Raw genomic sequence first — 72,089 nt, 5'->3', positions numbered from 1 at the left:
TGCATCTATAACACTTTTATTCTCTTCCATTTTATATGTAGGAATAAAATCAGAGGTAATTGTACAGTATGGTAGTAGAATTTCTTAGAGCAAGTAATACAAAATAAGTTTGAACAAAGTTTAGAGTCCAAAAGAATGTATGGATATAAACATTCAATAGACAGTCCTTTTGATGAGAATTGTCAAATGACAGTATCAAAACATAATAGGGCCGAAAGTTTTATTTTCTCTGGATGCTACTTGAAGTCATGAAATTATTTAATGTGGGTTAAAATCGGTTAAGTTCAAAACAAATTGATTAAATGGACAGTAATGTTGTTTGGCTGATTGTAGTATGAAGTAATGAATTTGACATTGTAATAACAGGAAGGATTTTGAAACAAGCATCTATATTATTATTTCAAATTTTCCTTACAGATATTCTCTATGCTCCTCTGAGGTCAGACTCATCCGTGTCAATATACTTAGATTTCTACTACCATAGTAATTAAAGCATAAAAAACAAATGGAAATTGCTTATTGAATATTAACAACATATGCCAACACAAATAGCAAGAAAAATGAAGGAGAAAGGGAGTCAAGGAAGGCTTTCAGAATGCGACATATTTTGCAAGGGTGCATTTTCAAAACTGCTTCTTCTTGAGAATATTTTTTGGTTGTTTTTGGGTATTGAACTCTATCCCTGCACTCTTCAGCTGAAGTCGATCCCTTCACTACTTGAGTCAACATGCAACTTCGGGTTTTCTAGAAGGTAATTGCTGTTGAGTCACATGGGTTTTCCTGCATTGGATGGCTTTGGACTACAATCCTGAGATCTCATCCAGTAGAAAAGGTAGGATTACAATTGTGAGCCCCTGGCAGCTGGATCTCATGAAAATTTAGAATATTAGATGTGATATTTTTTCTTACTTGAGTCAAAGATAAATTACAATCTTCTAATATAATATTTAGGTTGATGCTAAGCCATCTAATAACTTCACGTTTTCCAAATACTGATGTGCCATAAGCACACAATACAAAAGTTCATACCAATTTTAGCAATTAGTTTTACACAATAGTGTAATCATCAATTTTTGGTTTTCCCAGAAAGTATTTCACTGTTCATTCAAACCAGTATTATTTTTCTTTCTGAAAATACAATTTATTTTCAGACAGTATTGCACATGAATGAATAATACACTAAAAACATTCCTGTTGCAAATTGGGCTGGTGGTTTAAGCACATTTTATGAAGATCAACCTTTGGAAAGAAAGTTGAAACAATGTAGTTAGGATGCAGGTTAGATATGTGAATTCAGAAGATCACCAGATATGTTGGTTTTGAAACCAGGTTGTATCTGATGATGCGCATATTTAGACAGCAGTATTTTGGTAATGAATGATATAAAACATTATGTGAATCTTTGCAGAAATATTTGAATGTAAGTACAATTCTTGTGATTGATTCAACACAAATATTTATATGAAATCCTGGTAAAAGTTTTTCTGTGAAGCTCAGCATTTTCTATTCATATTGGATTGTGTAGAGACTGTAAAATTCTCAAGGAATCAATGTAGGAAGGAGCAATCTGTCACACACCATATTATAGTAGAAATATCTGACAATAGAAGGGATTATTTCTGCCCTTTCAGACAGTGACAACTGCAAATAAGGAAACAAATCCTTGCTTTCAAATTTCTACATTTTCCGAAGGGTTCGTGGCAGGAAAATGGGAGCCTCCATATCATAATAGAGGAATTATCAATGACTGTATTTTGTGACTCTGTGCTGTGCTGTTTTCCAGGCAAAAACTACTTTAGAAGAAACTGCATGTCAGAGTAGTCATTGAGAATTATTTGCATGTCTCCATTTTAAAGGGACCATCGTTTCTCTAACATAAATCAATTCATGGATGTTTACCTCAAAATATTGTTATTGTAGAGAATCAAGTTTGGGACATTGTATCACATAGCTCCTTAACTGCTGGCTTAAGAGAAAGTATTCAATGAACACCAGAGTGTGTGCTGGTAAAAAAAACAGGAATTATTCCATGTAGAAATTAAATTACTGATTTTAATACAATTGAAATGTATTTTAGTTCCATTCAGAGTTTGATTCAATTGACAGAAGCACAAGATTTCCTTATAGTACTAATGATTATTACATGAACACTGTCATATCCTAAGCATGATGAACACACACATAATAGACCTTAAAAAACTTCATTACTTTTGAGAAACCTTCTGATGGGAATCATTTCTATCTACTTCAGAGAGGTGTCCTGCGTTGCTTTGGTGTGTCAGATTAACTTCATGAGATATCAAGCACTGTCACACAATCCTTTCTTTTATCTGTACCAACGTGTCCATGTTTTTTATTTTACTTAGAGATGTTTCCAGATCTAACATTTACTTACAAATCATGGTCTTTTATTTCTTCTCTTCCATTTTGGTTTGTTTTACTTATCTTTTTTCTTTTATATTGTCAGTCATGGGGCTTGAATTATTTGCTTGGGCGCTGTCCTTGAGCTCCTTATCTCAAGGTGAGTACTCTACCACTTGAGCCACAGCACCACTTCTGGTTTTCTAGTACTTTATTGGAGATAAGAGTCTCATGGATTTCCTACCCAGCTGGATTTGAACCGTGATCCTTGGATCTCAGCCTCCTGAATACCTGGGACTACAGGCATGAGCCACCAGTGCCCAGCCTTGTTTCAAGTATTTTAAACAATATTATATTTTTCTATCGATAGAAATACTGAAATGCTTCAGTTCGTTGGGATTCATAAAACAGCTATTCGAAACAGACAAATTTGTGGACCAAAAAAATCCTGTCCTCATTATTATATCATCAAATAGTTTAATTTACACTGATTTGTTCATATACACACCAAGTTTAGCATAGTGCACCTTTGGGTTTTCTAGGTAATTGGAATTGATTCACCTGAGTTTTTCTGCATTGGATGGCTTTGGACTGCAATCCTCAGATCTCAACCAGCAGAAAAGCTAGGATTACAGTTGTGAGCCCCTGGCACCAATTGCCTAGTTGTTAACGAAGAACCTTGCCATGGAGAATACATATTTCTCAAAGTTTCCTTAGAGGATACCAAAAATCTTTGGTATCTTTTCAAATAACATTACTTGCTGTTTGTGAAAAATAATCATACTAAATCCACGTAATGCTAAAAATGTGATATATATTATATAATAGCTTTTATATATCAGAAACACTTCAATCAATCTTTCCAAAACTTGGCATAATAACTTCATATTTTATTAAAATCTAACTGAATTTCATGTGTCCTACATAAACCTGTCAATAGATTCTTGAGTTGCAAATTCTATAATCAAAGATGTAGTGCAGGAAATTTACATTTAGCTTGTATTATTTGTGATTAAATAATGCAAAGGCATTCCTAAAACCATACATTTACAAGTATTTTTGTGTAGCTTTTATATGTTTATTTTATAGTATTTAGTAACAATATTTGTATAAGTAAAAATATATGGTATATAAATGAAGAAATTCATCTGGGAACATGTTTTCCTCTTGCTGTTTTCATTTAATATTTGTGACTATTTGCTTTCAGATATATTAGAGTACATTAATCTTACTTTACATGAATTTTAATAAATATGTGCAAAAATCAATCATATCTATAAGGAAGGCTAAGGAACTTTTTTGGCAGAAGGTGATTAAGTTCTCGAAGGTTTTTTTTTTTTTTTTTTTATGAAACTGTTTCCTGATGAAAATATTGATGAGTAAAGAAACTAAACAAGGAAAGAATAATATGTAAAAGTGACTTATTATGGCAATATAGACCATAGTAAGTGTACAGATGTCTAGGCAGAATAATTTACATAGTTGATGTGGAGATCAATAGTGTGACACATCCATTTCCATTATTGTTCTACTGAATACTCACACATTTCTGTTATGCTGAATTGGAGTCCATCAATGCATATCAAAAAGAAATGGGACTAGGTGTTCCGGGTTCAGGCCGGAAATCAGCACTTCTGTTGTCATCTGCAGAAGTATGGCTGAGTTCCATCAGTTGTTAAAACAGTACTGAGAGTTATTAGCTACATCACAATAACGGTGGGCCCATCCAGAGAAATCATTATACAGAAGTAGTTGTTGCTGTGGAAAACCTATTAGTGGGAAATCGTCTGACGTGGGGAGGAAGAGAAACTGACTTGTATGTTGAAACCAGTTAACTGAAGGAGACAGATAACCTGTCCCTTGAACTCTTTTCCTACTTTTACATCTTATTATTGGGGAGAATCAAGTTTGGGACAGTGTATCACATAGCTCCCTGATGGCTTAAGAGACAAGTAAAACATCTTTTTTGTGCATGTATGTGACTGGAACATATCTTGCTGACATCCCAAATGTAGTTCTTATAATTTTCTCCAAATAGACAGTATTGTTTCATTGGTAAAATAATGAAAATTCTTTACTTACACTTCAGAAAATACCTATTTCCATTTTGGAAAATTTGAAATTTACTTTTATTCCCATTACTTTTATGTATGTCAAAGTAGTCACAGGTTTAATGTCTTCTGGCTCTGCTTCCAGGCCACAAGACACTGTATTACCGAAATTTACTACCTATTGAATGACAACACCTATCTCAAACTTTGACTCTAACAGTCTCAATGATTCCTTTGCTTTGTGATACATATATGCTCTAAGAAGCAGTTACCTGAATAATACTCCATACTGATCTTATAATCTGAATAGGAATCACAGTATATCTATGAGAACAGCAAATCCTCCTTCAGAAAAGTTCATATTTTCAATAGGTATTAGATATTTGTAAAATGGAATTTGGATATCAACAATTTAGAAAACCTTTTTTTTCATTTTCACTTAACACTTGTCAGGATGCATCATCCTCAGTTTTGGTATGAGGAAGAAAAATGCCTGAAAATATTAATTTTTTTGAGTTTAAAAATTATACATTTCTACAGTTTGTTATAAGTTACCATATTTTTTGAAGTAGACAAATATCAATATACTTCAATTCAAGTGTGTCTAGCAACAAAAAGTAATAGAGATTAATCGGTTGTACCCCGTTGTTTTTCATATCACTGACAAAAATCACATCATGTAAGACATGTGGTGTTGAAGAATTTAGTGATGTTGATGTTTTCTCTCAGAGAAATTTTTTTCCGCAGGAATTGCTGATATTTATCTGTCTGTCACAATGGAAGAATCATGTTTAAGCATTTGTTTGGGGAAGTTATTTTAAATGGTCTAGTTCAGGCTATTTTTTTTAATCTTGTTTGGAATCACAGAAAGTATATTGACAGGAACTGAGAGAATAGGATATTAGGATTCCTCATGATTGAATCTGAAACTTTAGACATTTTGATAACTATAACTTTGACTTTTAGTGTGCTAGATTAAAAGGTGAAAAAGAATGTAAATTATGGGCACATTCTAGATTGAAATGTAAGGAAGCATTCCACAGAAAGTAAAATTATATTTTTTTCTATTTCTTTGCAGGAATCATTCTATGAAGAAACCATGAGGTCAAACCATTTCTCATTGTTTCATATACATCTTACATTTATTAATATATTGTGATGCTCACTCAACCAAATTAATTCATTTTAATTTCTACTACCTTTTCAATCCCTATTCACCCTTACCTTGAATCGAGAAGCAAAGCCGGATATTTATTTCCTTATTGGAATTCATCATGTCACTATCCACATAGACATGGTAAGGTTGGAATATAGAAACTTCAATAATCAAATAGAAATCCACATTTGTTTCCCAATAGAGAACAAATCATACTCCCTTATTCATTGTCCTTAAGTTTGCCTGTGAAAATCATCCTCCATTTCATATATTGATATAATTGCAGAGCCTAATAAATACATAACAAAACTATAATCATATTAGACCTCTTATACAAATGTTAGACCAATTATATATACCCATATAGAATAGCCATTAAAATTTCAAAGGGATTTTTCAAACAACATGCTGAAGTATATTTCTTACTATACAAAATTCTCATCCATCTCAATGTTTTCCACATGTATTCTCATCTAACCAAGGATTCTGGGACTTCTTTCCAAAACATGTGGCATAAAAAACAGGTTAATAAGTGTGTGTACACAAAATACCATTCAAAACATTCTTTTGAGGGAGCAATATGCAATGTGTGAGGACAGATAATTGTGTGCTAAAAAATGTGATTTTTTTCTTTTTTTTCTCCCATCTTCTACCTACCCCCGCATCCAACCCTTCTCCCCCCCAAAGTTGTAAAGTTCGTTTTCGACATAACGACTTGTACATCTCACTGTTGAAATGGGTCCACCTGTATCCCTGTTTAAACAATTTGCTTTTTCCCTTCCCCTCCACAAATTATACCAACATCAATTATAGTGAAAGCAGAGGTTATAGCGTGGGGGAAGAAAAATGTGATTTTTTTAATGGCAAGAGGTATCTTTTAACATCCTAAAATGTTCCAAGAAAGAGTGGATTGTATCTGTAGAGTGTAATTAAAACACTTTTATGGAACCATATTCGATGACTATCTTCCTATTCAATTTATGTGTAATTTGTCCTACATATATATGCCCCCACATATTTATATTTGCTTTGGCACTGTGGTCCAAAACATTCCTGATGCAAAATGGAATAATTTTTGAAGCATATATTAGCAAGATCCAACCTTGTAAAAATTGTTGTTAGGACTCCTATGCAATAAATAGAGTTGAATATTTTGGGTACAGATGAGGAAGTTAAAGATGTGAGAATAGGGCTCATATTTATTATTGGTGTTGAAATGGGAGAGTTTCTGATTATGGGCTTATTTGTGCACCTGTTCTATTATTGCAAATATTTCTTGGTTTTCCTTCAGAAATTGTGAGCAGGAATGAATTCAACATTAACTTGTGAAGGATAGTTTGGAAACTGTAGACTCAGGGAAATCTTAGCCTTGTCTAGTAGAGATATGAAGAGAACAGATCAATCAACACATGTCGGTGTATGACTGAAAACCAATCTACATATGAATCCATTTGTAAACTTATGAAAATTATAATAAATATATGTATCAATACTCTTCTTTTTTGTTCAACTTATTGTCAGTGTTATGTACAGAGTGATTATAATTATGTATATAAGGCACTGAATAGTTTTCTTGTCATGTTACCTTATCCTCCATTTTTATTACACTTTATTCTGCTACAAAACTCCCCCCAGCCCCTGCTGTAAATGCTATTTCCAACATGTTGTCTTGGGAAGAATTTTGTGGCATTGGTTCACCCATTGTCCTCTATCTCATTTTTTTGATTCCTCTTCTTTGCCCTATTCAGATGAAAGTTTATACAGTCCACAGACTACCAAAATCACATATAGTGACAAGAAGGGAGAAATCCTATGAAAAATAAAGGGAAAAAGCAAGAACAAAGAAATCGTTTTTCATAGTATTTTTTAAAAACACATCAACCGTGATGAACCTCATGGTTTTGGAGTTCATTTTTTAACCTAATCTTCTTGTTCATATATACATAGCAATTAAGCTCTTGCAATCCTCTTTGGATGAAACTGGACATATACCAATTAAGACAAAAAGAGAGAATGTAGGGCACCTATATTTTAAATGCCACTTCTAAAGAAAAAATTATGACTCTTCATTAGGTGAGTTTGAATAAAAGCAGGGTAAACAGAGTAAAATGAAAAAAAAACAAAAGCCACGAAGGGCACATGAAGGACAACCAAATCTGAGACAAAGGATAATGGGAGAACCATACAAGAACAATTACAAAATGAAAAAATAGCCATGTAATACTCATTAAAGTTATACATCACCCTGTGTCAAAATACTTTCCTAATGAATTACACCTCAAGGTTAAAGAAAATACTCAGAATGGAAGCAATAGAGCAATACTGGTCTCGTAGAACAGGTTGAAACTTTCTCATTGCAGGTGCACAAATGCATCAAGTCAAAGAAAAGTTAGACCAACTATATTGCTTGAACCCACACAGATTTGTTATAGCAAGGGACATAACTAAGTAGGTAAATAAATAGCCAAAAGAGTGGAAGAAGATCTTCACTAGCCAAATAAAGAAAAGGGTCTTAGAGCTGAAATATAATCAAAATTCAACAAGTCAAATACCACTGCCTCCAAAGAAAAACCTGAGCAATAACCCCACTCTATGAAAATAAGTCTAAATATTTAAAGAGAGACTTTACGGATGGCTAATTGAGAATAGCCAAAGGACATATGAAGAAATGTTCCATGTCTCTGACAATAAAATCAATCCAAATAAAGTCAATACTGAAATTCCATTAGAATGACAAAGTTATATTCATTTCATAAGGAAAACCAGGAACTACCCCAGATGCCTGAGAGTAGATTAATGGATCAGAAAATGTAGTGTATAAACACACTGGAATTATATTTTCCATTAGAAATAATGACATAGTGCCATTTGTAAAGAAATGGAAAAACTTAAATATATAACATTTTTTAAAGGGGCCAGACACAAACAAACAGAGGCTCCATGGTTTCTCTTATTTCTAAAAAGTGGTGTGTCCATTTTAGTCCTAGAAGAAGATCCCAATAGCTTAACAGTAATATACATATGAACATCGAATATTAGGCTAAACAACCAAAACTCTGAAATACAAAATCAGTTGGTTTCTCTTTCTTGATTTTTTAAAAATCTACTATGTGAAGGTATTTCTCTTTACTTGCCTTTTTACTTTATTTTCCTATATTCTGTACAATGTTAGTACTGTATTTGCTTTTGGTACACACTGTATTGCATGGAAGTTAATGAGAATTAGGCACATGAAGGGCAACAACCAAATCTGAGACAAAGGATAATGGGAGAACCATACAATTACAATTCCAAAAAAAACTATGTTGGAAATAAAAATTACACCTGGTGGGAGAGGATAGAGATTTTAGGCCAAAAAAAAACAGTAAAAGCAATGGGTAAAAACATATGACCAGACAAGTACTCATTCCTTGCTTACATATGTAATTGAAATCCCTCTGTACATTATTTTTGACAAGATTCCATTAGAAAGAAGAGCATTGATACATACATACACTCTTCTCAATTCTTATAAGTTTACATGTAGATATTTAAGTCGATGGGTTTGTATTACATATACATACACGTGAAAATAGTTCTGATTTCTTGACGTTCCTGAAAGCACACAGGTTTCCCTAGGTCATCAGGTTTCAAGCCAACATTGACAAATTAATGTTGAAATCATTTTTGTTCAAATATTTCTGTGGGAATCCAAATAGTCATTTGGAATTGCAAACCAGGAGATCCTGATGCTCAAATATGCTCCAAATCAGTAATCCTCACATTTTCAAAGCTATCATAAATGTAAGAAAGACTCTCCCATACAAAACTTCCTCATCTGTAGTCAAATACCTCAACTCTTTTGATTACATAGGGATCTAATCAGTAATAAACATTTTTTGGCAAGGGAGATCTTCCTAAAATATACTTGAAAGATTATTCCATTTAGCAATAGGAATGTTGTGAACCTGGAATGCCAGGTGAACTAAAAAATGGTGATGGGTGCATAAATGTGAGGGGAAATGTATACACTAGTCTAAAACAAACATTCATTAGATATGGTTTCATGAACTGATCTTGAATTACAATCCAAATTTACAGATTAATCTTCCGACATCATTTTAGTCATATAGTGGAAAATTTCTCATACGATGCACAAATTCTTGTCTGGTAAATGATAAAATATGGTATCTTTCAAGGGTGCACATTGTCCCCCAAAACTAATAAATGTCGGTTGTTTATGCTCCTGCAAGAATCTATTTTTGGGGGCTGGGAAGGAGGCTCAATGGTAGAGTGCTTGCCTTGCATTCCTGAGGCCCTGGGTTCAATTTCTCAGCACCACATAAGCAAAAAGAAAAAAGCCGGAAGTGGTGCTGTGGCTCAAGTGGTAAAGCACTAGCCTTGAGCTGAAGAGCTGAGGGATAGCTCCCAGGCCCAGAGTTCAGGCCCCACGACCTGACCCCCCCCCCAAAAAAAAAAAGAATATTTTTTTCTCTGCCATAGACAATAGGAAGAAGTCATAGATTTCTGCTTCATTTATATGACACATGAAAAGTATTGAGATGATTTAGAAACTTGTTTCTTGAGCAATATGTTGCAAAATTAGATGGGTTAAAAAATCCGTACTATTTTCCTATCCATTCTTCTTTTGGGAACACAGAAATTAATGCGAAATTTGTATTAGGAACCACATATTATTTTAGTTTTTTATATTTTTATTATATTCTACATTATTAATAAGTGAAATTGAACATATTATTCCCAGACAAACGAAAATATTGTGAAGGGTCAACTTACATTTAGAAGTTAGGAAACAGTACTTTGCTCAGGTTTCTTTGTTCACCCAATAACCTAGGCATGCTAAGTAATGGGCACTTTGCTAAATCCAAGCCTATGGCTCGTATACTCTTCTATCCCACATTTTGTTTGATTGAATGTTGTCCAATTAAGCACAATTATTTATTGTGTAAAATAGTCAATATTCTTGATTCCCCCTAAGAACAGAAAAAAGGTGAGTCTTTTATATCTGCCTTGATCATCCCCTGTAATGCATGTTCGTGTCATTGAAGGACAAAACAATGATATAACTTTTACCTTATCAGGGAGACTTAATTCCAAATTCCATATTGGCATCTCAATATTCCCAAAGATTCCCTTGTATATTGGTAAATATCTACTGTCAGGAAGATGTTTATGGAAGACTGTTGATAGTACTTAATACATTGTTAAGAATCAAAGTATATGTAGGAAAAGGCCATTCTCCCTCACATAGAAACCTCTTTGTAATGGGATTGAGATGTTTTTGAAGGAAAATTTTGAATTGATAGATTCTGAACTTTGACAAAGCTCTTTATACTATTCCTGCAAAAATGTTGTATCATCATTTGGCAGTGAGTAGAAACACTTCTGCCAAACACGATGTTTTCTAGACCTTGAAATGTTACACAGAAATATTGCAAATGGTACTCTTCTGTCTTTATTTTGTCTTTCTTCGAGTGTGTACTGTGAGATTGGGTGTTATTTCTGTACACTTTAGCTCAAGGCTGGAGCTATGCCCCTTGAGAGAGACTGCTACTTTCAGTTTTCTGGTGGTCATTTGGAGAAAAAAATCTCCTTTACTTTCCTGCCCATGCTGGCTTTGCACCTTATCCTCAGATCTCACCTTCCTGAGTAATTAGGATTACAGACCTGAGCCGCTGGTGCTCAGCGGTTCTTACTCTTCTCTTATAAAATACCATAGTAGTAACAATAAGTATCCACAGGTATTTAAACAATATTGAAGAAATTTCACACCATCTCCAAAGAGAAAATTTCTAATGAAGTGTTCCAGTCCACTTTGATGTTGCTTGCTTCTGAAGAGGAAACCCAGACATAATAAATAAGGAATAAAAATGAAAATTATCAGAGATATGTAGATCTAAAATCAATAACCCCATTCACAAAATATTGATGATATTGTAGAAAAATCAACTTTCATTTGTAGAGAATTCGTTTAAGTGAGATTACATTAAAAGCCAGTGTTTTTTCAATTTTAACCATTGTATTATGAGAAAAGATATACCTCCAAAAGGGTGCTAACATTTACCTCTTTGTTATAAGATTAGACACAGTTTCTAAACTCTATTTACTATCTACACATGAAATATATCTCTCATCTAATATTCCCTTTCTGAAGACACTTACTTTGTAAACAATTACTTTCATTCAAGGCTGAACAAAACTCGTTAGTTCACAACAGTCACTATTCCTCACTATCCCCACATTTATCCTTCTAATCCCCATTTAGAAACGAATTCAATACCTCCATCAGAAAGAATGAAATCATACTATATATTAGGAAATGGAAAGACTTGGAAAAATCTTATTAAGTGAAGTAAGCCAGGCCCGAAGAAACATGGGTCCCATGGTTTCCCTTATTTACAATAAATTGAGGTGAAGCAGTAAAGACCAAAAGCTATGTTCATATGACCATACAAGAAGATGATAAATGAATCCCTAGATAGGGACACAAGATGTTTCTACTTTCTTGCTATTGTTTTTAATGATTCTAAGTCATTCTATGTGATTATTTGTTTTTCTTGTTTGTTTTTCCCCCAAGTTATAACTCCTGTTTTCACTGTATTTGATGATAGTGCCCTGTGTCTTTTGTATCTTTTTCTAATTTGTAAAGTGAAAGGAAATAAATGCTGAAACAGGATGCTGGTTGATGCAATGTATAAGACAATATATTGAAAAACACATTTACAATTTGGGGGTGTTGGGGAAGTGAGGAGGTGGGGCGGGAAAGGATTGTATGGACAAAACAGAGGAGTAGGTGATAATGCTGGCTAGAAAATCTATTCATTACCTTACTCATGTAAATGTAACCCTTCTGTACACTATTTTTACAATAATTTTTTTAAGAAGGAACTCAGGTAGCTCTTGCTGCCTCTTAATCTAGGTGGAAGAGCATGGTAAGTATTGGATAAATGACATGATAGTGATGAAACCTTCATCATATGAGTACATGTGTTCAGTAAGTGATCAAGAAATTTGAGGGGTCATTATTAAGAAAAGGCTCCTATTGCCCTATATGCACACAATTTTAGGTCTAATTTATAATATATGGTTTTCTGATTTCCTGTTCTTAGAAAACTTCCATAAAAAAAGAATAAAATCTGCACTGGCAATTAGTGCACCAATCAAACACGACAGAAGTGTAGACACAAGCAAATCACTATAAGCAGTATGATCTTTGTATAAGTGAGTTAGAAAGGGTAGAAAAGCCACCAAATGTTCAATTCTACTGAACAATATCAAAGTTCTCAGAAAATCTAAAAGGGAAAAAATAGAGCATGTCGTGTGACCTTTGCTTTTATCAATTGTAGGTGCAGGGAAGAATTGACTTTCCATAAAGTGGGATGATGTTCAATAAAATAGTAATCATGACAAAGATATTATGGTTCTATCAATGATAGAATAACTGTAGCCCCATCCTGATGGCACACTGCAAGCAAGTGACTCTTGCTGTTGAGACATCTACTTGATGTTAGTCCTTATCTATGCAGAGGGTAAGGTTTCCTGCTCTTCTTGTTTGTTTACTTTGACACACACGAGAAAGGCTTGATTTATTTTCAATCTCCTAGCATGTACTAGCTTATATTTTTCATCACTCTCTCATACATAAATAACATACTTTGTCCTCAGTTTCGCTAAAGTCAATGGTATGGCTTCTCACTGGTTCAGTGTCCTATTCTATTTCCTATAATTTACTGTAAGTCCAAGCAACTAACTACACAATTAAAATGTTTTCTCCCTGTGGAAGTGCATTTGAAATCTCTGAAAGTGAGTCTAACTATCCCCTCACTTTCCCCACATTTATAAATCTTTCATTAGAACTTGGTAAGTTGGACTTCTTGCTGTTAATCAAGTTACGAGACTGTGTTGTAGTTTGAGTAAATGACATTATACTGGTAAATGAACCTTCATAGGTCTACTGGTCCACAGTGTGTGATTCAGAATTTTGTGGAGTGATTTTCAATTATTTAATGCTGTAGTCCATTATCTAGAAACAAACTTTAGTCATCATAATACAAAATGTTCAATTCTCTATATAATAAAATTGATTGCATAGAATCATGTTGACATTTCTTCAAATTTGGCTGTTTCCTTTCAATGTTCACCTTTGAGTTCCATGGAATCAAACCAATAAGCATATACTATGTTTAATGGAACAAAGTTTTAAAAGGCAAGTATATTTAAGTTTCATTTCTAGCACAAGTCCTGCAATAACGTAGCCCCTTTAGACCTATCCAATGCTTGATGATTATTTCCCTGCTCGTGTAGTCAACACTTGGTAACATGGCAATGCCCTTTCTCTTGGGATGACTGAGTTTAGTAGAAAGAGCTCCGTTAGTTTTCCATTTTTTATTTCAAAAATACTGTAGAGAGGGGTTACTATTACATGAACAAGATAATGAGTACATTTCTTATCAAGCATTGTTGCCTCCTCCTTTGTTTCCCATTAATATCCCTTCCTGTCTCCCCTCCTGCTCCCTCCTCACCCCGACCATCACCCCCCACCCCGGGGGCCAAAGCTGTAAAGTTCATTTTTCGACATAATATCTTGTACAACAATCTCATTTGGGTATACCTTAGCCCCAAAATTTGGGAATACAATGAAATACTGTCCCAACAGGCAACTGAAATGCAGTTTTCCTCTGGATCTTATGTATCTGGGTGAGAAGAAAATAAACAAACTATATAAAATGACTAACAAGTGTACTGTTCTCAATAAACTTCTTCCTTCCTAACAATCAGCACCTTTTTGGATTAAATGCTGATTCTCAAATTAAAGAAAAACAATCTATGTGGGGTGATGATCACTATCACCACAAGATTTTAAATGCAACGAGTACACCATGAATACTTCTCATTCTTGGTTGAACAGTTTCTATTTTCAAGAGGGAATATCTACATATTCCCACATTTTAAACTCTTTACAATTTTCAAATTTACTCATCAACTTAATGGGAATATCCAAATAAACATGGAAATATTTTTCTGGTTTTCTTGGATCAATCCTTTTATCCTATTAGAACCAATGAAATATTGTTCATATATTTTTGAAAAAAATACTGTGTATTTTAAATAAATGTCTATGCTTTACTATATAAAAGATGAAAGAATTGCATGGAATGAAAAATATTCAGATGAACATGATCACCTTACAGAAGTATCCTATTTTCAATCTTGTAATGTGACAACAAGATTCTAAATAGTACTATATCATAGAAACCATGGAAGGAACCCCCTGGTGACTTGTCGAGGAAGAAAATGTCTGAGGATTACTCTTGATTTTCTCATTTGGCACTTATCAAATTTTCATGGATTAATAAGTTGAACAGAGCACCTAATTATTTGAGTATATTTGCCAGTGTCATTTTCTAATTTCATATACCTTTAGATCTACCATGAATATTCAGGTTATTTATTTCCAAACTAGAGAAATAAATTTGGTGTTATTTTATTTTAAAAAAAACCCAACATGTAAATAGGTCTTAATTGAATTCCTTTGTCAAAATGCTTCCATTTGAAAACTTTACCCATGATTTTTTTTATTGTTAGAATACGGTACATAGAAGTTACAATTACATGGGCAAGATAATGAGTACATTTCTTATCAAGCATTGTTACCTCCTCTTTGTTTCCCCTTCCCATCCCTTTCCATACTTCCCCCTCCTTCTCCTTCCCACCCCCCCCGCCCCCCCCCCCGCACACCAAAGTTTTAAACTTCGTTTTTTGACATGACTTGTACATCTCATTGTTGCAATGGGTCCACCTGTATCCCTAGTTAAACAATTTGTTTTTACCCTTCTCCTCCACAAATTATACCAACATCAAATACAGTGAAAGCAGAGGTTATATTGTGGGGGAGGGACATACAAAGCAACATAGAAATCATCTTATAAACATGTTAGAAACAATTGCATGAAAGCAAAAAAACATTTAAATTCCTATCTTGGGGTTCATTCCCCTAACATCAACTTATCTAATCATTTCTGCTTGACTCAGACACATAATAGTTATAGCAAAGAAGGGAAACCATGGGACCTATGTTTCTTTGGGTCTGGCTTACTTCACTTAAATTTTCCAAGTCTTTCCATTTTCTAACAAATGGGGCAAATGATCCCAAACATCACCATACTAAAGCTACCAGCAAACAATGTTTATTGCAGCATTATTTACCATAGCTAAGATATGGAACCAACCCAGATGCCCCTCAGCAGGTGAATGGATCAAGAAAATGCAGTATATATACACAATGGAATTCTATGCCTCCATCAGAAAAAAAATGACATTGCCCCATTTACCCAGGATTTTATCCTGATTTTCATTTACTCAACTGCAATTTAAATAACTATATGCTGAATGGAATCAGAGGAATCCTTTTTTCCTCTATTAAATATATCCAATTTACTATGAATACATATAGTTTTATATATAAGTATATAGATAAATATTCTTAAATAGTTGTTGAAGAAAACTTCTAACTTGGTTAAAATCATATATTTCAACTTTGCAAGAACATTTTACTATGTTAGGAATAGTTAAGATCATCAAAATATATTCATGATTTACTTTATGGTAAACAATATTCCATTCATTTTATTAAGTTTTGCCCATTAAGGGAATGCTTCTTTTTTATGCATTTTACACTATGAAATACAGAATTAGGATACTTAATACCTTATTGGAGGTCTGTTCCATACAGAGAGATGCACATGATCCATACAGAGTGATGCACAGTGGCTGTAGTATGATAATTTTCAAATCAAGTTCTTTTGTACGTAAATAATCGAATATTCAAAAGGCTGAAAGCAATCAAGTATTTTTTCTAATGGTTGTGTTACACTGTTCAAGTAGCTAATGAATAACTGTGAAACTCAGCCACAACCTAAATCCAAATTCTTTCAACGGGAAAATTTTTAAAAATAAACATCAGTCTTCATTGGTTTTTGAGTACATAAAGATTGTGTTGCTTCAACTACATGCATAAATTTTACAATATCTCAAATGTAATTAAAGTGTATCTTCTTTTGTTATTTTTGAGTGTTCATCCATGATAACTGGTCTTCTATAGTTGAATAAGTTTAGTGTAAATAATTCAAGGCACATGAAGAGGGAAGAATGAAATAATTTTCAATCTGGGATTCCATCCTGTAACAACTTGTGTTTGTAACATGCTGCATCTTCTATTTTTTCAGTGTGAATTTTTGGTGGGGCAATGTGAGTTTGTGTATGTGAGTATGTGAGTGTGTGACTAAAATGTTCTAATCAGATATACTTTGTGAGATCAAACTAAAATATGTGAACAGCATAATTGATCCTTTGGTAAAATTATTATATGTTGGACTCAAGAATTTTTTAGGCTGAGAAAGTGGTTTAATATTAGAGTTCTTGCCAATTATGCATGAGGCTCTCAGTTTGATTCCTTAACACCACAGAAGGTGAAAAATCAGGAAGTGGTGTTGTGGCTCAAGTGTAGAGAGCTAGCCTTGAGTTGAAGTATAGAAGGACAGTACCAAGGTCCAGAGTTCAGGCCAACGACAGACAAAATAATTAGATTTTTATAAGAAGGAAAAAGCTGAGAAATTCGAGCAATGGTTACCAGTCGTTTTTAATATATTCCTCATTACCGTTATCTACTCTAACCCATTTGGCCTCTAATAGCTTTATGCAATTTACAGGATGTAAACATTTCAAGAAATGGTTATATGCATTATGCCAAAGGAGACTGATCTACCAGTGTTTGTTCCATACCTTAGCTATATTAAGTAATTATAACAATATTCATAGTCATGTTGGTATGTTTCTTGTCTCCTAGCATGGGGGGTTGTGTGTGTGGGGGGAGGAAATGGGAAGGGATGAGGAGAAACAAAGGAGGAGGTAACAATGCTTAATAAGAAAGGTACTCATTACATTGCCCAGGTAATTGTAACCCCTCTGTACGGAATTTTCACAATAAAATTTTTTAAAAAAACTAACTGTCTGGTCAAAAAGTAGGCCAAAGACGTAAAGAGAAACTTCACTGAAGGGGAAATTAGAAAGGCCAATATACACATGAAGAAATGCACAACTTCTCTAGACATAAAAGTAATGTAAATCAAAACATTAAGATCCACCTCACGGAGTTAAAATGACTATAATAAAAAAATTCTAACAACAAATACTGGAGGGGAATTGGAAAAAGGGGAACAGTACTGTATTGTTGCTGGGAACGTGAAGTTGTTCATCCACTTTGGAAAGTAGTATGGAGTTTCCTGAAAACAATGCACATACAGCTCCCCTATGACCCATCGATCCCACGTTTTGGAATTTGTCCAAATGATAACAAACAAGATCATACTATACCTACCACACAACTATATTTTATTTCACATAGCTAAAATATGGATCCAAGCCAGATGCCACTCAATAATTTAATGGATCAAAAAATGTGGCATACATATGCATATATATATATATATATATATATATATATATGAATTCTATGTATTCATCAGAAAGAATTACCACCCCATTAGTTAGGAAATGGAATGACTTGGAAAAAATTATATTAAGTGAAGTAACCCAGGCCTAAAGAAACATAGGTCCCATGGTTTCCTTTATTTGATATAACTATTAAAAATTTAGGACAGGCAAAAAAGTCAGAAGCTAAATAAATATATATACATATATAAATGTATATAAATATATACATATATATACATAAAAATAGAGAGAGACAGATATAGAGAGAGACATATAGATGATGGTGTTAAGAGAAATGAAGCCGAAGATAGGGACATGTTTGTTTGTTTGTTCCCTGGTATTGTTTTTAATTGTTTCTTTGTTATGTTTCCACAAACACACAGGCTATAACCCCTGTTTTCACTGTATTTGATTCCAGTGTCCTGCCTCTTGTATATACATTTTTCTATATTTTTTTGGATGGGGGAAGGGAAAAAACAAAATGCTTACATTGGTATACAGGTTAACCCAATGCAACAAGGAGATGTCCAAGACTGGATGTTGAAAATGAACTTTAAAACTTCAATGGGGACATTAAAATACATATTTAAGAGTTCGTTTTCCTAACATCACATTATCTGATCTTTTCCGCTTGACTCATACCTATACTAGATATTGCAAATAAGGGAAACCATGGAACCTATGTTTCTTTGGGCCTGGCTTACTTCACTTAATATAATTTTTTCCAAGCCTTTCCATTTCCTAACAAATGGGGAAATGTCATTCTTTCTGATGGAGGCATAGAATTCCATTGTGTATATATACCACATTTTCTTGATCCATTCATCTACTGAGGGGCTTCTGGGTTGGTTCCATATCTTAGCTATGGTAAATAATGCTGCAATAAACATAGTTGTGCTGGTAGCTTTAGTGTGTGGTCTTGTTTGTATACATTTGGGTAAATGCCCAAAAGTGCGATTGCTGGATCATAGGGGAGATCTATGTGAAGTCTTTTGAGGAACCTCCATACTGCTTTTCGTTTCATTCATGCATATGTTTCTAACGCATTTATAAGATTATTTCTTTGTTGTTTTGTATGTCCCTCCCCCACAGTGTAACCCCCGCTTTCACTTTATTTGATGTCAGTATAACATGTGGAGGAAATGGGGACAAACAAGTCGTTTAAGGATTCAGGTGGACCTGTTGTAACAAGGAGAATTACAAAATGTCATGTCAAAGCAAGCTTTACAATGTCGGAGTGGGGGGGGAGGGGGGTATGATTGGGTGGGGGGGAAGGGGGAGGCTGGGAAGGGAGGTGAAGGGTAAACAAAGGAGGAGGCTGCAATGCTTGGTAAGAAATGTATGCATTATCCTGCCAATGTAATTGTAACCCCTCTGTACAGTATTTTCTCAAATAAAATAAAATTAAAAAAAAAAAAAAAACTTCAGTGGGGAGAATAGTTAGGGAGGAAGGAAAGGAAGCAATGGTAGGGGAAAAACAAAGGAGGAGGCACTAACGAGAGATAAAAGTATACTAATTACCTTACTCATGTAACTGTAACCCATTTGTACTGTATTTTTACAATAAAAAGATATATGAAAATAAATTCCTGCTTATGATGAACAAAATATATTAGAGGTACACTGCAGTTATTTGTATTTTGAATTTGACCAGAGATATTAAATATTTCTGCATGCACCTATTGGTCATTTTTATTTCATACTGAGAAGAAACTATTAGATAATTTAAACAACAAAATAAATTTCTTTATTATTTTTTATTTTAAAAATACTGTACAGAGGAGTTACAGTTACATGAGCAAGGTAATGAGTACATTTCCTATCAAGCATTGTTCCCTCTTTGTTTTTCCCCTACCATTCCTTCCCTCCTACATCCACAAGTAACCCCCCCCTCCAATCTAAATTGTAAAGATTATTTTCAACAGCCTTGGACATCGCATTGTCACAATGGGACAACTTGTATCCATCTATAAACATTTTATTTTTTTCCATTTCTTTTCCCCAATTTAGAGAAGATTCAGGGCATCGACATTAAATTCAGTGAAAACATGAGTTATACTGTTGGGGAGGAACATAAAAATCAACAAAAATCACATGGAACATTATAAATGGGTTAGAAACACCACCAAGTAAGAAAAAAAAAAACACTTGTGTCCCTATCTTGGGGTTCATTTCACTTAACATCATTTTATCTTGTCATATGTGCATAGCTTTTGAACTTTTTTGCTTGTCCCAGACATATACTAGTTATTGAAAATACGGGAAACCATGGGACCTATGTTTCTTTAGACCTGGCTATTTCACTTAATCTAATTTTCCCATGCCTTTCCATTTCCTAACAAATGCTTTCTGATGCAGGCATAGAAATCCATTGTGTGTGTGTGTGTGTGTGTGTGTGTGTGTACATATATATATATATATATACATTTTCCGGATCCATTCATCCATTCATCTACTGAGGGGGAATCTGTGTTGGTTTAATTTCTTATCTGTGGTAAATAATGCTGCATTAAAAAAAGTTGTTCTGGTAGGATTAGTTTGGTCTTGGTAGTGATCATTTTCTGGGTCATATGGCAGCTCTATGAGGAGTGTTTTTAGGATCCTCCATACTGTTTTCAAAAGGGATTGAACAAGTTTAGACTCCCACCTACAATACAGTAGGGTTTCGTTTTGTTACAACCATTCCAGCATTTGTTGTTATTAGAGTTCTGATTATAGACTTTTCAACTGAGATGAGGTGGAATTCAATGTTGTTTTGTTTTGAGTTTCTTTTATGGCTATAGAGTTTGAATATTTCTTCATGTGTCTACTGGTCATACTTATTTCCTCTTCAGTGAAGTTTCTCTTATGTCTTTAGCTCATTTATCAGGCAATTTTCTCTTTGAGGATTTGTGAGTTTGTTATTGAGGAGATTTAATTTTGTGAGGTCTGTCACTCTTAGATGTTTTATAGTTAGAGTTCAATAGATTGTCTCCCAAATGGTGGGTTTTGTACTCATATTTATCTTGCTACCTCTGACTATTGTCATGAAAAAGTTCTCCAGTTGAATGCAAACCCACATATTCAGCCCTCCTTTTATTCCTTGTGATTGGATTGTTATGTACTAAATTTTGACCTGAGTATGCAGGTCAATATGTCATCCCCTATTCCATACTATCATATGTCATGATACATAATCCTACGTTGAGGCCTTTGTTCTGGCTTTGAGGACTTGGTTCTGGCTTAAGTTGAAATATAAAGTTCTACTCTAAATTATTCATTCATGTATAGTTATTTTTACCTGCACCATATTGAGAAGACTTTCCCTATCCTCTATCTAATGGTTTTGGCACCTTTACAAAATTTAAGTGACCATTAATCGCTGGGATGACATCTGTGTCTTCAATGCTGTTTCATTGGACTTTAGGCCTGTTTATGTGTCAGGTTTAATTTAATATATGTATGTATGTCTATGTCTGTATACACACATGTGTGTATATATGTGCCTTATGTTTGCATCTATCTATATATGTATGTATGTGTGAGTGAGTTTGTGTGTATTTTATGGTTTTTCTGTATGTTTAATAATAGCGTTTGCAGTGGAGTATTGATATTCTTGCTATAAATTTCCTGCAAAGGGTTGCTTTCTGTTGCTTCTATACTTCCATATGACTTTTTTGATTACTTCTTCTCTTTCATTAAATTATGTTTTAGGAATGTTGATCAACACTGCTTTGAATTTGGATGTAGTAGCTTTTGAGTGTTTCCCAATATCTTGATGTCAATACTTTAGATACAGGAGCATGTGTGGTTTTCTCATGTTATTAAGTATGCTTGCATTTCTATTTTCAGATGATTGATCTATTCCTCAGAGAGGTCCTTCACTTACCTGCTTCCATGAAGTCCTAGGTATTTTCTTTTGGAGGCCATCACAGGAGAAGTTGTTTTGGTGTTTTATGCTTCAGTCTTCTCATTTTAGACATACAGAAATGATTTTTTGAATTTGTTGTAAATTCCGTACCTTGCCAAAAGATTAGAACTGTTATTGTAGTCTGTAAGTGTTTAAATAGAGGATCAAGTTATCTGCAAAGAAGTAGAGATTCATTACTTCTTTCCCTATTTGGAACCCATATATATATATATATATATATATATATATATATATGCATATATATGCATATATGTAAATGTATATACATATATGCATATGTTTATATACATATATGTATATATACACATATATGCAAATGTGTATATACATATTCATATATGTACGTATATATATATACATATACATATATACACATGCATATGTGTGTATATACATTTACATATATGTATATAAACATATGCATATATGTAAATGTATGTATATGCATATGTATATATATGTATAAACATATATATATATATAATTGTGAAAATACCATACAGAGGGGTTACATTTACATTAGCAAGGTAATAAGTACATTTCTTATCAAGCATTGTTGCCTTCTCCTTTGTTTCCCTTTACCATCCCTGACCTCCCATCTCCAGCCCCCTCAAAGTCGTAAAGTTCATTTTCCAACATAATATCTTGTACATATCATTTTTGTAATGGATCATCTGTATTCCTACTTAAATAAATTTTCCCTTCCCCTCCCCAAAGCATACCAGTATTAGTTTAACTAGGAATTCCTATTATATATTGACGAGCTTTAGGGAGCAGGGATTCATTCTCTCATTCTTAATTGTTGTGCAAATGTATTTTCCTTTCACCATTAAGTGTAAGGGAACAGTCAGATTGTCATAGGCAGTCTTTATTATATTGAGGAATATTCCATGAGTTTCTATTTTCTCCATAATTGTCATAATAATGTGGCATGGAATCTTATTGAATGCCTTTGTACAGCTATATGTATGATCTTGTGATTCTTGTGCTTCTTCCTACTGATGTACTGAATTACATGGATTGACTTGCATATATTGAAGCAACTTTCCCCTCTGGGATGGTTCCCCTTTGGTCATTGTTTGTGGGTTATTTTATTAATTCTTCATGTCAGCTCTCCAGAAGTTTATTGAGAAAGTTTGCACTGATGTTCAAGCAATAAATGTTTCTACAATTCTTTTATTGATGAATCCATATCAGGTTTTTGGTGAAGCAGTATGCTGGCATCATAAAGCAAGTTCATTGTGAATATTCAATGTGTATTTCATGAAAGATTTTAACAGGATTATAGTGGGTTGTCCTTTGAAGGACTTCCACAAAGACCTGTAAACATTTTTTGTCCAGGGCTTTATTTTACTGGCTTTTCCCAATATTTTCGTATCCTCTTCTGTTACTTGACTCTGTCATGAGGTTAAATATCTCATCTCTGCTTTCACTCATTTGGGTACATTCTCTCTCTCTTTCCATCCTCTCTCACACTCTCCTTTCTCTCAGATTTGCTAAGCATTTTTCAGTTTTGTTAATTTTTTTCACATAATCTACTGTTGGTTTATTCAGTCCTTGTTATGGTTTTGATGATTATTTTTAATTCCACTTTAATTATAATCACTTCTGTCCATGTATTCCTGTGGTGTATATTTCCTCTTCCAGGTCTATTTACAAAAGATGACGAGATAGAAACAAGGATCATACTAAGATTTATTTTGATGACTTATCAGTAAACTTTATTAAGTTTTGCTATTACATATATTAAGCAAACATTCTACAGTACAGCTGTGGCCTTCCAAATCATGCAGCCTTATTTCTTTTGGCATGACTCTCTGAACAGTGCTGCAATTATGTAATTGGTACATTAACTAATTGATAGATTTTTCTAAATTCAAGATATAGGAATTTCAAAAATGTTTGGTTCTAGATATATGCTGTCATAATACAACACAAGGTATTAATATTTCTACTCTGTAATGGGTCTAATTACTTCAATGAAGCATTGCCATTAAGAAGGTTTCTGAAAATTGAAATAGATTTCCATTGTCAACATTTTAACTTCTATGAATTCAAAAGACACTCAATGTATTTGACAAAAATTCTCTGCAATTAACCACCTTATAATTCCTTGTAACTTCTCAATCAATCATGGGAAGAAAGAAAGATATAGACAGAATGGTGACCACGAACTTACAACTCCCCCCTACAGCGGAGTACACATTCAAAATAGGGTTTCAGATTTTATTGTCTACTTTTCAATCTGTAACATTTTTTCTATTCGTAATGAAGGAGTTACATATTCTAGTCAAAAGAATGTAGGCTTAATATTTTAGATGTGGTCCTAGAGTTTCATGAAACCATACAAAGAATGCCATATATTTTTATATACATCAATATGTGATATTATTTTTATTATTACATTTTACTATGGCTTCAAATAAGGCACCTCAGACAATGATCCGCTTTAATAACTGCAATGAACATTGACATAATTTCACATAAAAATATGACTTAGTATAACAGTGTTGATTGATACACACTCAAGGATATCATTCCAAGAAAAATTATGATGAGCAATAAAATGATATATAGGTATTGAGAGCAAACCTCTATGTATGAATAGTTGAAAAAAGGTGTATATTCTAGGGTACTTCTTGATGGAAATTAGGTCCTTATTGGCAAGAAGAATGACATATATACAGTGTGAAATATGTAAACAATATTATATGGTTGCCAATTGTCATCCAGCCAGTGTCATTTATATGTTGCAAGAATTGAAGTCATGATTTTCTTTTCCCTTTCTCTTCCAGCCACATTAGAGAATGAGGATTTCAAGTATCTTCCAGAGTACTTAAACTTGAGGCCCATTTTTTCTGTGTCACAGTTGGTTGGCAACTTTCATGAAAAGTCCAGTATTCAGATTGTTTGTCTTCACACACACTTTAGGATTCCAAACTACACAAGTCAAGATTTTTTGTATTTTTTTGCTGTGATAAATGCTATAACACATTGTAAAATTTCCTCCAATTTTATTTTTAGACAAAAAGTGGAAGAGAATAAAGGGACGTTATGTGTGCATAAGCAATAAATAATATAAGGAAAGGTGTAATATCTGTTTGGAGAATTGTGGAAAAAATACAGAACATTCAAACACGGCACATATCTCCTAAACATAACCCTGTTTCCATGAATTTCAATATGTTAAAGAATAATGAGCATAATTTACACCTTGTCAGTTGGTTTTATGTTTCAGTTGACTGAAGCCTAAGTTGATCTGAGAATCCTGAGTTCATGAAAAGGAAATGATGATTCTTTGCCCTATCACAATGAAAAAGACAAATCTCATGGGACATAGTCATAAAGGTTACAATTGTCTGTAAAAGAAAAAAAAGCAATGGGGATGTTTTCTTCCTTCTTATGGGAGGATACTGCTTTACTGAATCCGATTTACTTTAGGTGATATCAATGAAAATGTATCATTTGTGTACATTCCAAATACTATTTCTACAGGTTATTTGGCTCTTGGTTGTTTCTACATTATCAAATAATGATAATCCTTCTATTTCCACTTTCCCATTTGTGTTTTGATGGCAGTTTCTAAAAATGGGAGGTTTTGTCCTATGTACAGCAACACCACAATGCTTCTGTTTCTATCAGATTAGAAAATTGCCTTCTCAAACTCGTATAAATAGAAATCTCACTGATATTTATGTTACAGTTTTGAAAACAAGCGGATACATTTCTTCTCTTGTGCAGTTCAGTAAATTCAATTGCATAATAAGAAGTTTACTACCATTTAAAAGAGCGTTCCAACAACAGCTTTTGATTGTTCATATTGATAAATTTTATTTTTCCCTCATTTAAGAATCTTCATTAAGATTTTCTTGTGTGCCGAATGCTGGTGGCTCACGCCTGTAAATCTAGCCAATCAGGAGGCTGAGATCTGAGGATCCCAGTGCAAAGCGAGCTCGGGCAGGAAAGTTCCTGAGGCTTTTTATCTCCAATAAAACACTCAGAAAATGGGAAGTGGTACATTGACTCAAATGGTAGAGAGATAACCTTGAGTTGAAGAGCTGAGGGACAGCATTCAGTCTCAGACTTCAGGCTCCATGACAGACAAAATAAAAGAAAAGTGTTGTGTAAAATTTTGTAACTGAGTCCGCGTGATTCAGGCATCCAATCCTAGCTACTCAGGAGGATGCTGGGTCAAAGCCACCAGGGCAGGACTGTACATTAGAGTCTTACTTCAAATGAAACACCAGAACACAGGAAACATCACATTGGTTCAAAATAATAGAGTGCTGGACTTGAATAAAAAGACCTTAGAGATATGGAAGGGCCCTGAGGTCAAGCGCAATGACCTATACAAAAGCCTATCTGTTAGGTATCAGAATGTGCCAGTTGCAAAAAAAGGAAATTTCAAAAAATGCGATTGCTAATGGCTACTAAACATCAGTAAACATTTCACAAAAAGTTTCACACAATTTGAAATATGATTGTGAATTGTTTTCTTCTTTCATTTGTTATCAAGAAAATTTCCAAAAATATGGTTAATACAGTCTAGGCCTGCAAGTTTCTAAGGCCTAACTGCCACTACATATCTTTATTTGACACCTATATTGAGCATTTCCCTCTGTCTTGCTCTTAGTCATCAGTACCTTTGAGAAAAATTGGGTGTTAGCATTATATTAGAACTTGACATCATTTCCCGTCACATTAATCATTAACTTTTTGAGAACTTTTCAAATCAAAAGGTGTTATATCATATAACACCATGTCACATTCTTTTTTTCTTTCTTCTTCTTCTTTTTTGTTTAGTGGTGGGGCTTTAACTCTGGGCTTGGGTGCTATCCTTGCACTCTTCAACTCAAAGCAAGTGCTTTGTCACTTGAGCCACAATGCCACTTGTGGTTTTCTAGGGTTTGTTGGAGATAAGGGTCTCACAGAATGTCCTGCCAGGACTGGCTTTGAACCTTGATCCTCAGATCTCAGCCTCTTTAGTAGATAGGGTTACAGGCATGAGACCAACAACATCAAGCTTGATGTCACATTTTTAGGTACAGGATTTACATACTTTTTAAATATGTTACATGATATAAAATATTTACTAAGATATTTATATTCATTTCAAAATATATTTATATTTATTAAGATATTTATATTTGCCAGCTATTACTTCAGTCCATGCTGGATTAACTTCATTAAGGACTCACCCTGTTTCAGGGACTGAAATATAACAATTCAGATATATTTGTGGGAATATTTTTAGGGAACAGAATAAATCTCTAGATCAGACTGTAGAAACAAGTATAAACAGTATGATCATAGTTCAGATGCATTAGAGGTTAAAAACACTAGCAGCACCCTTGTATTGAAGCCTTGCAGCAATCCAGTGAATTTCATGTTGAAAACTATAGCACTTAGAAACGAAATCTTCTCTTCGGTTTTTAGGCCAGAAGGGAGCAATTCAATTGACATAGGCTGGCTTGCTGATTATGGACCTGAAATCATGAATGGTAATATTATTATGTCAGTATTATGTCGGGGTCCCAAACAGTGGAGACACTGGAATAGGCCCCTGCAAATGAAATGTGTACTTGATTGAACGTTTTCAGGCTGTCTTTTCTAATTCCACTTATCCTTAGATTAGCAGCAGACACCTTAATGTGCCTACATCAGTAAGTAATCCCATGTTAACCATTTACATTTTTTCCTTTCACTCTCAGTTCTAAACATTACTCATATTTAAAGCTTTTCTGAATATCAGTTGTCTTTCTACAAGTTCACTTTCAGGTTGGATTCTGTAGGTTTGACATGCCAGGACACTACACTCTGAATTGCAGTATTATTTCTATCACGTAATTATAGAATCTCTCTAAATACCTGGCCCATTTTGCATCAACTCCCCAAATCTAACCCTATATCCTTGCTAGGAAGCTTTTTAGCATAATTTCCTAGCCGTTACTGACAGCACACAGAGAAGTATCAAAATATACTTCTAAAATGATATTATGAGGCACCTGCACTTTTAAGACTATACATTTTTCAGTAGCTTCCTGAGAATTTTCCAGCATAATTCAAACTGTAATACACAATGTAAACAGGTTCTATGAAATTCACTAAACAAAATATACATTTTAAAATAAAATTTCATTAGAAATTTTTAAAGTCAACTCAATGTTTCTGTGAATTTGGCTGCTTATCTTTAATATGCTATGCACCAATTAATAGCACAGGATTAATTCCACCAAGACTACTAATTTTTAAGCTCAAAATGTGTTAAATAATTATTGAGAAAACATGTCTAAAATGGGACTTCAGATGAATTTAGTACTTATTCGTATCTATTATGTCCTAAGTAATATTTCTACTTTTTCATGTCAACATAGTTTCTAAACATGAACCTAGAGGCGACATAGCAATGCTGGAAAGTATTTAAACATCTTCTGCAATAATAAGTCTTACCAATCTTGTAGCAATTCTGAAGAGAGAAACCAAAAGGCAAGCATATTTCCTGAGGGTAGGAGGGAAGAGAGTAGGGGGAAAGAATAACAAAATCTAGATTTTGTGTGAAGAGAACATGTGAAAATATAGTGGCCAAATTAATAGTTTGTTTTTTCCCCAAAGTATTGTTTAAATCATTTTGATTTGCTTCTTTGTGATGAACTGTGTTAATGTGTGTACACTCAACCCTGTTAAATTTCATGTCAATTACTTTGGGTAATTATCTCTTATGCATATTTCTGGCATATTTGGTTTGACATGGTGAAATCTTATGTCAACTTATACCTTCTTGGTTGCAAATAAAAAATTTTCTGACATTAACTAGGCAATTGGGGATGTTCCCATCCTTGTCATAGGATTAATCCAAATATAAACATGTGCAATATACACCTTAAAATAATATTGAAAATAAATTATTTTTACCTGTCTCCTGATTGCACTATTCTTTGCATCAATTAAGATAACCATTGAGTTGTCTAACATCTACTGGGTTTAAAGATATTAATATTCCCTTCACTAGAGTTCTGAGGATATAGATAGGTTAAAATATTTTTAACAAAAGTCATTCGTTAGAAACTCCTCATATTGTAATGTTGAATTGGAATATTCACATGAACAGGTAACATTCATACATTTATGAAAATATAATTAATTCTGCTTCGTTCCATAATTTTTCTTATTATAACAACATACTATGATTGTGATTATTTTTACAAACATTGCACACTTCTTAAGGGAAACAAACTGATTTTCTGTTGAAACATAGCGGCACCATTATGCATGACATCCCTTTTGAAATTATATTCAACATTTTTTAACATATCACTTGACAATTTTTTGGTAATTTGATATAATTCTTGATTCAATTAACCTTAGCCTCCTCATCAATGAATATATATCCCTTCACACTCTGATGTGCAATAGATTTTTGTTTCTGTTTTGTCAGTTGTGATTCCTGAAATCTGGGTCTCAGCATCATCCCTCACCTTTTCATCCTAAGGCTAGTGCTCTACTACTTCACCCACAGAATCACTTACACATTTTTCTGCTTATGTGGTGCTGAGCAATTGAACCCAGGACCTAATGCATGCAAGTCAAGAACACTATCATTGAGCCAACTTCCCAGCCCAAGACAAATGTTATTTTCACAATTCTGGTATCTATAACAATCCCTATGAATATACATGCCAGTTATTTGAAGATTACAGAGTGTATATTAAGGTCTTTTGCACAGAAAATATATAAACATGGTGTTGTTACCATTGAAGAGTATTCTCCAATTCCGGTATTGCTTTTTAGTACCAAATAAATCACAAAATCTCATATTCTCCAGAAATTTCATAGGGATATGTATACTCCAAACACAGGAATACACAATGACAATGGAACGAGAACTTTCAAGAAAACTTTCAGACAAGAATCGACTACTGCCAGAGTTTTTACAGAATCATTCTATCACAAGTGATCACGGAGTAAAAGTATTAATGAACTCTTTAGATTGCAGTAGTTACTCCTATTGAAGAAGCAGCTACAAAGAGAAAGAACACATGCTGAATATTTTAAGAATGTGATTTGTCAAAAACTTCATTGAACCCAGCAATATGTAAATTTATAGTGCATGTTGATATGGTGAAATTCATAAATTTTAAGAAATATTCACAGCATGTTACAACTATTGGCAAATTACACCCCCCACACACACGACCCCCCAAAAATGTTATACAAAGCCAAGTTGCTGAGAAGTTCATTTAGCCAAGTACGAATCCCACTTTTAACTCTATTACTTCCTCTCATTTTCTTGTCAGTTGAGTGAATTATTACTTATAATAAAGTTGATAAACTATCCTGTCTCTTGGTTGGACATTGCACTATAATAAAAGTGTTGTGTTTTTATTGTTGTTGTCATTTAATTTTCATTTTTCTTTTTGTTTTTAGGAAGCTTTCATTTCCAAATGAAAATGTATGCTTTGTATTTCATGACGTTTGTACTCATTCTAATTACAATGTATTTAACAAGAATTTGGGGGGATTAAGTCATTCTGAACATCAATAAATATGAGATAAACATATTTTACTTTAGTTTAATTGCTTTTCAATTTTCTGCCTAAACCAATCGAATTCCACCCTTAATAGAAAAATGATGATAATTTTTAACAGCTTTTTTGACAGCACTTAGGAAATAATACAGTTTAATGTCAAATGGTAACAACCTTACATCCTGATCATATTTTAAGCACCTTTCAGTAAACACTGTTTTCCTTTAAAAACTCAAAAAGAGCAAAAATTTCACAATCCAATATTGCCTCTACCACATACAGAGTAATTGGTTATTTGGATGGAATAATCATTTTGTTTATATTTGCTGTTGGTATTTTTTATCCTTTTTTTTCAAAAAAATGTTTTCTTGAAAAGATACAATTCTTGAAAAGTTACAATTACGTCTGTAATGAGGACATTTCTTGTGGAAGATTGTTACACCCTCCTACTATACTTTCCTTCCTCCATCTCCACTACTCCTCTTCAACACCAAAGCAGTGAAATTCTTTTTCAACATAGTGTCCTCTGAGTATCGTTATTCAAATGGATCATCCTGTGTTCTTGTTTCATTATTTTGTCATCATCATTTTCATCCCAAATTAGACAAATTTATATTAAAAATACATTCAAAAATCAAATAGAGTGTTAATAGAAATATACCATAGGAGGAAGAAAATAAAGTCGAACAAAAAATCATACAGGTGGACCCATTGCAACAATGAGATGTACAAGTCTTTATGTCAAAAACGAACTTTACACCATTGGTGCGGGGGCGGGGGCGGGGGGAGGAGCGGGGAGGATTGGGTAGGGGGAGGGGGGGCGGTTGGAAAGGGGAAACAAAGGAGGAGGGTACAATGCTTGATAAGAAATGTACTCATTATCTTATCCATGTAATTTTAACCCCTCTGTACAGTATTTTCACAATAAAATTTAAAAAAAAATTAAAATGAGAAAAAAAGAAAAAATGAGAAAAAACAAGAAAAACTTCTTCTGTCCATATCTTGTGGCTCGTTTCATGTAACATCACTTTATATAGAAATAAAGTAACTACGTCTAGTTATCTATCTATCTTTCTTTCTTTCTATCTATCTATCTATCTATCTATCTTCTATCTCTTTGTCTATCTTCTATATCAATCTATGCACTATTAAGCTTTTTTGATCATCTGATGAAATTAGCATATACATATGCTAATTATTGGAAATAAAAGATCAGTATGTATGGCTAGTTTGGAAGAGATAAACTAAATAAATCTGTTGTGTAGGCTATTGCATACAACATACTTTTATTAACACCATTTTCAATGATAATAATAGACATAGATTTAGACATTTCACTTTAAATATCTAAGTACTATTATGCACAAATGGGTTAGGCTTCAACTGCTTTTCTTCATACAAGTAATCCACTGATAGCTAGAATTAATAATATTGCACATAGTATATGTTGGTAAAAAAATTTGATAGTGTGGCTCATAAAGAAATAGAAAAAACAATCACTGAAGTTGTATTCTAGTCAGTAGATTCAAGGATTTATGAATATTTAGAATTTGTTCTAAGATCATTAGGGCAACTTGAATACAGGATAAGTAACAAGGAAAATGGTTCAAAAAACTATTTCCTTCATGGCAATATTGTACTTGGAATGGTAAGGAACAATCTCAAAAACTATCCTGAAATGGATTCTCACAAATCACAGTGTTCTGAGGTAAACATCTATGAATTGATTGATTATAGGGAAACTATAGTACCTCTAAAATTGAGTTTATAAAATTCTCAGTGACTATAGTGGCTTTAATTGGTTTTCCAGGTGATTCATGCTTGTATAACAGCCTAACATAAAATCAGAAAATGTAAACATTAATAATTGTTCTGCTCAGCACAAACAGGCTTCCATTGTCCTGACCTGAACACTTATGGAAATGCATAGAAATTTAAAGAAAATGATTTATTTCTTGTGTTGTATTGGTCACTGTCTGGAAGGGCAGAATTACTTAATCTCTTTATAGTCTCACATTTTTCCATTTTGATATGCTATGTGATAGGTTTCTTCTTTATTGATTCCTTGATCCTTCTACTGCCCCTACATTATCCAATATGAATAGAAAATACTTAGGGTTACCCATAGACTCTCTTTTTCATGATTTCAAGTAAGTATTATTTTTAATTCATCCGAAAAATCATTCTCATGTTCAAAATTTCTGCAGATTGCAGCCAATATTTTATATTATTCAATATGAAATATACTGATAACTAATTATGCACATCACCAGAAACAACCTGTTTTCAAACCACCATATCTTGTGATCATATTCTGAATTCACATATCTAACTTATACACTAACTACACATTTCCAATTTCTTTCTCAAGTAGAACTTCATAAAATATGCTTGAATAACCAGCCAATTAACAACAGGACTGTTTCCACTCTATTATTTACTCATGGGAAATACTGTCTGAAAACTAAAAATTGTAATTCCAGAAAAAATGATATGCATAACACTGGTTAGTTGAACAATGAAATACTTTATATGGAAAACAAGTAGTAATTAGTGATTCAACCTATGTGTAAAGTTGCTAAAATTTGTCTGAACTTTGGTAGCATGTGCTTCTGGCACTTCAGTACTTTCAAAATGTGCAGGTAATGGAGTTCTTAGTGTTTACCCTAATTGTATATTAGAAACCTGTAATTTTTCAAGTAAGAAATAATGATGAAAACATTTTTTTCTGAAATCCCAGTGAGGAAATATTTTGAAAAAACAAGATTGCATTGATCTCAAACAAAATGTTACTAGGTGTTTATTTTTCCCATTGCTTTATGAAAGAGACAGAAAGAAAAAGAGCTTTCCTGGATTACCTTTCTTCTTTATATTTCATGTATTTTGTTTGAAGGTATATTTTGTTAATATTCAATAAGCAAATTCCATTTTTTCTTTGTGCATTTATTACTAGGATACTAGAAATCTCAGAGTACTGGCACTGATGACTATCTTATGAAATTAAGCAAAATGAAGTGTATTTGATATGAGACTTTGACCTTTTAATATAGATTTTAGTAGATTTTAGTTCCTGAAAGTTTACAGTCCTTCAGTTAAACAATGTTTGTGTCCTTTTACTTTTTGAACTAAAGTTCAGGTCTCCAATTTTAATCATCCCAAAAGGACAGGAAATATTGATATCAAACTTAATGAAAATATGTCAAAATGTATGATTTTGCAATCGTCAACTAAACTGTATGAGGACATATTTGGAAAGGTAGTAATTTATCTCACTATAGCTGAGCAGTATCTACTGAATATTTTATGAGACAAGTTTTATCTCTTCTTGATGGGACTTGGATTTTAGCCAGAACTTTCAACTCAGAGGCTGGGTCTTAAACTTTTTCCCTAAGCCTTGAAGTCAGGACCTACGCTTTAAATTCAGGTCTGGGAAATGAATTCCCTGCCTGAGCTTTGAACTCAGTCACCTAGGCCTTCAACTTTCTGCCTGGTTTTAATTTAGACGAGGACTTTAACTTTCAGCATGGGACTTGAACTCAGGTTCTGAGCCTTGAACTCAGTTCCTGGGACTTGAATTCATGCCTTAAGCCTTGAACTCAGCACTCAGGCCTTGAGTTGTGTTCCTGGGACTTGAACTCATAGTCTGGTCCTAACAAGATGGACTTGGATATTGAATTCCTAGACTGGGCCTAAAACACACAACCTGGGCCTTGAATTTATGGACTGGTACTTGAACTGGGGCCCTGGATCTTGAACTCAGTGGCAAAGGGGGCAGTAGGACTTCAAATTGGGGATGGGGCTTTTAGCTGATGAGCTGGGCCTTAAACTGACGGTCCCTGGTGTCAATTTCTGGGCCTGGAACTCAAAGTTTGGGATTTAAACTCAGGGTCTGGATATTGACCTTGTGTCCTGAGATATGAACTTGGGGCTTGGACCTTGAACTCAAAGCCTAGAACTTAAATTCAGAGACTGAGCCATGAACTCTCAGCCTGGCATATTTACTGGGGCCCTAGACCTAGAATTCAGGGCCTGTGATTTAAACTCAGGGCTTGGAGTTTGATGTCAAAACCCAGGCCTTGAACTACTTTTGAGACTTTGAACTGTTTGCCTGCGACTTGACCTTATAGCTGGGACTGAAACTCTGGGCCTGGGCCTTAAGTCACAGCCTAGGCCTTGAACTCCTAGCCTCGGGCATGAACTGGTAGGTTAACGGGGGCCTGGGACCTTGTAAAAAGAGACTGAGGATTGAAATCATAGTCTGGGCCTTTATCTCAGGGCCTGCAACTTGATGTACAGACCTGGCATTTTTACTCAGGACTCCTTGGATCCTTTGGCAGACCTGCTCAGGCATTAGCATCATCTATACTGTGCGCTCCTGTCACTGTGCATGTTTATCTTGTGATCCTTTGTTCTGTCAGTGCTGTTCATCCAGCTACTGCACTTGCAGTGTTGAGGCCTCCTAGTACAGTGTATGTGTACCCTGAAATTCTTTGGTTTGTTAGAACCAGTGAAACTGCTGACATGTAAGATGTTCTGGATGCCCATGCATGCTGTTTAATTACGTGCTCTTTTGCTATGACACACTATTGTCTGTCAAAATCTAAAGAAAATAAATAGGATAAATGAATAACAAACTTTCTTTTCTCCAAATCCATAAAATTTCTTCACTACAAAGTAAGTTTTACACATTAGGCTTTCAATATAAATCAATAAAGTCAAGGATTTTTCTCACCTTCATTTAGGGAATGAAGTCTTTCAAAATGGAGTACTAGAGAGTATTATCCATGAGGAAAATCGTAGTTACTCATAGACTTCCAGTAGGCATGAGTGCTGGCGACAAACAATCAAAAGATGCATCAACACAGTATGTATATCAGAGAAAAGAAGCCTGATAGAGGTAATTTAAGAACCTGTAGGAGGCTGACATATGAAGATCAGGTTTCATGACAACCCATTGAGAGCCTCAAGGAGGTCCTCATCACTCATTGATCTCTTCAGAATTCAAAGTGGAATTATTGCTCAATTGGTAGATCATTAGCCTTGATGTGAAAAGCTCCGGAGTTCAAACCTAATGACCACCACCAACAACAAGCAGAGAAAGAAATGTAAAGCAATATTAATCAATAATGTCACATATTCATGGTATTAACAAAATCTGAGTATTACCAAAATCTGAATTATTTTCCCCAAAAAAGGCCATTTCACTTTTATTCATTCTCTATTTGGACCATCTTGCATTTTCTCTTTGAAACTCAGAGTAATGTTTGATGTGGTAGTGATATTTCCCGAAATACCTAAGTAGCTAGAAAACTGAATATTACTCCATGGTAATATGAGTCCTGTTTCCTTATGCTTATATATCTAAAGGAATCATAAATTTTTGTGGCTTCTCAAAAGTGGATGACACTAGAGAACCTGAGAATTCACGAGAAAATCTGTGGCTGTATAGGAGACCATGTTACTGGCTGATTTGTCTCAAAGTTTTAATCAATCCTATATTTGTCATTATATATATGTGAGCAGATTTGTGTGCCTAATCAGATATTTTTGTTGCCTATCCATTTGTAGATGCAAATCTGTATGCGTGTGTGTGTGTGTGTGTGTGTGTGTGTGTGTGTGTGTGTACAAACTGGAATATCAGAGAAGCAGCTGCAACACTAAGTGGAGGAGGCAGGAACCTGAGACTGAGAAGCAGCTGGGTGGGGACCATGTTAGGGATCACCACCATCTAAGCAGTGAAGTGCAAGATTCAGGTTCTGCAGCAGCAGGCCGATGATGCTGAGGAGAGGGCTGAGCGACTCCAGCGGGAAGTGGAGGGAGAAAGGCGGGCCAGGGAACAGGCTGAGGCTGAGGTGGCCTCCTTGAAATGCAAGATCCAGCTGGTTGAAGAGAAGTTGGATCGAGCTCAGGAGCGCTTAGCCACTGACCTGCAAAAGCTGGAGGAAGCAGAAAAAGCTGCTGATGAGAGTGAGAGAGGTATGAAAGTTATTGAAAACCGGGCATTAAAGATGAAGAAAAATGGAACTCCAGGAAATCCAACTCAAAGAAGCTAAGCACATTGCAGAAGAGGCAGATAGGAAGTAGGAAGAGGTGACTCGTAAATTGGTGATTATTGAAGGAGATTTGGAACGCACCGAGGAACGAGCTTATCTGGTTGAGTCCCGTTGCCGAGAGATGGATGAGCAGATCAGACTGATGGACCAGAACCTGAAGTGTCTGAGTGCTGCTAAAGAAAAGTACTCTCAAAAGGAAGACAAATACGAGGAAGAGATCAAGATTCTTACTGATAAACTCAAAGAGTCAGAGACCCGTGCTGAGTTTGCTGAGAGATCAGTAGACAAACTGGAAAAGACAATTGATGATTTGGAAGATTAACTGAAATGTACCAAAAGGATCACCTCTGTACACAAAGGATGCTGGACCAGACTCTTGCTTGGCCTGAATGAGATGTAGACCTCCCCAGTCCCACCTGCCACTGCACCTATCTCTGACCACGACTCAGCCTGTGGCCAGCCTATCGGGAAATGACCTTGAAAATGAGGGCTGATCTTAACTGGAAAGGCTGCTTTCTCCTTTTGCCACCCTTTCTACCCTTTATCCTTCATGTCTTTTTTCACCGAACTGTCTCAGCCTCTTTACAGAGATTCTAGCTAGGATAGAGGCTGTGCACTTTTGGGAACAACATTTAAGGGATGTGAGAAAAATGCGAAATGTCTTTAAAAACACGTTGTGATGTACACAGGTTGTCATTAATTTTTTGTGTTGTCCTAGCAGTCATTTGTAAAACATTCCAAATAATTCCACAACTCTGAAGCAGCAGTCAAATCTTTTCTCCCTTTGGAAGGTTAACTTTTCAGCCTAATAAGTACTGCCCTCCAGAGGAGGGAAACAGATATGGGCCTGCCTTGTTGAGAGCCAAATAGAGCCCAGGGAAAGACTCCACCATGGAAAACCTCATTGCTCTCTACAAAGTACCAGCAAAACCAGCCATGGAAAACCTCATTGCTCTGTACAAAGTACCAGCCAAACCAGATAGGTGATTCTAGGAGTTAGCCACAAAAAGAAAACAAGTATCAGCTTTAAGGTATCTTTGGACAAGCTTATTCTTATTTACCTTTTTCATCAGAAGTGACTACATTAAGATACTGAGACCTCTGAGAACCTCCGTCACCTCTTTTTTCCCTTATTGCAATGATGGGGATGAATTTAGGCAGGTGCTCTGCCATTGAGCCACATCTCTAGCCCTGAGACCAAATTTTTTTAACACTGTATGTAGCATTTATACTAAGGTTAGGCAAGGCTTTATACTGTTGGTTAAACTGGACTAAGGCCTAGAATGAGGCTCACCCTTAGAAAGTATCTCATACTATTCATTTTCTCTTCCTCAATGTACTTCTTCTTCCACTCCCTGACTTCAATTCCATGAGTGGGTATTGCTTTATATTCCTGTTATCAGGATACACATGTACATTAATTACTGTAATTCTATGCAACAGTTGTCATCTACAATTTCCATAAATGAATAATTCATTACTCTTCAATTTATGTTCCATAGCTCCATGTCTTCCCCACTACACTTACCTATTATAAATGCTTCTCATTTTGGTTGCTCATAACTTTCAAAGTAGCCTTACCTGCTACTTTCCACTTAGTATTATATAGTTAAGATTCATCTTTGGGGGGGAGGGAGGCAGTCCTGGGACTTGAACTCAAGGCCTGGGCACCATCCCTGAGCTTTTTTGCTCGTCTAACACTCTACCACCTTGAACCACAACTCAAAAAAGTTTTTCAGTTTTAGGTAGTTAATTGGAGATGAGTCTCACAGACTTTCATATCTGAGCTGGCTTTGAACCATAATCCTCAGATCTCAGCCTCTTGAGTAGCTAGGATTACAGGCGTGGCACCCAGCTGATTTATCCAATTTCTACTAGCATATATTAGCTGTACAAGAGATGTTATTATGACCCTTTCCACTAATGAATGCAAGGTAGTCAAGCTAATTCCTTTTCCCCCATCACAGTTCCTAATACCACTTCAAGAGATGTGTAGATATGTGCTAGCATCAGAGATGGAATTCAGGGTCTTACATTCTTGCACAGCTTTTCTGCACACGTCTGGCACTCTACCACTGGAAGCATACCTTCAGCTCAGCATCTTTTATGGTAAATTGGGAGATAGATCCAGGCTGGCTTCAACACTGTCCTCCAGATTTTAGCCACCTGAGTAGCTAGGAACTTTAACAGTGCCCAATATGCAGGAAGTTGATGAAAATCATTAACATATTTATCACTTCAGCTACAAATCTGAACAATAGCAAAGGGCAATGAAATGGAACCCTTTGCCTAGATTGCCCTTACCATGGTACTGGGTAGTAAGCTTAGGACCTCAGACTTGCTGTCACTCTACCACTTGAACCACTCTACCACTCGCCAGCCCTGGGTCTTGCACTCAGGGCCTGGGCACTGCCCCTGAGCTACTTTTTGCTCTACTTTTTGCCCTACACTCTACCACCTGAGCCAGGCCACTTCCAGCTGTCTATGTTACGTGGTACTGAGGAACTGAATCCAGGGCTTCATGAGTGCTAGGCAAGCACTCTACCACTAAGCCACATTCCCAGCCCTCCTAGAGCTTCTTAATATACTGTTTTCCAGATAGGGTTTCTTTCTTTTGTTTTTCCCAGTCCAGCCTGTACAACTCTTCTATTTACACCTCCTGCATACATAGCTGATATATTTATTGGTTTGAATGGCTTGGGGGGGGAGGGGAGGATGAGACCAAATTTTTGTCTCATCTCTTTATCCTTCCTAACTCCTCACAAAATGAGTTATGTGTCCCTCAAGTGTTGAGATGACCACTTAACTGCTGTCTTGCCTCCTTCAACTAAATTAAGAAAATTAGGTTTTTGCCAGTAATTTAGCCATATGAAACTCATCTCATCACCCTGTTCTGGGTCTGAAGCTGCTCTCAAAGTGTCATCTCATTGTGCTTTGTATGAGTGTTGGAAAAATCTTGTATAGCTTATGTATAAGACTTTAAAATTTTTATATTATTTTGAAACTTTGCTTCAGGGTTGGGGAGCCCTGGCCACCGTCTGGCTATGAGAGTATTCTACAGTCTGAGGGCTAGCAGCATGTGATCTTTTGGAGTGTCTTTTCCCATCTGGTTCGCTCTTTTAGATGAGGTCTCTGTGAGGTCTGTTAGGTGTACATCCTTCAGCTTATTGGCTTATAATATACTCTCCTTTCTTTGTGGTCTCTTTGGGGCCAGTTAGGAGAAAGAGAAAACAATAATTCAAGTGTGTTGATACTGAATATTGACAAATGTCGTTTTGAAATAAAGTACCAGTCACTACAAAAAAATAAATAAACAAACTGGAATGTCACAATTTTTCCCTTTTCAGTTTCAGCACCCATAAAATGAAGCAGGACAAATTACTATAATGTTTGGAATTTAAAACAGAGGAGATTTTGCATTTCTACATCTTGATTTTATTCAATCATGATAAACATTAATCATAGTTTGTCCAGGATATTTTTTCATATATTTCTTCCTTGGTAATGAAGATAGAAACCATGATTGCACCATTGGTTTCAACCCCTTACCCTGGCCTTCATCACAGACAAGTGTTCCAAATGTTGGTGTATGTCTGGCATAGAATTCTCTAAGTCAAACATATTTGAGAAAATAATCTGAACAAAGAAATTCTAATGGCAATATTTTCAATATTCATGGCAAAGTCCAATACTTCCATGGTCATAACTGGTGACATGCATATATTCCTTAAATATTAATTATTTTTCTGGCATGATGAGCATATTTACCTGATAACACTTCACAATGTGATTGGCACTTTAAAAGGAAATTTGTTTTGTCAATAAAAAATAATGGAAAAATGTTTAATGTTTTAAGCAATCGCACATTGTTTTTAATTGTACCTGAAGGTATTTGCATGCTATCCCTTCATATTTTACTTGTCTAACATTAAGCATGTCTCACTGTTAGGATACATCTAATGGAATAATAACCCTTCATGCTTTGTTTTTTGCATTCCTCACAAATGCTGAAATGGAGATCTAAAAGACATTAAAGTTATTGGAAGTGCCATGAGTTCAAGACAAATTACCTTTGCAAAAGCCTATCTGGTATGTATCAGAAGATGCCAGGTGCAAAAATAGAATGTGGAAAAAAAGTCATTATGGCTAGTGGCTATTACACATCAGTTCAGTTTCAGACAATTTGAAATAAGCATGTGAATTGTTTTCTTCTTTCAGCTGTTATCAAGAAAAAGTCGACAAAATATGTGTAATACATTCTAGGCATGCAAAGTTATAAGAACTAACTGCCACTTTATATCTTTTTGTTTGATTTACTATACAATAAATACCTATATTGAGTCCTTTCCTCTGTCTTTCTCTTACTCAGCAGTAGTTTGACAAAACCACAGTGTTATATGAGAACATTATATCATTTTCCCTTCACAATCCTTAATTTCTGAGAACAATTTTACACGTACAAGTATATCATATTCCTCGATGTCATAGTCTATGGCACAGGTTTTTACATACTTTTAAACTTGTTACATAGCATAAAATATTTCCTAAATAAGATATCTTTATTAAAAATATATCCTAATTAAAGATATATTTATTAAGATGAGTGTGTCTATATATTTATAAAAATATATAAAAAGTTATATATATATATATATATATATGAATATAACCAAGCAAGTACTTCATTCCTTGCTGTATAAATTTCATTAATGAGAAAAGTATTCCGTGCTCCAGTCACCCTGTTTCAGGGTCTGAAATGTTACAATCAAGGTATTTTCTTGAGGGGCTGGGAATATTTGTAGGAAAGAGAATAATTAATTTTGTAGAACAAACAAACCTTCAAAATAAGAGTGATGTGAAGCACTTCTACACAGGTATAAACACTATGATCCTACTTTACATGAGTTAGAGGTGAAGAAAACACCAGCAGCACCCTTCTGTTGATGTATAGCAGAATTCCAGTGAATTATATGATGAAAATCATAGTACTCAGAAGTATAATCTTCCCTTCTGTCTTTGGTCCAGAAGGTGGCATTTCACTTGACATAGGCTGGCTTGCTGATGAAAGACCTGAGATCATGAAAAGGAAAATGGTACAACAATAATTAATACCCCACATAGGACAGTGGATGTGACCAGTGCAAATAACATGTCTATTTGATGGAAGGGCTTCCTGCTATCTTTGCTGTGTCTATTTTGCTTTGACACACACCTTAATGTGCTCACATCAGTTATCGATCTTCCTACGTGTACCCATTTTTGTTATTCATTTTACTCTTGGAACTAAACATTACACATATTCAGAGCTTTTCTGAACATTAGTTGTTGTCCCCTACAAGATCATTCTCACATCCTATTTTCTAGTTTTGTTTGCAAGACCAGGCCACTATACTCTGAAGTGTAGCATTGATACTATCATGGAATTCTAGCAACAATACATAATTTTCTATTCCAATTTTCTGTCAGCTCCCCAAATTTAAGCATTAATCTTTGGAAGGAAGCTCTTTAGAAATATTTCCTAACAGTTATTTATAGTAGGCAGATAAATATCAAATTATACTTTGGAAAAGTAATATTATCAGGCACATGTACTTTCCTATAACTATGCATTTTTAGTACCTTCCTGAGAATTTTCAGGTATAATTCCAACTATGTTCCACAATGTAGAAATGTTCTACCAAATTCACTAAAGAAAATATACAATTTAAAAAAACTTTTATTAATAATTTCTCAAAATCATCTTCATATTTCTGTGAATTTGGCTGCTTATCCATAATATCCTATACACCAATTAATAGAACTAGATTAATTGAGCAAACATTACCAAATTTTAAGGTCAAAATGTATACTGAATCAATATGGGAAATCTTCATATTTAAAACAGGATTTCAAAAAAAGAGTAGCGATATATATATACATATATATATATATATATATATATATATATATATATATATATATATATATGCACTGTGTCCTGAGATATTTTAATTTTCTTCATGTCAACATAGTTTCTACATATGGACCTAGAGGAGACTTGGCATGGCCTTTGATTTGAGGACAACTGGAAAGCATTTAAACATCTTCTGCAATAATCATGCTTTAACAACTCTGGGAATAGAAGTACGGAGGCGAACACATTTACTGTCAATTATGTGGGAAATAAAGTGGAAAACAAAAAAGTAGGACACAAGACACAGTAATGAAGAAAAAAACAATTAGGGTTAGGGTGACGTCGGAGGGTGCAATTCTTTTATGGCTAGAGAACTTGACCAATTCTCACGTGTCTATTGGCCATTCTTATTTCTTCTTCAGAGAAGTCCCTCTTTAAGTCTTTAGCCCGCTTGCTAATCAATGGTTGTTTCTTTGAGGATTCGTTGTTGGGGTGTTTAATTTTTTTGAGTTCTAAGTATATTTTAGATATGACACCCTTGTACGTTTTATGGGTAGTGAAAATCATCTCTCAATTGGTTGACTTTCTATAGATCTTGCTTGCTATGTCCTTTGCCATGAAAAAGCACTTGTCAATACCACTTGTCAAAACTTTCATTGATTTGTTGTGTTTGAGGCATTCAAAGCTTGATAAGAAATGTACTCATCATCTTGCTTATGTAATTGTAACTCCTCTGTACAGTATTTTGCACAATAAAAAACTTACTAGAAAAAAGAAAAATTATCATGAAAAATAAGAAAATTTTGCCCTTGCTAAGTATCCCTAGAGTTTCTCCTGTTCCTTCCTATAATATTTTCAGGGTGTCTTCTTTGACTTCCATGTCTTTGATCTATTTGGAGATGATTCTGATGCAGGGTAATATCTAAAGTTGTAGCAGTAGTTTTCTAGAGGTTTAACCAATTTTGCCAGTACCATTTATTGAAGAGGTTGTTTTTTCTTCCATTCTATTTTTTTGGCTCCCTTATCGAATATTAGGTGGCTATAGGACGGTGGGCTTATTTCTTTGTCTTCAGTTCTATTCCATTGGTCTTCAGATATGTTCTTGTGCCAGTACCAAGGTGTTTTGATTACTATGTCTTCGAAATGGAGTTGTAAATTTGGTATTTGTATTGTTCCAGCGCTGTTCTTTTGGCTATTTTTATTCTTTTATTGTTGCATACCAATCTCTAGATTACTACTTCTATTTTCTTGAAGAATGACGTTGGGATATTGATAGGTATCACATTGAATTTGTAGATAGGCTTTGGCAGTAATGCCATATTTACGATGTTAAAACTCTGACATGGGATGTTTTTTTTTTAACACTTCCTTAGACAGTATTTAATTTCCATTTTCAGGTTTTTAAAGTTTTCATCATCGAGATCCCTCACTTCTTTAGTTAACTCCTGGGCATTTTATTTTTTGTCGCACATTTTCATCCAGATATCAACTACTCCTTCTTTCTAAGCTGTTCTGCCTAAACATATGCATTCTTCTATGGTATACACAGCTGCAATAAATCAATCTATAAGTATTATATTCTTCACTTCTTTAGTATCTTTATTTCATAGTGATAGCTAGGAAAAATTTCAAAATGGTTTCTAGGGAAAGAAACAGGCTTTATTATTTGGGCTTTCAGAAAATGCTGGTGCTCATGAATGGTGCCTACTGAACAATGAGGCAAACACATCACAAATAAAAATATTTCTAGTGCAAATTTTCTCTTCCAAATTGATTTGGGTTGCGTTTGTATGCTGTTTCTACAAAAAAATTTCATGCACATTCTCGGTCACCATTCTGACACGAAGGTGACAGCATTCTACTAAAAATAGACATTGTATGACATTGTATTCTACTAAGAATGACATTGTATTTATGGATGTCAAGTTTTATGTTTATGTTTATTACAGGGTAATTTCAATAAAAGGCATTTATAGAACTTAAACACATTTCTGACACATATGTTGTTTTGCCTGACTTGCAGATATGGTTTCCTTGTACATATCTTCTTCTTTTTTTTTCTTTTTCTTTTTTTTTTTTTGCAGTGTGAAAGTCGTGTTTATTTTTATTTTATTTTATTTTATTTGTGAACATACTGTACAGAGGGATTACAATTACATGGGCAGGATAATGCATACATTTCTTACGAAGCATTTCAGCCTCCTCCTTTGTTTACACTTAACCTCCCTTACCAGCCTCCCCCCAACCCCACCCAATCCTTCTCCCATCCCCCCACCGACATTGTAAAGCTCGTTTTTGGCATGACAATTTATTTGTACTTCTCATTGTTGCAACAGGTCCACCTGAATCCTTAAAAGACTTTTTTTCCCCCATCTCCTCCACAAGTTATACTGACATCAAATATAGTGAAAGCCGGGGTTATACTGTGGGGGAGAGGCATAGAAAACAACAAAGAAATAATCTTATAAATGCATTAGAAACACATGCATGACAGAAAAAAAAACATTAAAATAGATATCTAAGGGTTCATTTTCCTAACATCACATTAACTGACCTTTTCTGCTTGAGTCATACATATACTAGATATTGCAAATAAAGGAAAATATGGGACCTGTGTTTCTTTAGGCCTGGCTTACTTCACTTAATATAATTTTTTCCAAGTTTTTCCATTTCCTAACAAATGGGGCAATGCCATTCTTTCTGATGGAGGCATAGAATTCCATTGTGTATATAGACATTTTCTTGATCCACTCATCTACTGAAGGGCATCTGGGTTGGTTATATATCTTAGCTATAGTAAATAATGCTGCAATAAACATAGTTGTAAACATTTGGGTAAATGCCCAAGAGTGGGATTGCTGGGTCATAGGGGAGCTCTATGTGAAGTCTTTTGAGGAACCTCCATACTGCTTTCTAAAGTGGTTGAACAAGTTTACATTCCCACAAACATTGAAGTGAGCTTTCCTTCTGTCCACATCCCCTCCAGCATCTGTTGTTGTTAGAGTTCTTCATTTTTGCCATTCTAACTGCAGTGAGGTGGTATCTCAATGTTGTTTTGATTTGCATTTCTTTTATGGATAGGGATGTTGAACATTTCTTCATGTGTCTATTGGCCATCTTCTTTCTTCTTCAGAGAAGTTTCTGTTTAAGTCTTTAGCCCACTTATTTATTGGGCAGTTGTTCCTTTGAGAATTTGTTGTTGGGGGATTTAATTTTTTGAGTTCCAAGTATATTTTATATATGAGACCCTTGTCCATTGTATGGCTAGTAAAGACCTTCTCCCAATCTGTGGGCTTTCTATTGATCTTGCTAGCTATGTCCTTTGCCATGCAGAAGCTCTGCAAATTTATGCAATCCCATTTGTCCAACCTTTCTTTGATTTGTTGTGTTTCCGGGTCTCTATTCAGAAAATTTCGTGCTGCGCCAAGGAGACCTAGGGTTTCCCCTATTCCATCCTGTAATGTTTTCAGAGTGTCTGCTTTGACTTTGAGGTCTTTGATCCATTTCGAATTGATTCTGGTGCAGGGTGATATATAAGGATCTAACTTTAGTTTTCTACATGTAGTTACCCAATTTTGCCAGCACCATTTACTGAAGAGGCTGTCTTTCTTCCATTCGATTGTATCAGCTCCCTTATTGAAGATTAGATGGCTACAAGTCTGTAGGTTTTTTTCCTGGTTTTCAATTCTATTCCCTTGGTCCTGAGGTAGGTTCTTATGCCAATACCAAGTTGTTTTGATTACTATGGCTTTATAGTAGAGTTTGAAATTTGGTATTGATATTCCTCCAGCAGTGTTCTTTCCATTGAGAAGCATTTTTGCTATTCGGGGTCTTTTCTTGTTCCATATGAATTTTTGGATTGCCTCTTCTATTTCCTTGAAGAATGAGGTTGGAATTTTGATAGGTATTGCCTTGAATTTGTAGATAGCCTTGGGAAGTATTTCCATTTTCACGATGTTAATCTTTCCAATCCAGGAGCATGGGAGGTTTTGCCATTTTTTAAGTTCTGTGTTGATTTCCTTTTTCAAGATTTTAAAGTTTTCATCATAGAGGTCCTTCACTTCTTTGATTAAGTTAATTCCTTGGCATTTTATTTTTTGTGGGGCTATTACAAATGGAGTTTCTTCCTTAATTTCAGCCACACTTTTGTAATTGTTGGCATATAGAAAAGACATTGATTTTTGGGGGTTAATTTTATAACCTGCTACTTTGCCAAAGTTTTGAATCAGCTTGAGTAATTTGGGAGTGGAGTCTATGGGATTCTTTAAATACAAGATCATGTCGTCTACAAAGAGGGAGAGTTTTATTTCTTCTTTCCCTATTTCAATCTCCTTTATGTCTGCCTCTTGTATTATTGCTGTAGCTAGGCATTCTAATAGTAGATTGAAGAGAAGTGGAGAGAGTGGACATCCTTGTCTTGTTCCTGAGTTAAGAGGAAATGGCTTTAGGTTTTCACCATGAACTATAATGCTGGCTTTAGGTTTGTCATATACAGCCTTTATTGTATTGAGGAATGTTCCATGGATTCCTAATTTTTCCAAAACCTTCATCATAAAGGGGTGTTGGATCTTGTCAAATGCTTTTTCTGCATCTGTTGAGATAACCATGTGGTTCTTATTCTTGCTCCTGTTGATGTGATGAATAATATTATTTGATATGTGTATATTGAACCAGCTTTGGATCCCTGAAATGAATCCTGTTTGATCATGATGTATGATTTTTTGAATGAATTGTTAAATTCGATTGGCCAAAATTTTGTTGAGAAGTTTTGCCTCAATGTTCATCAAAAAATGGGTCTATAGTTCTCTTTCTTTGATGAGTCCCTGCCTGGTTTTGGCCTGAGGATTATGATGGCTTCATAGAATGTGTTTGATAGTGAACTTTCTCTTTCAAATTCATTGAAGAGTTGGAGGAGTGTTGGTGTGAGCTCTGCTTTGAAAGCCTTGTAAAATTCCGCTGTAAAACCATCTGGTCCTGGACTTTTCTTAGCTGGGACGTCTCTTATTGCTGTTCCTATTTCAATGCTTGATATGTGCCTGTTAAGATGGTTTCACTCATCTTGTTTTAGTTTTGGCATGTCAATATTTGCTAGGAAAAGTTCCATTTCTGCCAAGTTCTCAAACTTATTAGCATAAAGTTTTGAGAAGTATTCCCTTATAATGTTCTGAATCTTGGTGATGTTTCCATTCTCATCTCTGAGTTTATTTATTTGGGTGTGTTCTCTTCTTTTTGATAAGATTTGCTAAGTATGTGTCGATTTTGTTAAGTCTTTCAAAGAACCAACTCTTTGTTTTGTTGATTCTTTCTATAGTTTTTGGATTCTAATTCATTTGATTCTGATTTAATTTTAATTATTTCTTTCCATCGTCTCGATTGGGGTTTATCTTGCTGCTCTTTTTCAAGGAGGTTTAGTTGTGTCATTTAATTGTTAGTTTCAGATCTCTCCAATTTGTTGATGTAGGACCTCAGAGCTATAATCTTGCCTCTGAGTACTGCCTTTGCTGTGTCCCAGAGGAGCTGGTAATTTGTGTGTTCATTTTTGTTGAATAGCATGAACATTTGAATTTCCTTTCTAATCTCTTCCATGACTCAGTCATGATTCAGCAGTGTGTTGTTCAGCCTCCATGTGTTACCGCACTTTCTTTGGTGGCTTTTGTTGTTGAGTTCTAATTTTATTCCCTTGTGCTGAGAAAGAATGTAAGGTACAACTTCAATGTTTCTGAATTTAGACAAGTGTGCTTTGTGGCATAAAATGTGGTCTATTTTAGAAAATGTTCCATGTGCTGCTGAATAAAACGTGTATCCTGATGCTGCTGGGTGAAATGTTCGGTAGATGTCTGTTAAATCTAGTTGATCTAGGCAGCTGTTTACATCTGCGGTTTCTCTGTTGAGTTTTGCCGACTTGATTTATCTAGTGGGGAGAGTGGTGTGTTAAAATCCCCAACATTAATGTCTTTGGATCTATATGGGATTTGAGAAATGTAGTGTTTCTTTGATAAATTTGGGTGTTCCATTGTTTGGGGAATAGATATTTACAATTGTAATATCCTCCTGAAGGAAAGATCCCTTAATTAGTATGTAGCAACCATCTTTATCTCTTCTCACGAATTTTAATTTGAAGTCTAGTTTATCTGATATTAGGATTGCAACTTCCGCCTTTTCATGAGGGCCGTTTGCTTGGTAGATTTTGTTTCAGCCTTTAACATTGAAAATGTGTTTGTTTTTACAGGCAAGATGTGACTCCTGCAGGCAGCAGATAGAAGGGTCTTGTTTTTTAATCCAACTAGAGAGTCTATGTCGCTTAATTGGAAAGTTCAGTCCGTTAACATTAAGAGATAGGACTGAGAGGTATTTGGGAGTTCCTGCCATGTTATCCACCTTCTTGCGGGCTGCGAAAACTGGGTTCTTCCTATGGTTCTTGGATTCTCAGTTTGGGTGCTGTTTCTTGGCCTTTATGGTGGTTATATATCTTCTTAATTCATATTGATTAAAATTTACAGTAAAATGGGCTAAGATTTTTCAAAATAAGTACTAGTACATGTTAAATAAAATAAGCAGGAAAGAGAAAGTTTCGCAGAGAGCTTTTTTTTTTAACAAAGGAGTCTTTATTTTAAGCTCGATTTTGGTCCTATGCACACTCGGTCACCCGTGACACTATGAGGCCCTGAGAGTAGAATCAGCACAGTTTTTATAGTATTGATTAAACAACTTTAAGGAACTTTTACATAAGAAATTACATGATTTGTTACCATTTCAAGCAAGCTAAGCTGGGCAAATATGATTGGTTGACCTTTACAGAAAAATATTCTCGTTCCATAGCTTGACGACAAATGGTTACGAGTCACACCTGTACCAACAGTATTCATGGCATGTTTCACCCTGAGCTCTAAATAACCAGTTGGTTGGGACATTATATGGTTTTTCTCACTTTTTTATAGGAAAAATACTGTACAGAGGGGTTACAATTACTTGGGAAAGATAGTGAATACATTTCTTATAAAGCATTGTAACCTCATCCTTTGTTTCCCCTTCCTATCCCTTCCCATCCTTCCCCTGACCCCCCACTAATACTCCTCCCCCCGCCTCCTCCCTCACCAAACTTGTAAAGTTCGTTTTTCAAACATAAGGACTTGTACATCTACTTGTGTCTACTTGTATCAGTATTTAAACAATTTGTTTGTTCACTTCCTCTCTACAAATTATACCAACATCAAATACAGTGAAAGGAAGGTTTATAACATGGGGGGGGGCATACAAAGCAACAAAGAAATAATTTTATAAATATGTTAGAAACAATTGCATGAAAGAAAAAAATTTGAATACATATCTTAGGGTTCATTTCCCTAACCTATATTTATCTGAACTTTTCTACTTAACTCAGACATATACTAGTTATTGCAAATAAAAGGAACCATGGGACCCATGTTTCTTTGGGCCTGGCTTACATCACTTAATATGATTTTGTCCAAGGCTTTCCATTTCCTAACAAATGGGACAATGTCATTCTTTCTGGTGGAGACAAAGAATGCCATTGTGTATATATACCACATTTTCTTGATCCATGCATCTACTGAGGGGCATCTGGGTTGGTTCCATATCTTAGCTATGGTAAATAATTCTTCAATAAACGCTGGTAGCTTTAGTGTGGTCTTGTTTTTGATCATTTGGGTAAATTCCCAAAAGTAGGATTGCTGGGTCGTAGGGGAGCTCTATGTGGAATCTTTTGAAGAACTTCCATACTGCTTTCCAAAGTGGTTGAACAAGTTTACACTCCTACCAACAATGCAGTAAGGTTCCCCAGAAAGATTTTTATGTATATATTGGATATTTTATTAAACAAATATTAATGTTACTATATAATGTAAAAAATAAACATGGAATAAATAGATAGATAGATAGATAGATAGATAGATAGATAGATAGATAGATAGATTGATTGATCACTGAATGTGGCATTTATGTACAAACATATAGTGTTTTGCATTGATTTTACATTCAATCAAGATAGTATACATGACTTACAAATATCCTTGAACGTAAATAATAATTGCACTATTTTTCAGTAAATCCTCTGTTGACAGGTTTATATAGAACACATGAAAGTCTATTAGGAATTACTAAAAATATGAGGTAATTATCCAACTTTTAAAAAGTGGGAGTAAAATGACTACTGACATATAGAAGGTATTGTCTAGTATGTGTAACTGTTCTAGTATTAGGTACATTACTCATCATGATTTTTCATAAATTCCAAGCAATTTTATACCAAACTATCCTACCAAAGGTTTTGGATTTATACTGAGGGAACTTTGGGAGTATGGAGAATTAAATATGGATATTGGAAGTATGCATTATTCAGTGCCAAGTTCCTTCATTAAATATCTAGTGTATAAAAACAATGAAATGGTAATAAAACTGGTTGCTGTTACAATAATAAGGACATCTTTTTGTGTGCTTCCAAATCTGCCCATTTGGAATTACTGTTTTATAAATCCTTAGGAACTGAAGCATTCCAATATTGTTATGCATTTGGTTTGAGACTTAACAAGACTGACATGGGAGAGAAGAATTAGAAGTCTGTTTAGTCTTTAAATGAAGAATCTGGCAAAATTTCTGGGTAATCAAAATAACAGGGACACAGGTACTGATAAAAGAAGGGATGGTATGGGAGTATTTGATATCTTCTGAAATTAATCAGATACACCAAAGCAGAACAGAAAATGATTCCCATCAGAAAGCCTCTCAGAAGCAATGATCAGATTTTCTAACTCTCTATTTTGGGTGTTTCATCATTCTTGTGCTCTCAGGGAAGAAACAAGGTATCACAATTTCAGTCCAACATGTACTTCAGTCAATTGAGTCAATTCATAATACAATATCCAGTTCCTTCTTCTTATGGTGAAATGATCTGGAATTCATTTCAACTGTACTAAAATTCAGTTCATTTGAGGAATACATGGAATGTTCCCTGTTATTGACCAGCCTGCCATCTGATCCTCATTCTCATTCTTTCTCCTAAGCCAGTGATGTTTTCTCTGTCTTCCTTAGAGTTCCAGTAGGCTACTGTCTACAAGTTAATTTTTTAACACTATTTTCCACACAAATACGAGAGATAAATTTAGAAACAATGTTTGAAAGAATTCAACACAATGTACAGATGCAGTAGAATTCCACTTTTTTTCTTCACAGAAGTTGCCTACTGATAGCAACAATTGGAAAAAAATTATGGTGCAGTGTATGTGTTTGGAAAATATAACGATATGACAGAGTGACTCATGAGGTTAAAAAGAAACAATCACTGAAATTGTATTCTAGTCAGTGACACTGATCTGTTTTTGAACATTTGAAATTTGTATAAAGAACATTCAGTCAAATGTGCACACAGGCTGATGAACAGAGATTTAATTAAAATTATCTTTTGTAGCAATACTAGAGTCAGAATGGCAGGCAACAATCTGAATAAAGTCACAAAATGAATACAAAGAAATCACCGTTTTCTGAGGTAAACATCCATAAACTGATTGACAATAGGGAATATTTGGACCCTCTAAAATGAAGAATGTATCTATTTCTCAATTATTATACTGGCTTTCAGTTCCTTAAACAGGTGTTTTATGCCTGGAAAAGTCAAATACAGTCTAAAAACGTAGTCATTGATAATTGCTCTACCCACCACAAACAGGCTTCCATTTCCTGCCATGAACACTTATGCAAAAATGTAGAAATATATCAGAAAATATCTGTTTCTTAGTTTATGTTTGTGACTGTGTGGCACTGCAGAAACACTCAATCTCTTTATATAAGGAGAGGTTTCTCCTTATATACTGAAATATGGATTAGAAAAATGCTGCAGTTTACCTATAGACTACAAGGTTTCATTAAATATTACAAATGAATCAGTCACAAGATTTGTAGCTATTTTAAAAGAGTTCTGCAAATATTTCAACCAGTTTTTATTATTCAATAGGAAAAATAACTTTGCTGAATATGCACATCACCAGAAACAACCTCTTTTCAAAATTACCATGTCTGGTGATCATCTTATGAACTTGGCTGTGTAACCTATATCCTAAATACAATATTCCAACTTTCTTTTACAATGTCTATCTTCATAAAATGTGCCTAAAGAACCTGTCCTGTTAGCAGCAATGATGTTAGTGTATTTTTATTCATGTGTAATAATGTCTAAAAGTAATTGTAGTTTTAGGAAGGAAAATACACCAGTATATATGAACAATGCAAGATTTTATGTGCAACACAAGTAGTACCTAATGATTGTACTCATTTGTAAAATTGATTTCTAAAATTGGTAATATATTGGACAGGATTTGCTCATGGCACATCAGTACTTTCAAAATATGCAGGAAGTAGAGATCTTAGCGTTTTCCTAATTTTATAATAGAAAACAGTAATTTAACTTTGACTCAAGTAAGAAAAAATGGTCAAAATCATTCTAAAATTCTCTTGAAGTATTTTTGAAAATTCATCATTACATTTTTCGCGAAGAAAATGATATTGGATATTTGTTCTTCCATCACTCTTTCAAAGAGTTAGAAAGATATAGAATCTTCCTCGACTCATTTTTCTACATTTTTCATGCATTTTTGTTGGCTTATTTTATTAATATTCAATAAGTAATTTCCATCTCTTCTGCATCATTTTATTATTAGGGTAGTGGAAATCTGAAAGCACTGGCCAAGATGACTTTCACCTAAAATTAAATGTAACAAGTGATAATTGGAAAATAATTTGAGCTATCAATATAGACCCTTAATTTTGAACTCTTGCCTTTTATTATACTGTCAAATTCATTACTTCATACTACAATGAATCAGTCAAACACTTTTCAAGTCCATTTAGTCAATTAGTTTTGAATCAAACTGATTTGAATAGAGGTTAAGGTCTTCAATTTTAATCATCACCAAAGTACAATAAACAAAGGATATCAAAATGCATAAAAATATGATCTTGCAATCTTCACACAACTTACATAATAGTTTTAATTGGGCATGTGATAATTTTATGTGAGGTAATTATGCCTGAGCAACATACATTGAATGTATTTCTGAGGCAGGTTTTAACTCTTTTTAGTGGATTTGTGAACTAAGTTTCAAATCTTGTTTGTTTCTCTTGTGCTCAGAATTATTTGGCTTGTCATTTCTACACCATCAAAAAAATACTTATTTATTTTCAATAATTTCATTTTTAAGGTAACCTTGTCAGATGAACAGAAAAGCGCAAAAGCATATACATATACATAGGCACACATATGCATATGTATATAAACATATACATGCATGTATAAACATATATATAACTATAAAATATTATGGCAAAAGAAATTAACTGAAAATATTCACACAAGGGTTTTGTTTATATTTGTTGTTCTTGTTTATACTGTACTATGTGAGTTTTTATTTTATTGTCTAACTCCTATTGTAGATCACTGTTCTCACTGTATTTGATTTTAATACCTAACAAGAATATCAGAGAATAGTGTAGAAAACAGAATTTTAAAAATAGCACTTAGCTTATTAGTCAAAAATTCTTTTAGGTTCTCTTTGTGTTGTATATCAAAAAGGCAGCTAATTGCAAAATAATTAAAAGAATTTTTAATAGATGCTGTCATTCTCATCACATTCAAAGTGAGTTCTGTATGTGATAAGTGACACTCGACTTTACATCAGTTCTATGATTTAGGTCTACCTTTTGTTAAATTTCAATTTTATCCTCCAAGGGAAATCCAGAGGGGGTATCATTAAATCAATAAGGGACTGAATAAAATTGTTGTGATTCATGTTACCTGCTTCCGCATTGTTCTTACTCTTTCCATTTCCCATATCCCACAACCCAAGTTGTGAAAAACTTATCCAAGATATTACCTTTGCATATTGCTGTAACTTATGCTGTTACCGTATCGTTGTAATATAGTGATTGCATAAGTTCTATGGTTTAAGTCTACCTGTTCAAAGTTAGCCTTATGGTGAACAATATCTTCCGCAAAGGTTTATAAAACTTTTCTAATATATCTCTGTCATAGGCCTGAGTGTACTGTCAGGAATTACAGACTTTGAAAAATTATGTCAGGATGTGATATAAAAATACAATAGATCATTACTAAATTTGAAGTACTTTATTCATAATTTTATATGACTACTCCTTTACACATTTCTCAAACTTTTGCACATCAAAGTGTGAAGAGGTATGTATTATTTCGATAAGAATGACATAGATTGACTGGAGAGTTTTGCAACATATGAAAATTTTCGAAGTGATACAATAGAAAAATCTTCAATATGCTTACAAAAGATATGTCATGCATATCGTTGCCTCTGTGTTTAATCAGAGAAAAGATTTTTTTCCTTTAGGATGTGTGAAAAATGCAAATGTTTGTAAAGTAGTCCCAAGCATAATAATAAATGGTAATAGAGAAGATATACAATGATATACAATTAGCTATATTTTCATAAATATATGAATGCCCCCTCTGTATGAGAATATAGCAATTCAACAGGGCAATATGTAGAGTTTTGGAAGACTGACTTCTGAAAAGAGACATCAAGGTTTGAAAGCTCTGCAGATATTAGAGAACATAGTGGTTATGTTAAGGATTTTTGAGGAAGAGAGTAGTGTAGGCAGGAGTTAGGTAAATGTATGACTTATTATAAATGTTATTGCAAGGTACCATATGGGTTATTCCTATTACAAAAATGGGAACATGGATGCTTCCCTAATTAATGTAAAAATCTGTTTTTGAAACTGAGGAGGTATGCATTGAAAAAAGACTGCACTATGTCCAACCAAATACTTCAAAAATATTCATAAGAAAGAATTGTGCCAATAAATTGTTATGAACATAGAAATGTTTCAGCATACACATACAGTTAATATAATTCTTCCACGTCTTTATCTCCTTTGATAAGTATTGCTTCAACATATAAAATTTTATCTATATTGAAAGAGTAGCAAATATTTTTATAATCTACCTCACTTTTTTATTCCTTTCCTAGTTAATGTGTCCTGGTTTTGATGAATTATGTGTTGTGCAATTGTACAATTATCTTCTACTCTCAACAACAGGAAAATTCTTGTTATCTTATTTAAGTCAATGCATTTATATTGATTCCCTTGAAAACTTCAACCATTAGAGCGGCATCTATTTCAAACTAATGTGATTTTTGAAAAAGTAGCTGGTAATTCTATAAGAGGTTTTCTTGTCTTTAAGTAAATTATATGGTAATTTATTTGTGTCTGTAATGATAACTGTTTTTTCATAACATGAACTGAACTGGCGCTATCATTTTACTGCAAATTCTGAGATGAAGAAAGCATTAAAATGGACAGAATGAAATAATGGAAGAATTATGATGATATCATTGAGTTGATAAATTAATTTACTTGAGAGTTGAACTGTTTTGAACTTCTAGTAGGTACCACCAGGAATGCCATTTTGAATTAAATTTATTCTTATTATCAGCTGGAAATTTCTGAGAAAAGATGAAGTAGTTATAACCCTTGAAATAACTTATTGTTTAGCTTTTTTTTACTGTTAAAAGATTAAATGTCAGAATATTTAAGCTTGGGTTTACAAATGCTAGAGTTTGGTTTCAAATAGTCATGGCGAAAATCCTGCTAGTTTTTTTTTATGTTTTCTTGTGGGAGGAAATCAAGTGCACACTTGGCAGTCTTTGGAAAAGCAGCACTTAGAGAAAAAGGAATTTTTTTTTTACTTTTATATGTAGTTCAGGCTGGCCTTGAACTTTGGATGATTTTACCTTTACCCATTGAATCCTGAGATTACAGGTGTGTGCCACTATAAGTGGGTTGAAAATTTATTTCCAATATAAAAGTTCATAAAAAGAGAACAAACCTTATACTCTTGAACATAAAAGAACCAAAGCTGTGTCGGAAAATTTGGTAGACTTTGAAAGAAAATTTATTTTACAGGAAAAGGGAAAGTTGGAGTGTTGTTTGGAGTATTAGTTGGAAATACAAAATGGAAAAGTATGTGATTATTTAGGTAAATGCCAAAAAGTGAGATTTCTGGCTCTTAGTGGATCTCTATGTGGAGTACATGAGGAACCTCCATACACCTTTCCAAAGTGGTTGAACAAGTTTATATTGCCAACAACAAAGCAATAGGGTTCCCTTCTGACCACATCCAATCTAACACTTGTTATTAGATCTCTTGATTATAGCCATTCTAACCGTGTGAGGTGGAATCTCAATTTTTTTTAAAATTTCTTTCATGGCTAGAGAGGTTGAGCATTTCTTCATGTGCCATTTGAACATTCTTATTTCCTCTTCAGAGAAGTTTCTCTTTAGGCCTTTATCCCACTTATTTATCGGGCAGTTGTTTCTTTGAGGATTTGTTCTTGGGGGATTTAATCGTTTGAGTTCCAAGTATATTGGGAAGATCTTCTCCCAATCCATGTGTTTTCTATTGATCTTGCTAGCTATGTCCTTTGCCATGCAGAAGCTCTGCAGATTCATACTATCAGATTTGTCCAATCTTTCTTTGATTTGTTGTATTTCTGGATCTGTACTGAGAAAATTTTGGCCTGTCCCTAATAGACCTAGGGTTTCTATTATTCTTACTAAAGCTACCAGCACAACTATGTTTATTGCAGCATTATTTACCATAGCTACAGATCCAATCTAGATGAATGGATCAAGAAAATATGGATGATATATATGTATAATCTATAATAGAATTACATATAATTATACATATAGTAATATATATAATAATTATATATTATATTTAATTTTCTATAATATATTATATATAATGGAATTCTATGCTTCCATTAAATGAATTTGTTAGAAAATGGAAAAACGTGGAAAAATTTCTATAAAGTGAAGTAAGCCAGGCTCAAAGAAACATAGATCCTATTGAGTTCTTTTATATGCAATAAGTAGTATATGTCTGGGACAAGCAGAAAAGGTTTAAAGCTATTTATGTGTGACCATATACGATGATGTTAAGCTAAATGAAACCCAATATAGGGAAACAAGTGTTTTTTTTGCTTTCTTGCTATTGTTCCTAATGTATTTGTAAAGTACCATGTGATATTTTTTTTTTGTTTTTTGTATGCTCCTCCCAATGATATAACCCGTTTACTCTGTATTTGATATCAGTACCATGTGTTTTGTACATACACTTCTCTAATTGGGGAGGGGCCGGAAAAAATCCAAAATGCTTAAATGGGAATACAGGTTGACCCATTTTAACAATGAGATGTGCTAGACACTATGGTGAAAAACAAACTTTACAAATTAGGTTGACAGGGGGGAGGGAGTATTGTAGTAGAGAAGGTTGGAGGGAAGGGACCATAGGAAATATACTCATGTCTTTGCTCATGTAACTGTAACCCCTCTGAACAGTATTTTTAGAAGAAAAATGTATTTAAGGGATAAGTATGTTAGCTTGTGAAAATTTGTATGGGTGTTTTAGACCTTATTAAAACAGAAAGATTAACAGCATAAAAATCAGGTTTACAATATCCTTACTAGGTCTATCATCATTGACAATTGAAATTCTATTTCAATTTGCACCTCAAAATGAGATTTCCACATTATGGTAATATTATTTTCAAGTGAAAAAATTTAAAGATCTGACCTTTTCTGCTTGATTCAGACATATATTATGAGTATTCAATTTTTTTTTCTTTCATGCAATTGTTTCTAACATATTTATAAGACTTCGATTTTGCTTTGTGTGTCCCTCCCCCACGGTATAACTCCTGCTTTAACTGTATTTGATGTTGGTAAAATTTGTGGAGGGGAACGGCAAAACCAAATCATTTAACTAGGGATACAGGAGGACCCATTGCAATTATGAGATGTACAAGTCATTATGTTGAAAAACGAACTTTAAAACTTTGGTGTGTGGGTGGGAGGACCAGGAAGCGAGAGGTAGGGAGAGTATTGGAAGGGATGGGAATAGGAACCAAAGAGGAGGCAACAATGCTTGATAAGAAATATACTCGTTATCTTGCCCATGTAATTGTAACACCTTTGTATAGTATTTTCACAATATAAATAAATAAATAAATATAGTTAACAAATGTTGGGCATAGTGTGAATAAAAGGAACTCCTAGTTTGGGCAGGAATGTGAGTGGGTTTAAAGAGCCACAGTGGAAAACAATCTGATTATCTTAAAGAAATTAATGTGAGAATGACCTTCAGCATAACTTATACATTGGGATAAAAATGTTAATTGAGAGTGCAAGTGCCTCATACCTGTAATACTAGCTACTCAGGATGCTGATATCTGAGGATATTGATTTGAAATAGACCCAGGCAAGAAAGTCCATGAGATTCCCATCTCCAACAAACTATAAAGAAAAACCCACAAGTGGATCCCTGACTCAAGTGATAGACTGCTAGTCTTGAGCACAAAGAAACTCAGGAACATTGCCCTGAGTTCAAGCCTCAGGACAGGCAAAAAAATAGCAGAGGCATGTCCATAATAACAGCTATTTTGCTTTTAATGCACATGATGGGATCTGGGATCTTAAATGTCAATCAGTGATTGAAATATCTGTAGTTTTTGAAAGAATCTATAGATAAATCTAAAACTGACCCTAAGTGCTGAAAGTTTTTTATGAGATTTTTCTAGGCACTTATTTCATTTATTTTGCTTTCAAATTTTATGCTGTCATACAAGCAGTAGTAAGAACAAGAGTGGCTATCACACACAAAAAATATCCAGTATACTTTTCTAAAATAAATATTAAAAAAATTAGAAATTGTAGGTAGCCCTATAGATAGAAGCATAGATCTGGAATAATGACCTAACGAGCTATTTGCCACTTAGAACAATAGCTAAAATTCATAGTTGTAACATTTTATAACATTTTCTGTGATCTCCTGGTAGAAATATGCAGTTCTTTGTTATTGGTGGTGACATTATTGCTTTGCTATTACCTTCTGATGGCAGCAAGTTCATAAAAATCTTTACTTGACAAATATGTTATGAACTCTTTCCTTAAATGGTGAGGGTGACAAAATGAACTTCAGTGGAGATGAGCTCTTGGAAGCATTTAACACTTTAACATTTAACAAGCACTACATGTTATTACTCTGCAATGAGTCATGAAAATTTACATCTGTAAGTCATTTTACTTAATACATTCGCCACAGCCATTCAATCAAACAGAAGAACAGCACTAATAAAATGTATATACCCTACTTATTAAACATAAATTATACCACTAGAACTTAGCAGAGGATTGAAGCTTAAGTTTTAGGTTATATGAGGTAGCTTTATCTGTTTCTAAGAATTCCTTTTATTATATTATTCTAAATAATTAGCAGGTACACCCTGGGATGGCATAGGAAGACTTTCCACGACCTTTAATATGGCAACACAAAGCATCACATAATATCTGGTAGGGTAAGTTACAGATTCAAAGGCAAAATAATAAAAATATGGTTTATTTTTGTCCTTTTTTTTTTTTTTGTCGGTCGTGGGGCTTGAACTCTGGGCCTGGGCGCTGTCCCTCAGCTCTTCAGCTCAAGGCAAGCACTCTACCACTTGAGCTACAGCGCCACTTCCGGTTTTCGGGTGGTTTATTGGAGATAGGAGTCTCATGGTCTCTCCTGCCCGGGCTGGCTTTGAACCGCGATCCTCAGATCTCAGCCTCCTGAGTAGCTAGGATTACAGGCGTGAGCCACCAGCGCCCGGCTATTTTTGTCCTTTTTTATTCTATATTTGTTCAAAAAGTATAGAATTCACCTTGCTCATCTAACTGTAACTCTTCTGTACAGTGTCTTTATAATAAAATAAAATTTAAAATAATTACAGAAATCTCTTATATGCAAAAGCTAGATCTAAAATATACTGGGGCATAATAAATTATACAGTTCTCAGTGAAACCAGAGAGGAACACAATGGCAAAATGCCTATGTGTCTCTGATCACACAAAATAATATTTATCAATCCGCCAGTAAATGGACAGAAGAATTTTTTTCTTTGTTCTGATTTTTTAAATTAAATTTATTTTATTTTTGTCTTCTTAGTTTGTCTATATGTCCTTGGGAATGTAAGAGAAGGCACAAAAAGTGAACAAATATAACCATGGTGCTCAGTGTCCACTATTTTGAAAATGAACTTTATAATCTGTGGTTTGGGTGAGAGAGAAAATTTTGTAGAGATCAAGGTAAGGGGCGACATTGTCCAAAAGTAATTGTGCACTTTGTCTGAATAATTTCAGCCTTTTATATATAACATTATAATTAAAAGGTTATAAAATCAGTAAGTGAACATTAGAAGAAAAGAACATTCTCAAGGACAGATCCAAAATAATAAATATATCATACAGAGTTCATCATTATCCTCCTCCTGCAAAAGTGAAATGTATATTGGCAGGTCATAGAAAAGTAGAATAATATATATTTTTTTAATTTTAAACTATACAGCATATAAAGTTCATCATTAATTATGAGAATTCTGAATCATTTCTTTTTATTTATTGATTTATTTATTGGTCGTGGTTCTTTTTTTCTATTTTTTTGTACTTTTTTATTGTAAAAATACTATACAGAGGGGTTACAGTTACATAAACAAGGTAATTAGTACATTTTTTTTGTTTGTGAGAATACCATACAGAGGAGTTACAATTACATGGACAAGATAACAAGCATTGTTACCTCCTCCTTGTTTCCCCTCCCTATCCCTTCCCATACACCTCCCATTTCCCCCACAGGATCCTCCCCCAACCCCCACTAGAGTTGATAAATTTGTTATTCGATATAACAACTTGTACATCTCATTGTTGCAATGGGTCCACGTCTATCCCTAGTTAAATGATTTGTTTATTTGCCTTCCCTTCCACAAAATATACCAACATCAAAAACAGTGAAAGCATGGGTAATACTGTGGGAGAGGGACATACAAAGCAACATAAAAATCATCTTATAAATATGTTAGAAACAATTGCATGAAAGGAAAAAAAAATTCAATATTTATCTTGGGGTTCATTCCCCTAACATCAACCTATCTGACCTTATCTGCTTGACTCAGACATATACTAGTTTTTATTGCAAATAAGAGAAACCATGAGACCTATATTTCTTTGGGCCTGTATTACTTCACTTAATATAATTTTTTCCATGTTTTTCCATCTCCTAACAAATGGGGCAATGTCATTCTTTCTGATGGAGGCATAGAATTCCACTGTGTATATATACCACATTTTCTTGATCCATTCATCTACTGAGGGGCATCTGGGTTGGTTCCTTATCTTCGCTATGTAAATAATGCTGCAATAAAAATAGGTGTCCTGGTAGCTTTAGTGTGGTCTTGATTGTGGTCATTTGGGTAAATGCCCAAAAGTGGGATTGCTGGGTCGTAGGGGAGCTCTATGTGGGGTCTTTTGAGAAACCTCCATACTGCTTTTCAAAGTAGTTGAACAAGTTTACACTCCCACCAACAATGCAGTAAGATTCCCTTCTGTCTGCATCCCTTCGAGCATCTGTTGTTATTAGAGTTCTTGATTATAGCCATTCTAGCTAAGGTGAGATAGTATCTCAATGTTGTTTTGATTTGCATTTCTTTTATGGCTAGGGAGGTTGAGCATTTCTCCATGTGTCTATTAGCCATCCTTCTTTCCTCTTCAGAGAAGTTTCTCTAAGTCTTTAGCCCACTTATTTATTGGGCAGTTGTTTCTTTGAGGATTTGTTGTTGGGGAATTTTATTTTTTGAGCTCCAAGTATATTTTAGATATGAAACCCTGTCTGTTGTATGACTAGTGAAGGTCTTCTCCCAATAGGTGAGCTTTCTATTGATCTTGTTAGCTATGTCCTTTGCGATGGAGAAGCTCTGCAATTTCATGCACTCCCATTTGTCCAACCTTTCTTTGATTTGTTGTGTTTCTGGGTGGCTATTTAGATAATTTCTGCCTGTGCCAAGGAGACCAAGGGTTTCTCCTATTCCGTCCTGTAATGTTTTAAGTGTGTGTGCTTGACTCCAAGGTCTTTGATCCATTTGGAGTTGATTCTGGTGCAGGGTGATATATAAGGATCTACCTTTAGTTTTGTACAAGTAGTTAAGCAATTTTGCTATCACCCTTTACTGAAGAGGGTATCTTTCTTCCATTCTATTATTTTAGCTTCCTTATCAATGATTAGATGGCTTTAGGTTCATTTCTGGGTTTTCAAGTCTATTCCACTTGTTCTGTGATCTGTTCCTGTGCTAGTATAAAGCTGTTTTGATTACTATGGCTTTGTAGTAGAGTTTTAAATTTAGTATTGATATTTCTCCAGCAGTGTTCTTTCTGTTTTGGATCGTTTTTGCTATTCAGACTCTTTTATTGTTCCATATTATTTTTTGGATTGCCTCTTCTGTTTCCTTGAAGAATGAGGTTGGAATTGTGATAGGTATCACATTGAATTTGTAGATAGCTTTGGGAAGTATTGCCATTTTCACAATGTTGATCTTTCCAATCCAGGAGCATGGGAGGTTTTTCCACTTTCTAAGTTATCTTTTGATTTCCTTTTTCAGGTGTTTAAGGTTTTCATCATAGTGGTCCTTCACTTCTTTGGTTAATTCCTTGGTATTTTATTTTTTGTGGGGCTATTACGAATGGACTTCCTTTCCTAATTTCAGCCACACTTTTCTCATTGTTGGCAGATAGAAAAGCCATTGATTTTTGAGGGTTAATTTTATAACCTGCTACTTTGCCAAAGTTTTGAAACAGCTTGAGTAATTTGGGAGCGGAATCTGTGGGATCCTTTAAATACAAAATCATGTAATCTTCAAAGAGGAAAAGTTTTACTTCTTCTTTCCCTATTTGGATCCCCTTTATGTTTGCATCTTGTCTTATTGCTGTAGTTAGGCATTCTAATACTAGATTGAAGAGCAGTGGAGAGAGTTGGCATCCTTGTCTCATTCCTGAGTTTAGAGAAAATGGCTTTAATTTTTCACCATTAATACAATACTGGCTGTAGGTTTTTTCATATACAGCCTTTATTTTATTGAGAAAGGTTCCATTGATTCCTAGTTTTTCCAGAACCTTCATCATAAAGGGGTGTTGGATCTTGTCAAATGCTTTTCTGCATCTATTGAGATAACCATGTGGCTCTTATCCTTGCTATTATTGATGTGATAATTACCTTAATTGATTTGCATATATTGAACCAGCTTTGCACCACTCAAGTGAATCCTGTTTGATCATGGTGTATGATTTTTTGGATGAATTGTTGAAGTCGATTGGCCAAAATTTTGATGAGAAGTTTTGCATCAATGTTTATTAATGAAAAGGTTTATAGTTCTTTTTCTTTGATGTATCCCTGCCTGGTTTTGGGATGAGGGTTATTGTAGTTTCATAGAATGAATTAGGTAGTGAACTTTTTCTTTGAATTTCATTGAAGAGTTGAAGGAGTATTGGTGTGAGTTCTGCTTGGAAGGCCTTGTAGAATTCTGCTTTAAAACCATCTGGTACTGCGCTTTTCTTAGATGGGTGGCCTCTTATTGCTGTTTCTATTTCAATGCTTGATATGGGCCTGCTAAGATGGTGTTTTAGTTTAGTGTCTTGGTTTAGTCTCGGCATGTCGATATTTGCTAGGAAAAGGTCCATTTCTGCAAAGTTCTCAAATTTAATAGCAAAAACACCAGTTTTGTGCTAGAATATTATTTTAAGTTATGCATCAACCAAAGTCTGTAGTGCACAGTCAAAAGAATGCAGATAAAATCTGGTCCAAGAGATACAATCTATTGAACATGAAACAGCTATGTCTTAATGGCCCAAGAACAGGAAAGGAGAATTTGGCAACCAGAAATGATTAGGTTTAGCGAAAATGTGGGAGAAAATAGGATTAGACGGATGTGGGAAGGATAGGGAGAGTGGAATTAACCATGTCCAATTCTCAAAGAGGGAAATATATTGGACAGAATGATATCAGAAAAAGAAGAAAGAAAAAGAAGAAGAAAAGGAAGATAAAAAAGAGACAAGAAAAAATGGAAAAATAAAAATTGAAAATTAAAAAGTGAAACTCTTAAAAACTGAATGTTTGAAAAAATAGTATTCAGAGAATGGGGATGGGATGAGAGGAGGGGAAGGGTAGAAAGGAGACATGAAAAACTAGAAAAGAAAAATGTTTTAAAATATTATTTGGGTATAAAGAGGTAATACTGCTATTAAGGGATTTAAGTCTAAGAGGTTTTGAATTGAGTAATAAGTTTCTGGATTAAGTGTGTACACAATGGAGGATAAGATCTAATAATCGATGATGGGTATATTTGAAGGTGAGCAGAGCAGCAATTAAGTCTCCTAGAAAAGAATGAAAGAGAAGAAGTGAAAAGATTGAGAAAAGAAAGAGAAAAAAACGATCAAAAGGTTAGTAGAGATAAAAAAAAAAATTAAAAGAGCACACACACATATACACCTAAAATAAATACTATATGAGGAAGAAAAGAAAAAAATATTAGAAAACAAAAATTAAAAAAATTAAGAATTTAAAAAAAAATTTTAAAAAGGTACAAAAAAAGAGAAAGTTCTTTGTTATTTTTTTTTGAGGGGGATGGGAAGATTCTGTATCTCCCTTGCATCTCTAACCAGTCTCTTGGTGGAGTCTCTGGTCTGCTTGTGGTGTTTGGTTTTCTTGTGGCTTTATTTGTTACTTAAGTCAGTTTCTTTGGACAACCAGAAAAATGCTCTGCTTTACTTAGGATTTTGTTATCCTTCTCCCAGTATAGTTCAGTGGGAGAAAGATCTGTTGTGAGTATCGCAAAAGAGGGAGTTGGCTGTTTGCTCTAGTTTGGAGAAACTGTGATGAGGCTAGGTTCTGGGTAGAGTTGAGGCCTTTCAGCAAACATTAGCTTTTCCCTCAGGGGCTAGCTTCTGAGACACTCAGAGAGCCCCACCTGGAGCATTTCTCAGGGTTTATGTTTCCTGAATTTCAATTGATTATCTAAACAGCTGTAGTGAGGGGCAGTCTCTGGCTCTGTTTACCCAGTGAAGAAAGCCACTCCTGGGGGCAAATTTTCCTGTGCCTGTGCTGGGTGACTTTTTCTGGGTGGAGCCTGGCTGGTCTGGGCAGGTTCCTGTGACCTGCTAAATGACTATCTTGTTTTCTCCCAAGGCCTGAGTTGGAGCTAGCAGCTCAGCCAGGCCTTTGTCAGTATCATAATTGGAGATCTTTGGTAGTGGGGTGGGGGATGGGTGCCTTCCCTCCTCCGCTCCTTGAGAAGGAGTGAGGATGTCAGACTTTAACTCACAATGGAGTCTTGCTTCCTGGGTCGTCTCTGGTCTGCAATCTGCAGGGTGAATGTATCTGCTCCTTGTCAGTTCTTGCTAGTGTTATGTAGAATCAGCTTGCCAGCTGCCTCTGGTGCCTTTGTCCCTGACTCTTTGTGTTGCAGGTATGGCGGCTATGGCCCCCACCATGGCCACTGCCACCCTGGCTGCTGTCAAGTGCTTAGATCTGTCTCTTTGCCTGTATTTTCCCACGCTGGCTGAACTCTCGGTACTGTGATGTCACATTTGGCGTAATTCTCTGGCCTAGGACTGTTCACTGGAACACTAAAACTGCTTTTTGTGTGAGAGCATGTTTAGCCTCCAGCTTCTCCTCTACCATCTTCTTCCTATCCATTTGGTCATGGTTCTTTTCTTTTTTTTTTTTTTTTTTTTGGTGGGGGTTGGTCCTGGGGCCTTAATTCAGGGCCTGGGTGCTGTCCCTCAGCTCTTCAGCTCAAGGCTAGCACTCTAACACTTGAGCCACAGCACCACTTTCGGCTTTTTTACTTTTGCTTCTGTGGTACTGAGGAATCGAACCCAGGAACTCATGCATGCAAGGCAAGCACACTACCACTGAGCAACCTTCTCAGTCGCTGGTCATGGTGCTTGAACTGTGGCCTGGGTGCTTTCCCTGAACTCTTCAGCTCAAGATGCATGCTCTACTCCTTGAGCCACAGCATGACTTCCAGTTTTCTAGAGGTATATTGAAGATAAAGAGGCTCATGGGGTTTCATGCCTGGGATGACTTTGAACTGTGATTCTCAGATATCAGCCTCCTGAGTAGATAATATTTCAGGTGTAAGCCCCTGACACCTGGCTTGAGAATTCTGAATCATTTCAATGAAGGATGTTGGAGAGAAAATGTAATTTGAAATACAAGAGCAGGGCAGATAACTTAAATGAGTCTATGACAATTTACAATAAGAATTTATGAATATTGGAGAAATTTAATCTAAGAAAAGACTTCCTGAGCTTTGTTTGAGGTTTTCTTATGCAGAACAAACAGGAACAAAAGAGACAAAAGTCAATAGCTGAAGAGTCAAAAAATGAGAACAACAAAATCCTTATTAAGTTCAGACACTTAGAAAAAGCTCCTTGTGATGTTTTTATCCCTAATAAGATATATTTATCATTGTATCTATGAGGTAATAGTGGTTTTAGTATCAAGCATAAACTACTCAGAGGGATTGGTTTGAATTTATCGATTAAATAATAATTATTAACATACTTTAATTGTCTTAATTTATTGCAAATGATTTTATCTTAGCATAGGCAGAGCATGTATATTTTAATGTTTAATATATTTATTTTTACTCTTATTCTCCAAAGATTTTTTTAAGCTTGTTTAGTGCTTCAGTGAAAGAAACATTAACTTTCCTACAATACTGATGAAAATGAAAAATACAACAAATTAAAACAACAACAGCAGCAGTATTTTATCACAGAACTAAATCTGTTTTCTTAAACCCAAGAATTTCACAGACAATTGCCCACACAAAACCTTGTAGGTAGATACACATTTTAGTGCTTGCTTGTATTCTCAGAATTTGTAGGCTGATCAAAAGTTTAATGTCAACCTGAGCAGACCCTCTCTCAAAAGAACACCAAAAAATATAGCAACAACTAAATAGAAACAAAGAAGCTCTCGAACACAGGTATGATTGTTTGTTCATAATATTCAAATTTCAAACACACCCAATGTCTACACCTAATAGAGAATAGATAAGTATTTTGTGAAACAACCATACAGTGGAATATCACTCTATAAGAAAACATAGTTAAACTAATTATATATACAGAACTATTGACAAATTTAGGGAATCACGCCTAAATATCTATAACCTCTATGATTCCATTTTAATGTCATTCAAGAAGTTAAAATGGCAAGAACAAAAAGTTAATCAGCAGTTTCTGAATTATTAAGTGAGAAGTTTTGCAAACCTTATTGAAATTATGAGATTGTTCTATATCTCAAAAGTTTGGTACAATAGTACACACTTAGAATCACTTACAAGCACAACAACAAAAAGTAGATTTGCTTGTTTGGTTGTTTCTTTTGTTTTTCTTTCCTTCCTTCCTTCTTTCTTTCTTTCTTTCTTTCTTTCTTTCTTTCTTTCTTTCTTTCTTCCTTTCTTCCTTTCTTCCTTTCTCTCATCCTTTTTTTTCTTCATTATTGGATTTGAACTCTGGCGCTGTCCCTGAGCTCTTCAGCTGAAGACTAGTGCTCTATCATTTTGAGCCATAACACCACTTCAGTTTTTCCAGTTGTTACTCAGAAAAAGTGTCTCATGGAATTTCTTGCTTGGGCTAGCTTTGAACTATAATCCTTAGATCTTAGCTAATCCAGAAAAAGTGCATGTGACACCTGGTAAAGATGTATTTTACTACAAATAAATTTTAATATAAACTGAATTTTATTTTTATTCATTTTAAATTTAATTTCATTAAATTAAACATTTTATTTATTACATTAAGTATTAAATTAATAAAATAATATTAAACTAAATATTTCTTTATCAAAGTGATGTACAGAGGGGTTAAAATGCTGAGTACATTGAATCTGAATTTTATAAGAAAAAATATATCAGAAAAACTGTAATCACTTATTTTTCAACACTCAGACATTTGCTATCAAAATTACTTCTAGCCATTATTTTAAGGTTTTATTCACACCAAGATAATTTTTTAACAAAGGTTAAGTCGCAGTTTATATTTTATTTTATAAATCTCTTCATTTAAGTAAGTTTCATGTAGATAAATGACTGAATAAAAAGCCCCTTGAGATCAGATTAGATGCACTGTATTTATTTAAATAATTATTACCATGTTTAAATTATTTTTAGGCTTATAATCATGAACTAATATTCTTATATAGATGTATAAATTTTTATATCTACAAACCAAACAGTAGTCTATTTATTTTTAAGAATAAATTCTTACATTTTAACTTTCAGAATATGGATTGGGCATATGTTTTATATATTTCTCAATACATATTAGATGTATAAGTGGGGGAATTCATAGTGACATTTCCATTCTTATATGCAATTTACACTGATAAATTTTTCTGTTTTCTTGTTTTATTTTCTTTCATGCATAGAAAGCATTTCAAGCAAATTCACACTTATTTTTTTCTCTCTATTGACTGTCCCTACACCTAACCAGAACACATTCACAAACTATTTCCCTAACTCTAACAGGTTTCCGAACCCTAGAATAGTCCCTAATCCTAACCATAACATGTTCCTCTAAACCTAAACTTAACCCTAAAAATAACACATTTCCAAACATTAACTAGTGCCCTCACCCTGACCCAAAAAGGTTCCTTATCTCTAACATGTACCCTAACCCTCTTACATGTTTCGTAACCCTAACATGATCCATCACTCTAACCTTAACATAATCTCTAGCCCTACCAGGTTCCCTAACACATATCCTAACTCCTAACTCTAACATATACCTTAACACATGCTCTTGCTCTAACATGTATCCTTAACCCATACCATAACCCTAACCCCTACATGTACCCTAATAGGTACTCTTACCCTAATCCCCTAACTCTTACATAGACCCATAAGATGTACCCTGGCATGTACTCTAAACACTAACATCCTATCTAGTACCCTAAGTACTGTAAACCATTCACATATCCTTACATATGCCCAAATGTGCTTTTTGTATATTAATACATACCTTATCCTGTGCCCTTAATATATATCCTAACACATATCTTATCCCTAACACATGCCCTAAGTCTAATACAGCCTGCCATGTACCATAATCTTGACTCTTACCATAACAGAGAGTGTAAACACTAACGTGTAATGTAACACTTACTCTTACATGTACTTTGAACCATACAAGGCACTCTTGCAAGGACCCTGCGATGTACCACAAGCATATACTAATGCATGTCCTATGTATAAGATAAACCTTAGCAGATACCCTAACATATACCATAACCATAGAACGTATCCTGAGCACCATCATGTATTATAAACCTAACATACACCCTAACACATACCCTAAACTTATATAACACACATCCTAACATGCTGTCTAATGCAAACCATAACATTACTCTTAACTTGTTCCCTAAATCTAACACATGCCCTAACAAGTAAACATGTACTTCAAGTCATGCATGTACCATTATTTGTACAATAACGTGCAAAAAACATGCCCTAACATGTAATCCACTATTATGCTAACAAGTACCCTAACATGTACTCAAAACCACAGAAGTGTCCCTACATGCACTGTAAATTGTATCCCAAAGTAACCTCATATGCACCCTAATACGTGCCCTAAAGTTAAGACAAATCTCTACTGTAACAAATTTTCCAGTCATATTTTCACTCTAACACATTAAATCATGCTTTAGACTCTAACACATATGGTAACAACTACCCTAACGTGTACTATATAAACCATACAAGTAAACCCTTACATGCACCCTGAATGTACCCTAACCCTGACCTTAATATATATGATAACATGTACACTAATAGTATTCATGTACTGTAACAGTTGGGACCCTAATGCATACAATAAAAGATACAAATACCCATACATATATCCTTACATGTATCTCAAACATGCACTAACCCAAACATGTACCTCAACTCTGACATATAGCTTAACACAAACCCTAATATACCTCCACAAGTAATCTAATCCACACAGGTTCCCTTACATGCATCTAACATGTGCCCTAACATATAAATAACCCTAACAAAATATGCTTAAGCTGGGTTCAAGTTTCCAAACAGAGATACAGGGCACTCAATCCCCACCCATATCCTCACATGTATATGCAATCGCAGTTATGTGAACAGAGTGAAAGCACAGCTGACTGCTCATTCCAGGCTCCAAGCTCCCCCAAAATTAGGCATAGCTGGGTCCACAACATCAATGATAGTAGGGGAAGGACTCTAAGCAAAACAACCCCACAACTGCTGAACTGGCCAGACACATAGTGTAAAACCATACAGGTTTGGAATCGTGAATACTAACACGTATTTCAAATGTGCTTTAACTGTAACCCAACTCAAAATCCTAAGAGATACCCTAATATATGTGCTCATCCTAACACGGACCTTAACACTAACATGTACCCAAATCCTAATAAGTACCCTAAAACATACCTGAAACCATACAGGTATCAATCAGTTCATGAACACTAACATGTAACTCAAACATGCCCTAACTCAAACCCAAATCATAACCATAAGAGATACCCTAACACGTGTGCTAATCTAATACATAACATTAACATGTGCCCTAACATGTGCTCTAATCCTAACTCACACCCTAATCCAATACTAATATATATACCCTACCACATACTCTAACATGTAGCCTGAAAATTATGTACCATAAACCTAATACATACCCCAAACACATATTCCAAAAATTAACAATTATCTCAAAAGGTACCCCAACATGTACTCTAAACTCTGCAATGTTTCCCAACATATGCCCTAATATAAATACACTTACATTTACTCTTAGCATACATATATATATATAATACCCTAACAGTTCACTAACCTTAAGCAAAACAATAACCATAGCCCATACTCTACCATGTGCCTTAACTCTACCATACAGTCTAACGTGTATCCAAACACATACTCTAACCTTTAACACATAGCCTATCAAGAACAATAACATGTACTCTTAAACATACATGTACCCTAATATGAACCTTAGCATATACTCTAAACACTAATGCACCCTACCAAGTATCCTAACAAGTATTCTAAACCATACAGGTACCCTTACATGTACCCCCAACTAAACCCATATCACAACTTAATACATGCCTACCCTAACACATATCCTAACATGCACTATAACACATGTTCTAAACACTACCATGTACCATAACAAGTACCCTCATATAAACTTTAAACTAAGCAGATACGTTACCCTAACATGTACCCTAAACAAAAGCCTAACCATAACATGTATCCTAAGATGTACCCTAACACTACCACGTGCTCCAAATTTTACATGCACTCTAACAAGTATCCTAACTATACATAAATTAACATGTACTCTAACCCTAAGCCAAACCCTAACAAATACCCTAACACATATCCTAATTACAACACAAATCTTAACCACTAACACGTACTCTAAACCTCACACGCACCCTAACAAGTACATCATATGTAACAAACCATACCATAACACGTGGCTTAACCCTAGCCTGGGCCCTCACACAAGCCCAAATGCTAACAAATAACCTAACAAATAGCCTCACTATTAACATATATCCTAACACATAACCTAACATGTACAGCAACAAGTACCTAAACACACACCCTATACCTTACAAGTACTATAACAAGTCCCTTAACATACTCCAATGCATACCCCAACACATGTCCTAACCT

At 34.5% G+C, this 72,089-nt stretch overlaps 1 pseudogene; it reads left to right on the top strand.

Moving 5' to 3' along the window:
* The first annotated feature begins 36,203 nt into the window (after positions 1 to 36,203).
* Positions 36,204 to 36,948, top strand: LOC138829971 (tropomyosin alpha-3 chain pseudogene; annotated as a pseudogene).
* Positions 36,949 to 72,089: the final 35,141 nt, after the last annotated feature.

This window comes from Dipodomys merriami, unplaced genomic scaffold, assembly GCF_024711535.1.
Source record: "Dipodomys merriami isolate MVZ:Mamm:240054 unplaced genomic scaffold, mDipMer1.0.p SCAF_18, whole genome shotgun sequence".
NCBI lineage: Eukaryota > Metazoa > Chordata > Mammalia > Rodentia > Heteromyidae > Dipodomys > Dipodomys merriami.
This window is presented reverse-complemented; position numbering and strand designations above follow the sequence as displayed.